Below are 72,089 nucleotides of genomic sequence, written 5' to 3'. Positions count from 1 at the left end.
AGGGAGGGGGACTCATCTGACCCTAACCCAGCCACCCTGAGACCCCTCCCCATGACCCTCTGCAAGAGGACAGAGTTGGGTTCTGCCCATGCTGCGTGAGGCACCACCGGTGTTCCCTGTTCTGTTATTCCAACTCTCTGGTTACAGTTCTAAACCCTGGAGAGTCTTTAACGTCCTGGAGATCAGGACCCTGGCTGTTAACAGCTACAAGGGGAAAGGCCCTCTACATTCTGCCCTAGACTCTCACCATGTTACCAAACCTCCTCCCTCTCAGTAAAGGAACCCCCTTGTAGACATATTTGATTGCTTAAACCAGGCCATTGAGATGTTGGTTGGCCAAATACATGTAGGATGAGGAAGTATTTTTTATGCTTATCCCAAATTCTTAAGCCACTAAATCCCACACGTGGTACAGGTCAGACAGGTAAGATTATGTCACGGCCAACCACTGATTTACAGTTTTGTATCTTTATTTCATCAGATATTGAGTCAAAAAGTTGAGTCATAATTATATTAAGGCTACCATACAGTTAAAATAAATAAAAATGTACTTAGATTTCACAGTTAGAATAAGATGTTTTCCAAGGTAGTTTGCGATGTAAAATTAAATCATGATCATTCAAATATATGCTAAATGCATGGGCAAGTTTTCAACTGAATATTCCGTTTGAGGTTTGACCCCTGTTCTGACCTGGCCATTTGTCTTTTTGACAGTGGCAGTTTTCAACCCAGTTTGAAATTTCGATTATCTCCCAGACTATTATCATTTTATGTACCACAGTTGAACTTGTCAGAGCCAATTGAAATGCTGTAATTGAAGCTTGATCCGAAAAATGCCCAAAGACCTTTTGCTATTTTTGTCAAAATGGCACCTGTCATTTTTTATCTATGAGCATGTCTTTCAAGATAACGATTGTACGTTGGCCATGGGAATATTTTGTCTCTCATGTCATTTGTGGTGATCTCACGTTCATCGACAGTGATAATTTAATCTCAAACGTATTCAACAATAAAACGTGAGAGAGCTTGACAGCAGGTGCTGAACTGTAAAACATTCACTTTCTGTACCCTCAGAAGCTCATTGACTGGAAGTTACTGGAAGTAAACTTTGTTTTAAATAAACTGACATCATTCTAAAAGAATGACTGACTAGATAATGTGTCCATATTACAGAACAACTTGATGCAGGCTAATGCCATCTACTTCAGCAATGTGTAGGCAGTATCTTTGCTTACAAATCACTACCAATGCAGTAAGACAGTGCATAGTGAGAAAGTGCAGAATGATGATTACATGTTACGTCTGACTAGGCAGGGCGAGGATTCCCTCCTGGAAGTGTCCGGTTAGAAAAGTTGTGATGATGCTTCAGTGGAGTGCTGGTTGGGGTAAATAGCCCCCCAAGATGAGGAGCTGAGCCGGGGGCTTCTGGCTCCCCCTCTCTGGCCCACCCCCCATCTCCCACACCTCCACCGGCCCTCTCCCCTCCTCAGTCTCTCCTATTGTCTCTCAGCCACCGACCATAACTTCTTGACCCCATGCACCGTATCCACTGTGGGGTGGTTCCGGTTCCTATTTATAACGGTGGATTTCCTCCTATTCTTTTGTCGTCATCCCATCCACCTCATTCCACAGCCCCCCTTCCTCTTTTCATTCGTTGTCCTTTCCTCCACTTCCTGTTTGTGAGCTAGCGGGCAGTCATCTGGGGGCTGTTTGGTCGTCTCTCCTAATTATCCAGGGCTAAAGGCAGGGTGTGTTGGAGAGAGAGAGCAGAGCATAGACTGCCACTGGACCACCAGTCATGTCTGGACCTGTTACATTCTATACTCATCTTCCTGGCTGGATCACAATGAGTTGGGATGGAGTAGGCCTATGTGCACACACATCAATGGAAAGTGGAAACTCCAGTCAACATCCACTTGATTGGTCATGCTACTCATAATAAATCAATTTAGTCATGTATCTGCTTAAAGGTCATGCTTTGAATTGAATGTAGCCTCCTCTTATTTTTGAATATTCTATTTTATTCACTTTAATACTGTTGTCTCTTAGTATATGGAAAATATGTTCTGTGAATGTACTGTAAATAGGTCTAATTATTTTCTAAAATGAAAATCACGGGGGTGGCGGGGGTGGAAAAACATAGCTTTCGCAATTGCATATGATTAATGGTTGATTATTTTTATTTTTTTATGACATGATTTAGTGTATCCGAATATGGATAGGCTTATACCATGTAATGTCCATATACCAAACAAAGATGTCTGTGTTTGGAAAGCAAGGAGACCTTTATTTATCAATCTATAAAGAATAAGGCTAGCGCTAGCAGCATAGTTGTCTCTGATTGCAGAGATTTCAGCCAGTCTCACTTAAGATCTCAGGTCCCCAGAGAGGCCTTTTTATAGTAAAACAGGAACCTACCTTCCCCTGTGGGCTTTGCTTCATCGGTGGGCATGACACACTTTCTTTATATTCAGTCTGCTTTTTTCTCCAATGTTTTGACGCCTTCCATTTGTGAAGTGATCAACAGCTAATCTGAGCCAAATTCAAAAATATTACTATTTTTGTTAATGAGACGACGGTCTCCAAAGATGTTTTAGAGCCTTAATTCCAAAACTCAAAAAGTTTCATGCAAACATCATGTGCTGGAATGCCGTGTTTTCTCAACGATTGAGAAGGAAGAATGCAAAGTTGATAAAATAATTCAATAAAGAAATTCAACAGATTCATTCAAACTCAACAAAGAGCTGTGGAATGAGGATAATGCATGAATGGTGGACCATTGATACATATTTTGTTCTTTGTTGTACCCCCCACCCCCATCAACTAAACTATGAAAGGAAATGATGCAAACACCTGGATAAGCAAAAACATTGTTAAAAAGGGCCCCCAGAGAGGCTGTCTGACAATGGATCAAAATGAGACCACAGACAATGAGCCCCCAAGTCACTGACAACATCCAGATCCAGATGCTGGTCCCGTCCCGGAACTTGTGGGTGTTTGAGCCAAGGTTACGGCCCACCTGGATGTAAAAACGCCCAGTCAGACAGACGGGGGGGTAAACTCTCTCTGCTCTTATCTCACACAGGCATCAGTTGCTGTGAGCCTCCCAGATGTTTCCTGCCCGGCTGGGCGGCTGCTGCTGGTGTATGGTAGTGGTGGTAGTGGAGCACTTGGCTGGAGTCTGCACACTCTCCTGTCCTCTCCAGAGTGGGTGCTAGACCTTCAGGTCTAATCAAATGTGTTTATCTAAGGCCTTTCATGCTGATAGTAACTTGGCAACTTGACCAAACAATTCCAAAATATCATCATGCGTTGTAGGGAGTGGAGGACGTTGTTATTTTTGTACTCAATATGACCAGCATGTCAACTCTTCCATGAGGACAAACAGGAGGGTTTCATGTTTCATTTTGAAGCGTTCTCATCCACAGCACATTACTATATGTAATTTTACTAAGAACCAGTGTGTCAAGTTGTCAACAACACCACGAATGCTTAGCTAAAATAAGATAAATCAATAATTAAGCTTGTTACAGTAGTCTGGCAGGTACTGTATATCAATGTAGGCCTACGTGACAACCTCCACACCGCTCTCTCCACTATAATGGCCTTTGTTTTGTTTTATGGACATGACTTGGAGAAGCACCAAAGTCACCTTTGCCTTCCAGACTGGAAGGTAAATGATTATTCAGCCATTATATTTAATATGCACAAACAGAGATGACTATCTACACACTACCTTTATTAGAATGTGTCATTACATCAAATGTTCATAAAAAGTGTTTTCAATCAACTTCCTTTGAGCACATGAATGTATAGAAGACTAGGTTTGGACATTCATCTACCCAGCCACTGTTAGATATCCATGTCACCGCAATATACATTATTATTATTATTATTATCATGTATTAATATCTTATTATTATATACATTACTTTGATGTATTTGAGGTTTAACATGTTTTATGTATTTTCATTTTTATAATCTAACACGAAGTGTTTTCTAATTAATTTATTCTGCTCCCATTCTTTTCTGTTACTGTGCACACCAACAGTTTATCCAGCCAGGCTAAATTATTTAAGCGATAATGCCCGAGAAGCCGGTGTATGGAGGTTATACTGGCACGGGCGTTGTTCGTCTCATCTCTGGCCGGTGTTGTGCCGAAAATCTGACGAATTTTGGCAAAAATATTAAACGCAGTCCAACGTGATAATTGACAGTTGCCTTGAAGGACACAAATAAAAAATACTTTCTGCTACTAAGATCAGTGAAATGTAGGCTAAACTCTCAACAGAAATCTAAACTAGCAAGCAAGTCGCAGCATTGAAGAATTGAATGTGTGTACGCAAGCGAACCAATCGCTCCACAAAAGCTGCGGCCCCACAAAAGCTGCGGCAAGGGGAACTACTACTTGAACGTCACCGATTGAAACGCTATTTAGCACGCACCACCGCTAACTAAGCTAGCCATTTTTTTTGTTTAAGCTGTTTTCTAGTGACATTTATTTGGATTCATCCATAACAATGAGCTAATGAGGCACGATTTCGCTTGGCATAGAAAATGTGCTCTCTCGTTAGGACACAAGAACACAGTTAACACAATAACTTCAAAACTGAAGCTGGAAAGACTGCAAACTAGCTGCACTTAATTTCCCTTGACCTTTTTTCAATTGCCATTTCTTTGTATCCATAAACATGATTCCAGCTGATTCATGATTTCGACTGGCTGAGAAACGCTGCCTGCCTCTATCTCGTCCTGACTCCCGACCCCTACACGTTCATTACTATGGGACAGTTGGGGATCAAATTTGAAAATTGAAACCATGTTGGAAATGTCGGAGCGACAGACAGCAATGATAATACAAACCTCCACTGTTAAAAACTAAATGTTGGTCTAAAATAAATGAAGTGAGATGCTTTTTATAGTGGAGATGACGTTTATAATTTCCCTGCCTGGGTTGATGAGATAGTGGATTGCGCAGTCAGATGGAACAGAGTAAATATGCATTTTAACGTCATAGATTTAGCCTGTGGTAACAATTGGAATAGACACCCGCTGGAATGCGCTTTTAACCAATCGGCATTCAGGATTAGACCCACTCATTGTAAAAACTGGGATAACTGGGACAGGGCTTTGAACATTGGAGTAATTTCCACAACTGTTAAGCAAATTGGCTACTTCAGAAGTATGCATATACTTTACAGTTACCGCAGTCTGATAGTAGGATATCTTAAGAAAGGGAGAGCCACTCTATCATCTATCAAGCCTGGAGCCTGCCTGCCTCTCTCCTCCCTAGTCTCTCCTCAGTCTCTCCCCAGTCTAGGATTCCGGAATGAGGAGGAGCTATCTATGATGGAGGGGGACAGATAACAGTGTCTGGAGCCCAGAGGGAGCCATGATTCCATACAGTACACAGTGGCTAGAACCAGAGAGGTATAGATACATTGGTCTCGATCTGTCTAACTGTAGCTTCATACCCCATATCCTGCCAGTATTGTTCGATGGTTGTTTGTTTATTTCAGCCTGTAACGACCTGTAGTGTATAGCTGTGTGGGTGAAGTATCTGTATATAGATATTGTTTATATACAGCTCTACAGTTATCCTATCCATTAATGTACAAACAACCTCAACGTGTGGTTTGATCGCATTGCCCCAGCAAACTAATAGCATCCCCTGTGAGATTTTCCCATTGCTAGTGGTTCTTTGGCCTGGCATGTTTCTTTGTATGTTTAACACATTCCACTTGTTTGCTCTGTCACGTAGTGGAAAATAACATGTGGCTGAGTGCACGGAGCAGCGTGAGGTGTCTCTCACACTAGTCTGCGACCTGCAGGCACGAAGCCGCTGCTGCGGAGGATATGCACCATGCTTGATGACATCATCACATGGTTTCTGCAGAGTTCTATATCTACGCAGATATCAGGGAGAGACATAGTGTTACTTTTTTTCTTCTTTTTTTTAGCTTGCAGATTTTGCAGAAATGTAGAAATGTACATCTCTCCTCTCCTCGCCCACACTTGAAGAAAAAAACTCACAGGCTCCTTGTCTGAATTTTCATTGGTTAATTTTATTTTTTAGTGTAGACATGTTTCTGAAGAATGACTGTTTTGAGTGTGACTCTGAGATTGTTCACCTTCTCTGATGTTGGCAGACAGCCATGATAGACTTGGATGTGGTTGTTTACTCTAAAGTTTGATGTTCTATATCTTTCCCATATGGTTAATGATTTTGCAATGTTTTGTCACTGAGGTTTTTGTCATTGTATCACCCCAGGCTCAATGTCATTTATAACTTGGGTTTCACTCACCACATCACATTTTTCAGGTAGCTCAAATATGCATCGCTTGATTACAGTTATTTGCATATGAGATCTGAAATAAATATTCAAATGATCAACCAAATGTTGACGATGTTTGGTAGATGACGGTTGACAAGACAATGTCTGCCATACAGGTCCAGTGTGCATGCTTTCAGGTATCTACAGTGTGACTAGTTCAACCTGTGCATTTTCTGAACCGTTTTTTAAAGGTACTGGCCTGGAGGAACTGAAGACCGTTTGAGGTGCTGGTAGATGTGAATCTGTGATGGATTCAGAGAGAGTTATTTCCACTGAGCATCTCTTTCTAGCGAGGAACTGTACCTACTGGCATTGATATACAGGGGCTTTCAGGCAATGGGATCTATTTAATATCCTCCTACGTTTCATTTGAGTTCTAAGGATCACAGGATATTTATAGTACTGCCAAGATGTGTGATTTTTTCCAGACTGTTTGGCTGGGCTTTGGGGAGTGCCCAGGCCCAGCAGATGGTTATTTTATTCACCTTCTTCTCTCTCTTCTTTTTCTTCTCTCTCTCCCTCTATGTACTTTTTCATGAAAAGAATCAGCTGAGTTTTTTGGAGAAGGAGAGGAAATCCATCAGATCCGCAGCACAGCACCCAACCCCAGTGCCATACATTCTGGATGCTTCAAAGTAGCAGGAAGTGGAGACCTAATAAGGTGTATCCTCCAGGCTTCCTGTTAGGCTAACCCCGGAACCCTGGGCCCAGGGTACTTTAGATCTGCCACTAGATCCTCACATTTGACCCCCACACTTAAACTGGGTCCATTATGTGGTCAAGGCTGCAAACTCACCACTCAACAGGTCTCAGTGGTCATTTTGCTTTAGCATAGACCACCAAGGTAGATCTCTGAGTCATTGTTCATTAAAAACACAATCCCATTACACATAATGCAACGTCTAGAATTGCTGGAAGAATGCACTTTATTATTTTCAAAGAAAACACACAAAAGCCTAAGAGATGTCCATGATTTACTTCACATGATCCCCGGCTCTCTTCAGACTGCATACTGGTGATGAAGGGGTTAACTGCTTCCATCAGCAGGAGACCCCGCCCACCCCAGGGGAGGAGATCAGGTGCCCATCTGGATCCAATCCCACCTGGACCCATGTAGATAAAAATAGAGGCTGCAGGGTGATGGGCCGTAGCTAAGGCACACCAGCCGCACATCAAAGCCCTTGAGACAAGGTACAGAGCTGGGGCGAGGGTCGAGGGCTGGGTTGGAGCAGTGGGCAGCCGCGTGCGTCCACGCTCATCTCAACTGGGCTGGAGTGTCTGCACGGTCTCATCTCCAAATTGAGCTTGGCTTTGAACCATGGGGATCAGCCTCTCCTTGCCCGTTTCACAGATAATATGCGTAGATTAGACATGTTGAAAGGATATGTTTCCAATTTGACTCATGCCACCCTCCTCCTCCCCCATCTCTCCCCTCTTTCTCTTCTCATCCCTTCCTCCCTCTGTCTGCCTCCCTGTCTGCCTGGGCCATGTGTCTGACAGCTGATTAATTCTCCTGTGGAGAGGGGGAGCCAAACGGTGGATTGATAAATCATTTCTTTATGCATCCTCAGGTAAATAAAAAAACCTGGCCCTGGTTAAAAATACATTGATCCTCTGTCTGACGTGCCACAGATGCTCCACATTAATGTCTTCCTGGCCTTCCTTGGAGTAGCTCTGTAATTTATTAACTGTTTTTACATACAGACCCAACAGACGTGTTTTATCTCTACAATAGCACAGTGCTCTGCAGACCATTAAATCAAAAGCAATGTTCAACATATTTTTCTCAAAAACAAGCTGTAGCTAGCTAGCTTGTGTGTATGTGCGTGCATGTTTGTGTGTGAGAGAGAGCATAGGTGTATGTTGCACATGTATGTACTGTATGTACACGTAACGGCCGTCCTCGGTGGAAGAAGGTGAGGACCAAGGTGCAGCGCAGTATGTGTCCATATTTATTCAATGAACACGGAAATAACAAAATAACAAAGAGAAACGACCGAAAACAGTTCTGGCTGGTGCAGACACACAACAGAAAACAGAAAACACCCCCCACAAAACACAATAGAAACCAGGCTCCCTAAATATGGTTCTCAATCAGGGACAATGATTGACAGCTGCCTCTGATTGAGAACCATACCAGGCCAGACACAGAAATGGCAAATCATAGAAAAACGAACATAGATAACCCACCCAACTCACGCCCTGACCATACTAAAACAAAAGACAAAACAAAGGAACTAAGGTCAGCACGTGACAGTACACCCCCCCCCCAAAGGTGCGGACTCCGGCTTCAAAACCTGAACCTATAGGGGAGGGTCTGGGTGGGCGTCTGTCCGCGGTGGCGGCTCTGGCGCGGGACGTGGACCCCACTCCACCATAGTTTTTCTCCGCCTCCGTGGCCCCTTGAGAACGGCGACCCTCACTGCCGACCTCGGACTGGGGACCCTAGCCCCGGGTCCCAAATGAACGGGAGATTCCGAAAGGACCGGACGGACGAGAGACTCCTGCAGCTCCGGAGTGAAGGGCGATTCCGGCAGCTCCTGGCTGACTGACGGCTCCGGCAGCTCCTGGCTGACTGACGGCTCCGGCAGCTCCTGGCTGACTGACGGCTCCGGCAGCTCAGGACAGACCGGAGACTCCGACAGCTCAGGACAGACCGGAGACTCCGGCAGCTCAGGACAGACGGGAGACTCTGACAGCACTGGGCAGGAGGAAGACTCTGACAACACTGGGCAGGAGGAAGACTCTGGCAGCACTGGGCAGGAGGAAGACTCTGGCAGCACTGGACAGGTGGGAGCACCTATTGGAAGGAGATAGAGAGACAGCCTGGTGCGGAGACCCGCCCACCCTAGGGGTCGCGCCTCGTATCGCGCCTCGTACCGCACCAGGCTGTCTCTCCGTTTCCTTCCTACAGGTGCTGCCACCTGTCCAGTGCTGCCAGAGTCTTCCTCCTGCCCAGTGCTGCCAGAGTCTTCCTCCTGCCCAGTGCTGTCAGAGTCTTCCTCCTGCCCAGTGCTGTCAGAGTCTTCCTCCTGCCCAGTGCTGTCAGAGTCTCCCGTCTGTCTTGAGCTGCCAGAGTCTCCCGTCTGTCCTGAGCTGCCAGAGTCTCCCGCACCAGCCTGGTACCCCGGCCCGAGGAGACGCACTGGAGAACAGATTCGCTAAGCCGGCTTCATGGCACCTGGCTCGATGCCCACTCTAGCCAGGCCGATACGAGGCGCTGCTATGTACCGCACCGGGCTATGCCTGTGCACCGGGGACACCGTGCGCCTCACGGCATAACACGGTGCCTGCACGGTCCCTCTCTCTCCACGGTAAGCACGGGGAGTTGGCTCAGGTCTCCTACCTGACTTAGCCACACTCCCCGTGTGCCCCCCCCAAGACATTTTTGGGGCTGTCTCTCCGGCTTCCAGTCACGCTGCCTTGCTGCCTCCTAATACCGCCGCCTCTCAGCTTTCGCTGCCTCCAGCTCTCCTTGGTGCGGCGATATTCCCCAGCTTGTGCCCAGGGTCCTTTGCCGTCCAGGATCTCCTCCCAAGTCCAGTTCTCCAGGTATCGCTGCCTCTCATCCCCACGCTGCTTGGTCCTTTCTTGGTGGGTGGTTCTGTGACGGCCGTCGGTGGAAGAAGGTGAGGACCAAGGTGCAGCGTGGTATGTGTCCATATTTATTAAATGAACATGAAAATAACAAAGACAAAAGACCGAAAACAGTTCTGGCTGGTGCAGACAAACAATAGAAAACAGAAAACACCCCCACAAAACACAATAGAAACCAGGCTCCCTAAATATGGTTCTCAATCAGGGACAACGATTGACAGCTGCCTCTGATAGAGAACCATAGCAGGCCAAACACAGAAATGGCAAGTCATAGAAAAACCAACATAGATAACCCACCCAACTCACGCCCTGACCATACTAAAACAAAAGACAAAGGAACTTAAACTTAAACTTAAATTACTCAAATGGAGTAAATTACTTAAATGGAAGGCTTCCCTAATTACATTCAACAAGGTCTGATATATTCAAGAATCCAAGAGAGATGTGTTAAGTCAATTTATTGAAAAGCCCAAGTGAGTTTTGAAAATGGCATGCTGTTCAGTACCCCACCTGCACACACTCTTTGTCCCTCCAGATGTTCTCTCAAAGCAATGCAGTGTAGGGAGATATGAAGATCTGGCTTTGTTCTGGTAGCATACTGACAATCATCACTTACAGTAGAGTAATGACAACACACTCGTCTCATTGGAGCTCCTCAAGCCCCAGAGTTTACATTCAAAGCACTGCCATCGCTGGAGAGTCTGTCATATAAACAAACGTCTTTAAGTTGAGAACCGTTTGGTTTGACACAATGTGTTTACACAACCAATGTATGGTGCTGGTGTTAGTCAGGGTGGGTTTTCAAATGATATGACATTTAGTTATGAGATGCAGATGGGAGTCTGTAAATTAATTTGTGTGTAACACACTTATGTTTACAGCTGCATTACATTTTTTTTAAGCTTCTTACGGTCCAAACAGACTTGAGAATACATTGGGGTGCACGTCCCAGAGAGTGCTTTTGTTTTAGTTCAAACCCGGTGAGGGCACAGCGCTCTGTTTTGTGGTGCACTACAGAGATGTCTTCTGGGGTGTTGTAGCGCTGCGATGTGTGTCTGATAAAGGTGGTTTCCTGCCACTGCTCCACTTAGCTGGGAGAGATAGTGAAAAGTGCAATCACAGCTGAAAGGGAAGATCCAGTGTGTGTGTGTGCGCGTATGTGTGCTTGTATGTGTGTGTTTGTGTTTGTGTGTCTGATTAGCGGAACACATCCTCTGGCCAGCCCAGGGAAGGAGTGTCCTTTCTAACAGCCCCTGATTACAGTTCCACAGCAACACACTAATGGCTGCCAGGTCATTGACCCAAAAACAGACCTTTTCTCTCTCCTCCCCCTTATCCACTTTGCAGCACAGAGGGGAATGGGGGACGGGGTGTTCGAGCTAGCACTCTTGTTGGGTGCACGTCTGTCCTTTGTCAGTGTTTTGGCAGTGCAGTGTCTTAGTTTGTAAAGTTGGCATATTTGTAGTCTGCAGAGTATATAAATGCAAGTATTCATCAGCATTAACATTTCAGGAAGAGTTTGTTCTTGTCAACCCAAGCTGCTGTAACAAGATAAAACTCCTCTTACTTGTCTGTACACTGCGGTCAATGACTGTCCTGTTCTATATTAGTCTCCTTATCACCTGACACTACTCACACCCCTGCTGCACTGGTTGGCTCTCCCATTCCCTGCTTCTCTCCTTTGCACTGGGGCTGGAGGCTGGGAGCACGGGCCAAATCCCCAACCACACATCTGCCTCTGGGCTGCTCCGAGCCTCCTTGCTGTGCTGCAGGGGGAGAATGTGAGAACGGTGGGCCCTGGCCTTTCCCAGCCAACAGCCATGGCCCAGGAGATTGCCATGGAGAGAGGCTGCCTCTCCTCGCTCAACCCCGTGATGTGGGAATTGGAATAGCCTGGGAGGGAGGGAGAGAGGGAGGGAATTTGTCCCACTGAATAGACTCAGGCACCCAGCCCGGCCCGTACAGTTAAAGATAGTTAGCTCTGTGTGTGTTTTCTTTTCTGTTGTTTCGCCTTGCCTCAGAGACCTAACAACAGTGCCACACAAGTGGTTGGGACAGGAGTCTATGCGGCCAAGTGGTTCCAGGGGTTATGACCTCTTTGTGACTTGATATAAGAGCAGTGTGTAAACGTGTTTGCATTGTTGCAGAAAATGGTCACTCCAGGGTTATTGATTAATGTTATTCCCCCTTATGCCCCTCAGCTGTTTTTCTGCCCTTTGTCCTTTTTCAACTTGTTGCTATAGTTTCTCTTTCTTCAGTTACCACCTCTCTTGTTCTTACTACAAACAACTGTCAAAATTATTACTAGTATCACAAACACCTACACTGTGTTATAACTCATATCCAGGTACCTCAACAGACTGTTACTGTGTGTTATGACTCATATCCAGGTACCTCAACAGACTGTTACTGTGTGTTATGACTCATATCCAGGTACCTCAACAGACTGTTACTGTGTGTTATAACTCATATCCAGGTACCTCAACAGACTGTTACTGTGTGTTATGACTCATATCCAGGTACCTCAACAGACTGTTAGTGTGTGTTATGACTCATATCCAGGTACCTCAACAGACTGTTAGTGTGTGTTATGACTCATATCCAGGTACCTCAACAGACTGTTAGTGTGTGTTATGACTCATATCCAGGTACCTCAACAGACTGTTACTGTGTGTTATAACTCATATCCAGGTACCTCAACAGACTGTTACTGTGTGTTATGACTCATATCCAGGTACCTCAACAGACTGTTAGTGTGTGTTATGACTCATATCCAGGTACCTCAACAGACTGTTACTGTGTGTTATGACTCATATCCAGGTACCTCAACAGACTGTTAGTGTGTGTTATGACTCATATCCAGGTACCTCAACAGACTGTTAGTGTGTGTTATGACTCATATCCAGGTACCTCAACAGACTGTTAGTGTGTGTTATGACTCATATCCAGGTACCTCAACAGACTGTTACTGTGTGTTATAACTCATATCCAGGTACCTCAACAGACTGTTACTGTGTGTTATGACTCATATCCAGGTACCTCAACAGACTGTTAGTGTGTGTTATGACTCATATCCAGGTACCTCAACAGACTGTTACTGTGTGTTATAACTCATATCCAGGTACCTCAACAGACTGTTACTGTGTGTTATGACTCATATCCAGGTACCTCAACAGACTGTTAGTGTGTGTTATGACTCATATCCAGGTACCTCAACAGACTGTTACTGTGTGTTATGACTCATATCCAGGTACCTCAACAGACTGTTACTGTGTGTTATGACTCATATCCAGGTACCTCAACAGACTGTTACTGTGTGTTATGAATCATATCCAGGTACCTCAACAGACTGTTACTGTGTGTTATGACTCATATCCAGGTACCTCAACAGACTGTTAGTGTGTGTTATGACTCATATCCAGGTACCTCAACAGACTGTTACTGTGTGTTATGACTCATATCCAGGTACCTCAACAGACTGTTACTGTGTGTTATGACTCATATCCAGGTACCTCAACAGACTGTTAGTGTGTGTTATGACTCATATCCAGGTACCTCAACAGACTGTTAGTGTGTGTTATGACTCATATCCAGGTAGCTCAACAGACTGTTAGTGTGTATTATGACTCAGATCCACCTACCTCAACAGACTGTTAGTGTGTGTTATGACTCAGATCCAGCTACTCAACAGACTGTTAGTGTGTATTATGACTCAGATCCACCTACCTCAACAGACTGTTAGTGTGTGTTATGACTCAGATCCAGCTACTCAACAGACTGTTAGTGTGTGTTATGACTCATATCCAGGTACCTCAACAGACTGTTAGTGTGTGTTATGACTCAGATCCAGCTACTCAACAGACTGTTAGTGTGTGTTATGACTCAGATCCAGCTACTCAACAGACTGTTAGTGTGTGTTATGACTCAGATCCAGCTACTCAACAGACTGTTAGTGTGTGTTATGACTCAGATCCAGCTACTCAACAGACTGTTAGTGTGTGTTATGACTCAGATCCAGCTACTCAACAGACTGTTAGTGTGTGTTATGACTCAGATCCAGCTACTCAACAGACTGTTAGTGTGTGTTATGACTCAGATCCAGCTACTCAACAGACTGTTAGTGTGTGTTATGTATTACACAACCACTATCATTTTTTAAAAAAAAATGTTAACCTTTATTTAACCAGGCAAGTCAGTTAGGAACACATTCTTATTCTTATCATAACTGAAGAGACTACAGGGTGGTTTAGTGACTAATCTCTAGTCTAGCGCCACCATGTTACTCTGATAAAGAGCAGGACTGTCTGCTCTGGCTCAGACCTGAAAACTAGACCCTCCTCCTCCACTCTTCCCCTCCCAACACCTCTCCACTAGACACCACACCCCCACGGAGAACACTGAGGGCCACCCAAGGGCCAAACTTAGACCAGCAACATTCATCTGGGCTTAGTGAGGGGTTTCAACATCCCTGTTCAGTCTATAATACGCATTCATGCTATGAGAATCAGGAGGACTTCCTCCGTCGCCTACACCTTCTCTTGGAACATAGCTGCTTTTGGGCAGTCACACACACGCACACACATAGACATAATACACACAACAACACACATTTACACAGACAGACACACATGCACTCACACAAGTTATGGCAAGTTCTGTTCTTCCAGTCGATGAACAACACTAACTCGAATGTCCATATGTCACTGTGATCCTTGTATGGGAAAGTCAGTGACCTGAGGTGAGTTTGTCTCCTATGCAGCGTGTGAAAAACTGCCTTCCACCCTCCCCCTCACGTTCCCTCACTATTGATGGTATGTGTTACATTGTATTTTCTCTCTTGTCTTTTAAAGTTTCATTGACTCAGCGGGGTGGTACCCAGACGCCCGACTCTGGTTTATATTAGGCCTTAGTCACTTGGAGGGCCCTGTTTATACTGCTGCCTGATTCTGGGGATTGCAGGCTTGGGAAGCAGGCCCAGGGAACTTTTCCTAATTCCCCCCCCCCATTTTCTCTCTCTGGCTTTTGTGAAATACACACATGTAGGCCTAAGCGCCTGGGCCTGGGGGCGGGGGTGCATGCAGGCACTGCTAGGTCATAGGAGGGAGTTTGGACAGTGCCATCTTGTGACATCACACTGAGACAGTGAAAGAGGTGAGAGAGGGCTGATGTGTCTACTTAGTCATATAGAACGATTCTGTGGAAAAATACTACTGGCAACATGGCTTAGTTGATTGCATGATTTCAGCTTCCTTGGAAAGAAGTGGTGGTACTTACCAAGCTTAATTCTAGGTATTGTACACTGTGGGTTTATGGAATGTTGCCTTCCACTGAAAATAGCCATGGGAGATGATGATTTTTTTGTGTGTTCTGAACAAGCAAAAAATATGCCACTGACTAACTTTAGAGCTTGGAGGTCAAACGACTCCAGGAATGACTTCAAGAAACCTCTGTTTCCAAATGTAGACAGTGTTAACCTTTGAACTACAGTGAAACGAGAACATGTTTCCATGTTCTTGCCAAACTGAAACCTTATCTAGCCATAATCACCTGTCTATCAACTCCTTCAGATGTTTCCATATTACAACAGTAAGGTTGTGACATTTTAAATACAGAAAATAAATAAATGAAAACGTAAGGGTGACTATCATCTTTGACCTTTAGGAGCTCTTGAGAGTTCCTTTGAGAACATTGCATTTCCATTAGCAACTGCAGCCCCAAAGAGCAATAATATGCAACTCTGCCTATGACCATCTGTTGCCAGTTTAGGGCTCATAGCTGTCCGTCTAGATGCCCACTCATGGGCTGCAAACCACTCAGAGCACCTCCCAAGTCCCAATGGCCTTCTCCCTCGAAGGCCTGGCTGCCCTAACCACTGGCAAAGCCACCGGCCAGCAGACCGATCAATTTACGAATGTTTTCTTGTGTAAGTTTACGCCCACCTAGTTTATGGCTCAAGGCAGACGAGATATTTTAATGTGTTATTGCAAGATAATTTGTCAATTAATGTTGTGTGAGTTCATTCATATTGTGTATGTCTGCCTTCACACAAACTCTAAATGCTCTTGTCCTTTCCCACAAATCTTTAACCTCGGAGATGCCAAAGGTTGTCACAGATTACTTAACTCAGTGTGGCCATTGGAAGAAAGAGGGGGGGTTGAATTCCTCACAAGGACAATATCTGCTGTAACGTTCTAGTGTTTTAAATCAAAGTAAGACTTTGTGAACATTTTGCATTTTATTTTCTAAACTGCTTACATTTTAAAGTGTCACCTGGTTTGACCTTTAGCTTCAGTTGAGGAACCATTTGTAAGGTAGCTATAGAGATGTATTATAAATTAACATAATTAATCAGCCTTAAAAATATAAAAAAAATACTTAGGGCTCTATTCAATCCCTATTGCGGAAGCGTTACAGATTTTGCAATATAAATGTAAAGGTCATGTCTGATTGAGCCGAAATATGCAGCATTTACCATGAATGCCGTCTCCGCCAACGAGGGAACAATGCCTTTAAATTCTTATTTGGCATTAGCATAGAATTTCCGCAATACGGATTGAATAGAGCCCTTAGTGTGAATCAAGACAAGAAGCAGGTAACCAATTCCCCAGGAGTTACTAAGGATTGTGGGATAGCAGGTGCTGAATATTACTTTATTTTCTTTTTCCCCTCTTCTGCTTAGTTAGCACAGGCTGCAGTCACACACATTCACCCAACTCTTGCACTCTTGCATCCTGGTCAGCCACCTCTGAGAGGCTGATGGACGGTGAGAGTAGACTGGTGAAGTGATGAGAGGTGGAGGGGTGAGAGACCACTGTAACCAGAGACCATAGACCAAACATGACCTGGCTGTCTACTGCCTCCTCAGCTCTGCTCTCTGCCAAGGAGACCACAATTCCTGCAGTCAGAGGTAACCTAAGGTTTACTCAACTCTTCTACTTTCACAAGTGCCTGTGCAGGAAATACAGGCAAGAAGACGGTCCATTAAAATATCTCTCGTAATGTTTTACTTGCATTCAGTCCAGGTTGAATCAATGCGATTTACCAGAAAATGTCTTAGGCAAAGGATACAACCTAAGAACCCTGTCTGCAGTTTGAACCCTATCTCCCTAGACAGAGACAGTAGATTTACTGCCAGGCCAGGTCCAGGCCAGGCCCTGGATTACCCAGGAAGAGCAGTCAGCACTACTGGGCACTAAATCACAACAGCTTCAGCAGGAGCAGGCCAGAGAGCCAATGATGTTAAGGGTCAAAGGTCAATGGGAAGGAAGCTCAAGAACAGTCTGTCTCTACATCTTAGGTCACTAGAAACCCATGACTTGTGTTTGTGCCTTAGAGCTAACATGTTTGTTATACCCTTTATCAGTGGCTGTTTAATAAATGATGGTAGTGTGTGGTTCACTCCTGGCATCACAGCTACAGTGTTCATTGTCCTTGATTTATTGATGTACAGAATTTGACATTCATTGTTTGACAACAGCACATGTACTGCACAGTACAGGTTGTACAGCACATGTTAGTGTGAGTTGGAAAAATCCTTAACCTTTCTCAGACTAACTTTTCTCTCCAGGAAACTTGTTTCCCATGTTTAGCCTTGAAGCCTCAGAGGCAGAAATAATACAGTGAGACAACCTCCTGCGAACGCCGCTGAGATCTCCAGTAAGAGCTCCTTAGGTTGTGTGTTTTTCTTTGACTACAGTGATTCACCATGCTTATTTCTGAATATGTATGGAAAGTGCCTGCTATGATAAGCAGGGTTTTCACTGTTTATTGACTCTCTCTGCATGGTTGAAAGTCACGCAAGAAGAGCTACAACTGACCACACATGAGGCTGAAGTAGTTTAATTAAGGGGGAGGGGTTGGGCATTGAAGGCATTAGTGAAGGGGGAAAGGCAAGCTACATACAAGAAGAAAGAGAAAAGACAGAGAGTGGAAGCCATGGGGCTTTGGTGAAGAACGAAAAGGGTTGACTGTTTTCTCAGGGAGAGGGTGGGAGTGGGGTGCTGAGAGCAGCAGTTCCATGATGCAGCTGTGCGTGTGCGTGTGCGTTAGTGTGTTTGTGTCTGTGTGTTCACTTTACCTTAATTTAAGACATCCATATCTGATCCACTCTCTTCTCACCCACCCACAACTCTCACACCCACAATGGAAAACATCTCCTCTCAAGCCAGTTATATTTTTTACCAAGGACATTAGAAGATAATATTGTTTTGATTTATTGTAATAATGACTTTATAAAATGTAATGAAATCAGCTTAATTTGCGGACAGACTTAATGAACCTCAGACAAAGCTAGATCATTAATACTTTCCTCAGTTGTTGAAGGTTATTTGAAAGCTTTCAAATCCAAACCATGGAAAAAATCAAACTCATCATGAATGTAATGCAAGGAGTCATTACAAGCGAGGGGGAGTAGAGAGGGCTAGGGAGTGGAGGGTTCATAACAGAAAGAGAGAGGACTGTGGGCCTTTGAGGGGTGGGCGGCAGCAGTGGCAGGAGTTGAGGGGGTGGCCAGCATGGGACTGGTGTGTGTTTGTAAGAAAGCCAGACTGGGGGGTACTCGCTGACTGTGATTGGAAGCAGATGTTGGCGAGAACCAAGGCAGAGAAGAAAATGTTTCGGAAAATTCTCAGGCCTTCCCTTTCTGGGCCCTGGCTCCAGCCGCCAATCAAAACACGCACACACTGGTCTGAGGGGCGTTCAAAGCCGTCTGATTGGCCAAGGGCTCTAACGTGGGCGCTCTGAGCAGATGTCCTGGGAAAGTTGTTGAATCCCAACCGACCCGCTGTAAAAGAGAAGTGAAAACATTCGGTCCTACAACTGGACAGTGACCAAAACCTGTTCTAATCCAGCTGCACACACACACACAAACACCCGTGCATGCTCACACACACACAATCCACTTGTACAGACAGAGGAACATGCATGGAATCACATTCTTACAGTATGTCCAACTGAAACGCTTATACACCTATAAATATCAAATTCAGTGTCTGTATTCAAGTAATAAATTGGCCTCTTAAGAACCAAATTTGAAAATGACCTTTATTCAGGAAAATAAATTATAGCGTATTACCGTTCCCCTTTGTTCTTGTGGTCTGGAGAATACGTTTTATAATCAATGCAGGAGAGTGGCTCCACACATTCACGACCATCCCTTCACCCCACCAAACCTCCTCACTCTCCCCTTAACCGGGCAAGACCACTCCACTCACTCCTCAAACACACATCTACTCCTTAACCTCCTCACAAAGAAGCCACCCCCCTCATTGTGGCCCTGTATCTGACAGGTACTGTAGTGCCTGGGTTGTAAATCAATCACCATTACTAATGGAAAGTCCACATTACCATGTGAAGCCAGTCCATTTCCTGCCCAGAATGCCAGGTCCCTGGTACCCAGGCCCTCATGAATGCAGGGCGGGCAGTCCACCAGCCCCAAGACTGCCTCTCATTTCAGCAGGGCTACCAGGAGGACCAGGGGTGCCTTTGGGAGTCAATGGCATATTAACTGGGGATGCGACAACAGCAATAAAAATGCAAATTGCAGCCCAAGCTGAGGATGCCCCAGCCGTGACCTTCATAAACCTGTATAATACAGTCCTCCACCTGCAGTGACATGTGGGTCAACCCATCTCCTCCACCACAATACACACAGATGAATGAGAATGAAAATAAAAAATGCAGGAGATTGACTACCTCCTTTTCCCCAAGTGGGAAGTCATAGTAAATACAAAGTCTTCTTTTGTATGTCAATCAAGTTTGTTAATTACATGAATGTTCCGTAAATGTCAAACATCTTAAAAGTGTCACTGCTTTCTGGGTGTTTACTCAGTCTCTGACAACTGTGGTGATTGTGTAAATCCTTCGTCTCTGAATGATGTTTGGTCACAGCAGTAACCATGAGAAGGGTCAGACCGTTGGAAAAGATACTGTCTCTTGTAACGGACATGGGCCAATGTGTTTATGTGTTCCCCAGACACCACTCCTACCCTGGGTCCATATTGACTCAAACAAGAAAACTCTACCATGGAGAACAATAAGACCAGAATAGAACCAACTCTGTTGTGTTACTGCCAATGGGGGGCCAAGGGGAATGTTGGTCATATTTCATGCCTTCTCTGCGTAATGGAAGCAGTGAGCTGTATCTGTCTGCGTCACAATCTCCCTCTCTCCCTACAGAGGGGCTGTGATTAAGTACTGAGAGAGGCAGAGATCAGGGAGGAATCATGGGCCCTACCATCCTAGACAAATTGCTTAACCAACTACGCAATAGGCCTGCACAACATACAGTGCTTACTAAGTAGGACCAGGAGTTTTGCCTGGTAAGGTTCGGTGGTTAGGAGAATCTCATGGCAGTAAACACAGCACACAGCCAGTCAAAGGTCCTATCCCACTCCTGCATCTCAGTCTTTTCGTCTTAACAGAACATGTCATCCTGAACCGTGTTGAACAACACATTTCACCAACCTCTGTAGTGCAGCTATCTCAGTGGGAACCTTAGTGTGCTCTATCCTCCTCCTCCTTTCTCACTCCTGTTTAAAAGACTAGGCGTAGGAGACAGATGAAGCTCTGCAAGCGAGGCCTTTAGATAAATATTTGGGTTGAAGTCTGACAAATGCGTCTCTCTCCATTTCTGGAGTGGAGTAAGCTGTGAGCGACATGGGGTCTCAGACAGGGAGGCAGACATCTCCGTCTCCTGACATCTTGGTGCCACCACCAGGCGCTACGGTTTACTTTTCTATTCCGCTGTTATGTTCTCTCTCTTTACTCTTTGTAGCAGTGATTTGGTTTTTGGGGTCTGTGAGTTGATTGAGATACAAACAAATAACCATGTGATGTCCACACCTCATCTGAGTGCTTTGTCTCTCTCTCTCTTTGGATGTGAAACCAACAGGTGTGAATGGTATCATGATGTGTTGGGTTTTGTTCTGGATCACAGACCGACAGGGTGGAATCTGAAATGTTAGAAGAGCCACCTGCATCACCTAAGCCACCCTCTGCACATGCTCCTCCAGTCCATTAGAAAATTAGCCAGTGTGTCTGTGTGTAGGTGCTCGTATGTGTGCATGCATGAGTGTCAGCATCTACATCCTGTCTACTGTGTTTATAAAAACTTGCAGGTACAAGAAGTTTTAGTGATTTTGCATCCAAGTCCCAGTAAAAATGATACCATTGTTAAGGAGTCTGAGACTATAGTTTTAATACTGCAGTTCTAACCTAAGCTTCTTCCCTACAGCTTATTTGAACCATGAGCATATTGCACGCTATTGAACATCTCAGCAAGGATCGTCCTACTTGGTTTTTGATGTACAAAACGTCTTAAATAAGGTACGGATTTCAAGGATTTCAATCTCACACCAAGCCGTTATACATTGTCATCCCAGTAAAGGAATATAACATTTTTCATCTTTATGCCAATAACTGATAAAGCTTAGTTTGGTAGAGACAATTCTGTGACTGTGGTATGAAGACACTAGTCTCTATTGGGACTGGTCCTTGGCCTTTTGTCCAGTGTGCTGTTCTAGAGGAGCCAGACAGCTGTGCTGTGTCGGCCAGGGCAGCGGCTGGGGATCGGGCCACGGCCTGTATGGTTTTTATCTGAAGTGGAATTGCTAGGACCCTAGGGTTACAAACACATGAATGGGCCTAGTGTGCCTGCTTCTGCTTTGACGTCACCCATCGCCGTGGAAGTGACAGGCTCGTTAACCAGGTACCCGCCAGCGACATCCCAGCATGCCTTTCAGAGGGGACCTGGATCTGCCACCAGGCCCAAACTGAGACCGAGACATACTATTGATCTGCACATTGTAGATGTACTGTATTCGGCTGCATTTACACAGGCAGCCCGATTCTGATCTTTTGTTTCACTCTGAATAAGATCTGATGTGAAGATATCTGATTTTATTGGTCAAAAGACCAATTAATAGGAAAAAGATCAGAAATGGGCTGCCTGTGTAAACACAGTGTTATCATGGTTGAGTGATATACTGACTTGCTCAGGCAGGTTTTGGATGTGAGTTATTAATATGCAATGTGTGATGTGTATGTGCCTAGTATATGCCCAGGTAGTTATTAAAATGAGTACACAGAAATATTTTGAGGATAATAATGTGTACAGGAGACACTTCTGTATCTATTTTTATTGTGTTTACAAAGAGCTGACTAACCTTTCTTTTGGCATGTAGTCAAGGCCAGGAAGCCAAGTAAGACTGCAATTTCTGATTTCTTTCATGTTAAGAGCTCAATGTACTGTAAGTTACAGTATAGATGTAATGTTTCAAAAGCCTTTTTTGCTCTGGTAATATTAGAAGAAATAACCACACAATACACAAAGTATGAAATATTTGTTCACATATATTTTTTTATGACATCATTTTTTAAAAGTACATTAAGAAATAGAAGCTTCAGTTTATAAAACTTTCCAGCAGAAATCAATGATGGGCCAGCATCAGCCTTTTTCTTTAACAGAAAGGTCTATTCTCTATACCGAAAGAAAATCGCTACATTTTTTCCTGTGCTACCTTTATTTCCCATGAAAGCACCAGCTGTCTGTCTTTTTCTTTTATAAAATATAAATTATTGAAAAATATTCAAATGTTTGTGAACTAAATACATAAAAAGTATCTCATTAACAAAAATACAGAAACACTATAAAATATACAAAAAAACAACACCATCCATAACAAAACAGGTTTCCTAATGGATCAGTTTGAGATATGGTAATATGGTAAGGTATCTGTGTATGTATGTATTTAGTCCATTTAGAAATATCTGTGCAATACTTGTGTCTACAACTTAACGTATATGACATTTACTGAAACAAACTCGACTTTGAAGTCCAAACAGACACAGTATATGTTCCATTTAAACAGAGAAAGATATTATATTCTGATCTACTCAAAATGGTGACTGGCTTGGAGCTGGAAGGCATCGTCAACAACAAGTTAAGCATATATTTAAATATCTGAACAGTTGTCCTAACATTTAAAAAAAAAACATTCTTTGAAGTAAAAACATCTGTAATAATCAAACAGTGATGTGAATCCTGGACATGTAGCGTGCATAAACGACGGAACCACAGAGACTGGGTGGATTGACTTGTTCAAGAGAATTCAATCTTCTCTACACAATTACATGTTTGTGTGTGTGGGTGTGTGTTTATGCTGACCGACACTTGAAGTACCAACTCTGTGGTTAGTTGCCCAACTAAAAAGTAACTAATATGGAAAGAAATCGCTTTCCTAAAATCTCAAGGGGGAACTACAGTCAGTCCAGCCAAATCTCTTCGCTGAGTCCTAACGCTGAGTGCTTTCCAACAAATCAAAAGATCAAAGCAGAAACAACACTTTGAACGCGAGGGAATAACGGTCCCTGTCCTCCAAGATGGTGGACATACCCAAAGCGCTATCTATTGCCCAGACCTCACATGGGTTTGGTTATTATTCCTGCTTAGTCTCTTGCTTATTTGTTTAATCTGGGTCTTAATAAAGCGTTAGGAAATACAATCTGTACAAATAGACATTTCAAAACCTATTTTCATCAATATGGGTAACATTCAGCCACTGTAAACAACAACATTTGTATTTTAAGATGATATTTCTTGACTTCGGCTTTTCCCATAATGCCTGCGTACAGTCATGTTCCCACTGACGAGCAACCAGCAAAACTACTGTGGATCTTCAGCAAGCCGCACAAGTACATAGAGTTTTCAGGGCATATCATTTCATTTATCCATTTCATATACTGAATGGGATGTCCTTTTGTCTTAGAAACAATAGAAAAGCATGTACAAAGCATGGTAAGAAAATAGCATACAATGCCACATCTCTCCAAGTACTCCTTTAGCTCAACTGTTTATGGTAGTCCTGTTTCCTATAGATCTCTACCTCCTCCGACAGTGGTGAAAGGGAGCATCTATACAAACACTTCAGTTAACAAAAGCCTCCAAGCTGTGCAACGGCACAAGCATTAATCTCATCCTCATGCCATAATGATGATCATTCTCTTTAACTTCACAACTCGACGGTTCCCTCCCAAAACCACCCAGTCCTCTTCTTCAAACAGTCATCCAAAGTTTATACTCCTTGCTTCGAACCCTTATCTTTTCATCCTACTACCATCATGCACCTCGATATACCTTACCTATCTATGGCAGCTTCCCTTCATCCAGAGACCACATTACACACCAAAATACAGTACACTCTACATTCCTAAGCTTTCAGACAAAAACAATCCCTCATATACATGGCTCGCAATTCAATCTGTCAACAACAGGTCCCTCCCTCTTTGTTCTCGTCTAAAACAATGCTAAAATGGGGGCATGGAAAACCATTTAATATACAGATTGAGCACGTTTGACTCTTTTGTGTCCAAATACTTTCAAAACTCACCACAGAAAGGGTGTCTAAGGACTTTTATTACTGGTGGCAGGACAGTAATGTATGCAATCTGCAAAGTCCTGGTGGCAGACAGTATATTTCTATAGCGAAGCGGCAAATGTGCAAAGGAGAAAGCGTCAGTTTTAAAGCAACGGTTACTTTCAGTTGTCTATCAACCGTTCTTGGTATGAGTAAGTTACTCTCTATCCAACCTATGAAAGTGAGTAAAAAGGCCAGTGTCTAGTGTCGTCTGTATAACCAAATCAGCATGTTTCAGTTATTGGGCTTTCGCAGAGAGGAGACAGGACTAACTTAGCCTTAAATGGTGCAATGTTTGGTTTCAGAATAGCTTCATCAGCATAAAAAAAACTAATCAGGGGAACCCTGGTCGGACTGAGACTCAACAGTACAATCTCAACGATAATACTGGCACAAACATTATGCTTCTGAAACAACAGTAAAAAATAAAAAATACTTTTTTGGTCCAAGCTGAGAACTCTACCCAATGCCTATTGTGTGCAGTGGCATAGAAACAGTGACCTACTTCCACTACTTTCCATTTTTAATTTGGCAACAAATTCCATAGAAGGAACTCTCCATCCATGCAATGTCCTTCCCTAAAATGAATCCTTCACTGTCTCTTGGCCCTCTTCCTCAATGACAGTTCTTTGTCCTACATAGGCTAAATGGCCACTATATTCTAATTGATGGCTTTCCATGTGCCTTGAGTTACTAAGTAATACCTGTATCTATCTCAAATGCAACAAATTATGAATTTGCACATTTGGCATAGTGCTTTCTTTCTGAACATCGTTTGACAACAGCTCGAAATGATACAGACCACAGTTTAGGTGTTAAGAATTAACATGTTTGGTCCCAAAATGGACGCCCCCTTTTACCCGACGGTAAATATCAATCTCTGAGCCCCAGTCCCCTCGGCTCCTTTACTCTCCTCTTCTCTCATCCCTCTGTTTTCACTCGTCCGCATCAGGCTTGACGTCCAGCATGGCGTGGAGCTCCTCGGGGGTGTATCCCAGCAGGCTTTTCAAGTCACAGACAAAGCGGTAGACATAGCGCTTCCCTGATGTCTTGTGGATTATGTTCTTGTCGTAGTAGTAGCGCAGGCCTCGGCTCAGCTTTTCGTAGTTCATCTTGGGCTTGTTTTTCCTCTTCCCCCACCTTCGAGCCACCTGAGTCACAGAGGGAAAAGGCACCCTGTTACACTGTGTATCAAACTTGAGACAGAGCTCTGCACTAACCTCACAATACAATGTTATCGTGTACATGTCTTCTCTTGACATGGATCGATATTTAATGTAGCTAAATGTACCTGATACCACTAAGGTTCCTTACTAAGTCTAAGTGAGGCAAATGACAGTGTTGTTGGCATCACATTAAAAAGAGATCAACCTCCTCTGTCTAACTGTTTAGGGCCCCCATGCCATGTAAGGTCAGTCATGACCTCTCACCTCGTCAGGGTCGGACAGCTTGAACTCCCAGCCGTCTCCCGTCCAGCTGATGAAGGACTGACAGGATTTGTCCGTCAGAAGCTCCAGCAGAAACTGCCACAGCTGGATGGGGCCACTGCCTGCAGAGCAGAACCAGGATAAGGGAGAGAGAGGTTAGAACACAGAGAGAGGAGCCTTGTTTTCAGTATAATACAGATCAGTATGACAGAACATGTCATCATCAGCCACATGCAAACACAGCATGACTGACTGTTCTCCTCATGCTTCTCATTAACTACTCGTCTTAGGGTCATTCATTTCCTACTATAAAAAGACACATATCCAATTCTAAATCAGATGTGCACAAGGCACGATAGTGGAGAGAAAGTGTTTTCACAGGCAAGGGTCCCATTCATCATGAATCCCTTTGAGTACACTTTACCCTCTGCAGTATCTGGAGTTCACAGCATATTTTTGTCTGACTGTATGAATTCCATGGCAATGAAATCACCGTGGTTTAAAAATAAGAGGGGGTCTTCATATGAGGCCGTGTGTGTGTGTGTGTGTGTGTGTGTGTGTGTGTGTGTGTGTGTGTGTGTGTGTGTGTGTGTGTGTGTGTGTGTGTGTGTGTGTGTGTGTGTGTGTGTGTGTGTGTGTGTGTGTACATTTAATCTAATTCATAAATAAATGTTGCTTGCCTTCTGTAATGTTCAGATATGCACTGATAATGCAATATACTATAAAAAGCAGTTTAATGCATTTACCTACAATTTGAATACAAATATATACGTATATATTTGTACACTTAACAAATGGCCTAAATGTGATAACCAGAACTGCTGGGGTTATTACATGTGTGTTGAAAAGAAAAAGAGTAGCAGAAGAGAAAAACAAAGCTTCGGTACTCTTTGATCTTGTGGTTTTCTGTACAGACAGAAAACCCCACTCAGTTCAAATCACACCTGCCTATGCAGTGGCTGCTTAGCAAAGCTGTAGCAGAGCGGAGCTGTTAACTCCCAGAACTGGCTCATAAACGCACCCTTATACAACACGAACCAAAGCTTTCAGAGAAATGGAACCGTAGGTTGAACACTTGAAAGCAAAATAAGTCATTTTCAATCCAGGCCTTCTTCACTCAGTTATGAACATGAATGCAAAGACGCAACATCCAAACTTCAGCAAATAATCCTCCAGATCAAGTCACATTCCAAAAATCCCACTACTGTAACAGTGGGCCCACATAAGGATGATACAACAGTGCCCGTTTCCAATCCCCTCGAGCGCTCAGACGAAAATGTTGGCGACCCCCCCCAAAAAATATGTTATAAGCCTCCAAGCAGAATGGGCCTCATTGAAAAAACATCTACGGTGGAGAAAGGGTGGGGGGCTGGCATTCATAGTACTGTTTAGGATCTGCCCTTAGGCTTTACAGATGAGGCTGTAGCCTCATCTGGACAGAGAGAGACAGGGACACAGAGAGAGAGACAGAGAGAGAGAGAGAGAGAGAGAGAGAGAGAGAGACAGAGAGAGAGTCTTTAGTGTTTTGAAACTTCTGCATGTGTAATGTTTACTGTTAATTTGTATTGTTTATTTCATTTTTGTATATTATCTACCTTACTTGCTTTGGCAATGTTAACACATGTTTCCCATGCCAATAAAGCCCTTTGAATTGAATTGAGAGAGAGAGATAGATAGGAGGAGTAGGCTGTAATTGTCCAAGGCACTGTGGCTGACTGCCTGCAGCATCCCAAGAGCTGACAGAAGTGTGATTGGTGATGAGAAACACAGTCAACCTCTGAGTTGACGACTGACTGAGCCTCACTTATCTCACACCTTTATCACACCAACTCATCACTGTGTGTAACAGAGAACCGTGTGTGTGTGTGCTTGTCAGTGCCCAGCTACTGGGACAGGAAGCCAAAACACGTTTTCATCAACAGCTATTTGAGATACTACTGTACATACACGTCTTACTCTTTTTTTTTGGCAGATTCTCTCTATTATCACATAGTAAGAAAATGCATGTGTTGCTTGGGGGCCTAATGGGGGTGATCTTTCTCTTGGCTGCAGGACTGGATACAGGGTGCTAACCGTTAATAAAAATGGTTGTTGCCAGCTAGACATAAGCATATTGAAGTCTTATGTTTATTTTCTTCTCTTTAGTTCTGCATGACTAAAAGCTCTGAGAAAGTATCCCGACTCCAATGAAAATATGTGAACATGCATTAGCCTCTGAACATGAGTCTACAGTAGCTTTGTATCTAATGCTACATCATTGTACACATAGGGAAGTGAATCACTTTGTGAATTAAATGTATGAATGATGACATGCAGCAAATAACCTACAGATGTAGGATCTTAATTTGAGTCAGTTAACTACAGCAGGAAAATAATCCTGCAGCAACAGGAAATGTGAATTATTATGTGGATTATAATTCATGGACATTTTTGTAGGGGATGATAGATTTTTCATTAGGGAAAATCAAGTCTGACATTTCTAAGTGGAAATTACAAACTTCAGAAGCCTTTTAAAACCATTGCAGGAAAGTTCTCCTTCAACAGGGTGGATCAAATTAAGATTCTACATCTTTACCACAAACTGGCATCATATTACTAATGTCAAAGGCTTCAATGAGGGCATGCCAATTGTTTATATCTATCTTTCACTTTATGATGAATGCATAAATTAGTAAATTTACATAATTGATTAGTAAAGACAACCTTGCAGATCAGAAATGACCTTGAGATGCCAATTGTGGGCAATGCCTTATGCAATCTGAAGTAAGTGACGTGTGTGTTCTGGCATTTCCCTTCTTCCCTACTAACGACCTTGTGACTGCAATTTAACACAGAGGGGAGAAAGTCCCCAAAGGACTAGACTTTCTAGTGCATTAAAGTTATTGAGAGACTGTTTCCCCTTAAATTGCTTCTCAGTCTCCATAGATGTACAGTGCATTAGGAAAGTATTCAGACCCCTAGACTTCTTCCACATTTTGTTACGTTACAGCCTTATTCTAAAATGGATGAAATCGTTGTTTTTCCTCATCAATCTACACACAATACCACCAAGCAAAAACAGGTTTTTAGATTTTTTTGCAAATGTATTACAAAAAATACTGAAATATGACATTTGCATAAGAATTCAGACCCTTTACTCAGTACTTTGTTGAAGCACCTTTGGCAGCGATTACAGCCTCGATTCTTCTTGGGTGTTACGCTACAAACTTGGCACACCTGTATTTGGGGAGTTTCTCACATTCTTCTCTGCAGATCCTCTCAAGCTCTGTCAGGTAGGATGGGGAGTGTTGCAGCACAGCTATTTTTAGGTCTTTCCAGAGAAGTTTGATTGGGTTCAAGTCCGGGCTCTGTCTGGGCCACTCAAGGACATTCAGAGACTTGTCCTGAAGCCACTCCTGTGTTGTCTTGGCTGCGTGCTTAGCGTCATTGTCCTGTTGAAAGGGGAACCTTTGCCCCAGTCTGAAGTCCAGAGCGCTCTGGAGCAGGATTTCATCAAGGATCTCTCTGTACTTTGCTCTTTTCCTCAGTCCTGACTAGTCTCCCAGTCCCTGCCGCTGAAAAACATCCCCACAGCATGATCCTGCCACCACCATGCTTCACCATAGGGATGGTGCCAGGTTTCCTCCAGACGTGACGCTTGGCATTCAGGCCAAAGAGTTCAATCTTGGTTTCATCAGACTAGAGAATCTTGTTTCTCATGGTCAGAGTCCTTTATGTGCCTTTTGGCAAACACCAAGCAGGCTGTCATGTGCCTTTTACTGAGTTGTGGCTTCTGTCTGGCCATTCTATTATAAAGGCCTGATTGGTGGAGTGCTGCAGAGATGGTTGTCCTTCTGGAAGGTTCTCCCATCTCCACAGAGGAACACTGGAGCTCTGTTAGGGTGACCATCGCCTTCTTGGTTACCTCCCTAAGCAAGGCCATTCTCCCCTAATTGCTCAGGTTGGCCCGGGCGGCCAGCTCTAGGAAGTCTTGGTGGTTCCAAACGTCTTCCATTTAAGAATGATGGAGGCCACTGTGTTCATGGGGACCTTAAATGCTGCAGAAATGTTTTGGTACCCTTCCCCAGATCTGTGCCTTGACATAATCCTGTCTCGGAGCTCTACGGACAATTTCCTTCAACCTCATGGTTTGGTTTTTGCTTTGACATGCACTGTCAACTGTGGGACCTTATATAGACAGGTGTGTGTGTGCCTTTCCAAATCATGTCCAATCAATTGAATTTACCACAGGTGGACTCCAATCAAGTTGCAAAATTACAATTTGTAATAAATGCGCAAAAATGTCTAAAAACCTATTCTCGCTTTGTCATTATGGGTTATTGTGTGTAGATTCATGTGGGGGAAAATCATTTTATCCATTTTAGAATAAGGCTGTAACGTAACAAAATGTGGAAAAGGTCAAGGGGTCTGAATAATTTCTGAATGCACTGTATATATGCGGTATATGTGCTCTACTTTGAAACATGGAGAATTCCCCTCCCTTACCGAAAGACCACATGGATTTCACGTGTTCACACGTGAAGGATTCCAAAAACACCTTTTCAAATTATTTCACGTGAAATCATGTGGTTTTCCACATGTGAAATCATGTGTTTTTTCTGTATAGGTTCCAAAATGTCAAATGGTGAATAGGGATTTAAGTAGCAACGAAGTGAAAACCTCATAAAAGGAATACTAAAATAGAAATGTGCCAGACCTTGGATATTTTTTTTACTTCTAAAATGTGTTTCTTTCTGTTTAAATAGAAGAAAGAGTCGTTTTTTCATCAGGCAGAAAGAAAGGAGCTATAACAGATGAACAGATAAATCTACTCAAGTGTTAAGTGCACAGGGCAGGTATCGTTTTGTGTTTGCACCCGGGTTGCCAAGACGACCTGGAAAATAGGTTGAGATGCGGCCACAGATAAAACAGTGCAGATGAAAAAGTCAGAAGTGCAAGACAACGCGAGATGGAGAGAAGAATTAGAAGAGGCTGAGAGCAAGTGTTTCCTGTAAGTGCATGACTCTGGGCCTGCAGTGCCACAGAGGCTGATATGAAGAGTGTATATAAAACGCTCTCAGCCAGAAGCTGTGCTGCCAGTTACGGAGACCCAGTTACATTGAGGTACACCTACAATATGTACAACTGCTGCAACTGCCTGGCAAACATGTAATATAGGAACCAGTTGGGTGGCATAACAACGCCTGTAAGAAGTAAGAGGGATTAACGTTTGGCCATGCCTATTGTAGTTGATCGCACATTTTTCAAACTGTAACCTGCATTTAGTCATATTATCTATCAATATAGAGAGAGGGCTCTAACTCCTCTAGCTTCACAATGAGATAGGGTGCAGGCCAGGCAGCAGGCTGCTACCCAGCCTGACAGCTTAGGGGAGTCTGCCACTTGCACAGTCAATGTCGTCAACTCAGCTATCCCCACTGATAGCCTCGATCTAGGTTTGGCAAAACTAAACATGGCGGTGTGCGCCTTAGCAATCTCACTGAAATAAAGAACTCCTCCATGCCTGTCATTATTGAATGAGATTGTGATATCTCACATCTTAAAATAGGGCTACTTAATGTTAGATCCCTCACTTCCAAAGCAGTCATAGTCAATTAACTAAACACTGATCATAACCTTGATGTGATTGGCCTGACTGAAACATGGCTCAAGCCTGATGAATTTACTTTGTTAAATGAGGCCACTAGTGTAACTCCTTCTGGTTTTGTCCCGTGGAATAAATATTGTGGATCTAAATGTTTTTTCTTATAATCCGTGACTATCGTACCACCATTTTATTAAGTTTGCAATGGCAAATAATAATCTGCTCAGACCCCAACCAAGGATTGTCAAAATCTGCGCTATAAATTCTCGGACAACCCAAAAATTCATAGATGTCCTTCCAGACTCCCTCCACCTACCCAAGGACGTTGGTGTACAAAAATCAGTTAACCATCTAACTGAGGATCTAAATTTAACCTTGCACTACACCCTAGATGCAGTCTCACCCCTAAAGGTGAGGCACTGGAATGACGAACCATCCTTGCTGTCTTTGCCTGGCCGGCTCCCCTCACTCCACTGGGATTCTCTGCCTCTAACCCTATTATGGGGGCTGAGCCACTAGCTTACTAGTGCAACACCATGCCGTCCCTAGGATATGTGCGTCATATCGTGCCAGGCTTTTTTTTGCTCTACTAGACATGAGTGGGTTGTGTCACTGACGTGATCTTACGGTCTTGCTCCCCCGCGGGCTTGTGCGGTGCAGGAGATCTTCGTGGGCTATACTCAGCCTTATCTCAGGGTAGTATGTTGGTGGTCTGTTGCTTTGGCAAAGTGGGTGGAGGTATATCCTGCCTGGTTGGCCCTATCTGAGGGTATCGTCGGCCAGGGCCACAGTGTCCCCCAAACCCCCCATCTCAGCCCCCAGTATCTATGCTGCAATAGTCTGTTCAGTGGATGTGCTACCTTGTTGTGGATGTGCTACCTTGTTGCGGACATGCTGTTTTTGACTCTCCCTCTATCTCGCGCTCTACTGCACCTGCTGTCTTGACCTCTGAATACTATGGCTATGAAAAGCCAACCCTCTACAACCACTGTAATTATTATTTGATCCTGCTGGTCATCTATAAACATTTGATCATCTTGAAGAACAATCTGGCCTCAATGGCCATGTACTCTTATAATCTCAACCCGGCACAGCCAGAAGAGGACTGGCCACCCCTCAGAGCCAGGTTCCTCTCTACTCAGTACAGCCAGAAGAGGACTGGCCACCCCTCAGAGCCAGGTTCCTCCCTACTCAGTACAGCCAGAAGAGGACTGGCCACCCCTCAGAGCCAGGTTCCTCTCTACTCAGTACAGCCAGAAGAGGACTGGCCACCCCTCAGAGCCAGGTTCCTCCCTACTCAGTACAGCCAGAAGAGGACTGGCCACCCCTCAGAGCCAGGTTCCTCTCTACTCAGTACAGCCAGAAGAGGACTGGCCACCCCTCAGAGCCAGGTTCCTCTCTACTCAGTACAGCCAGAAGAGGACTGGCCACCCCTCAGAGCCAGGTTCCTCTCTACTCAGTACAGCCAGAAGAGGACTGGCCACCCCTCAGAGCCAGGTTCCTCTCTACTCAGTACAGCCAGAAGAGGACTGGCCACCCCTCAGAGCCAGGTTCCTCTCTACTCATTACAGCCAGAAGAGGACTGGCCACCCCTCAGAGCCAGGTTCCTCTCTACTCAGTACAGCCAGAAGAGGACTGGCTACCCCTCAGAGCCAGGTTCCTCTCTAAGTTTCTTCCTAGATTTCTGCCTTTCTAGAGAGTTTTTCCTAGCCACTGTGCTTCTACATTTGCATTGCTTGTTGTTTGGGGTTTTAAGCTGGGTTTCTGACATAAGCACTTTGTGACATCTGCTGACGTAAAAGGGCTTTATTAATACATTTGATTGATGGATTTATTGATGACATCATTTATTTATTAATTTCGTCTGACCTGTGTATCCTGCGAGTGCTGCGGCGGGGATGACAGGTTTGTCCTTGCTGAGGTCTGAGCGCTCCCTGACGTAGTCCTTGAAGGTTCCCTTGGGCTTGTGTCCGTGTAGGGCGTTGGGGTAGTCCTCAGAGTCAAAGTTGTCGTAGGATGGGACGCGCTGCAGACTGTTGAAGGAAGACTGGCTGCTCCAGGACTGGGTCAGACGGTCACAGCTTTCAAAGCTCTCAATGCTCTCAAACGAGTCCTGGCCTCCCAGCTTACCTGAGAGACAGAGAGGGGGAGAGCAGAAGCTGTTAGTTGTATTGTCTCATAGTGTGAGAGTGAATGATAATATAATTGTCTGAAAGTAAATAGTTTCGAGCAGGGACATTACGATTTGACAGAGGACAATATTTATAGCAGGAATACACATTAGACATTGGCAGTAAAATACACTCTCACTGAGCTTCTTTGATCTGTATAACGCAATGTATGGTCTTGGCCCCTTCATTTCACACCTCAGTTTAGCATACGCAACTGGCATTTGATTTTGTCTAATTGGAAGAAGATCAATACAAATTGAATAGCTATTTCTGGCCTCAGCAAAGATAAGAGGAGCATTTCAACTGAGAGCTATTAAAGAATGAAAGATAACCCAGTGCCTCGACTGATGCTGAAATCTTCAATTGCACAAATTGAAGCCACGTGTGGTTTTCGGTGGTGCCACAAATACTTTCCCACATTTAGAAAGCACAATGTGCTGCCAAAAACCCTGGGATTTATTATGTACGAGGCCTGGACATACCTTGCAGGCGAATGCCCAGTCAGTCCACTGAATTGGTCCTGTGTACAGTAAAATCCCTGATACCCCCTATTCATTTGTTCAGCTGGGGGATTTGAGAAGAAAATCCCAGCTTTATTGGTATCAATGTAAACCACACTGTTAATTCTTCTCCAAACGATCAGTGGGAAAGCAACCAGATGTGCATGTGATAAAGTAAACAGAGCGGTTCATGAGAAAGAAAACCCACGCTCTCTGACACTCTGTCACTCTCTGTCCTTGCTTGCTGAGAACAACCTCAAGGTTGAGATGTGAGAAACAGAGATGAGAAAGTTGAGAGTGAGAAAAAAAATGTGGTTGTTTTTTAAGGTTACCTCGCTTGAGCTGTTTTACATGAAAGCTATAGGGACAGACAGCTCTAATGAACCGTGTGGCTTTATTCACTTCTCACTCTTGACACAAACAATTTATTTTCTCCTCGAGGTGAGTTTGCTTGATCCACAAGTCAGCTATAGGGCCTCCTTTCTAATAATAAATAATAATATATGCCATCCTGGTACATGCAGTGATGTGGCAGGGCAAGACTGGAGAACATCAGCAAAATCACACGCACACAGTGATGTTCACGAACCCAACACAATTAGCTAGACCTCAAGACTCACAAATCATATCTATCATAGAATCATACTGTATGGATTGATTCAGATTGAATCAGAGACTCAGTCTTATGCAGAACTTAGACATGGACTAAAGGCCTACTCAAGTATTGGCCCCAAGTTACCCAAGTTAACTTGTTCCTCTTTGAGATGGGGCACTTAAAATAGAGCAGCTGTAACAGCCACACTACACTAAACCTTGATTTCCAACCATTTCCTTCACTATCTTGTGTGTAACCCCTCACCTCTGCTGATGCGGCCCACACACATGTTGTCGGGGGAGACCACCTCCTGTTTGACGGAGAAGTAGTCCCCCTGAAGTGGGTTGAGAGGCATGTCCCGGAGGATGACGTTGGGGTATTCACTTTCGTACTTGAGTGACAGCAGGTCCTCTGAGCTGATTGGGTGAAGGGTCTGGTAGGACTCTGTGATGAAGCCCGGCTCGGAGTATTCAGAGGGAGGAACGCACTGGGCATGTTCAACGCCATAGCCTGGAGAAATACAGGAGTAGGAGGCAGATGAGGAGAGAGAGAGGGAGAAAGGAAGGAGGAGAGAAAGATAGAGAGGGATTAAAGCCAGTTTATTTACAGTACATAGGATGTAGTCCCCTCAGTGATACTTACTGACAAAGTAGTCTGAGGTATAGTGGGACTCCTGGAAGGTAGAGGTCAGGCCGTTGACAGGGAAATGCTTTGTGTCTTCTTCATGAAAAATAGATATCAACTGTCACTGACCCCGTCATTGATTTAATGTATCCTATAATAGCCATAAACACACTGCATCCAGTATGGTTGGGCCTAACTGATTAAATATCAGGAGGACCAGGGGGTAAGGGAGGTCTTCCTCTTCGTCTCAGATTACCATGTAAACGCTAACAGCGCTAACACTTGAAATTGTTTTGCACAAAGATAGACAATGCTGTGCTTCAATACACACTACAGCTAATGTGACAGGAACAGTAAGCATTTCTGAGGCTCGTGATTGATACCAGGGTTGGGCTCAATTTTTCATTGAAGGTAGTCAATTCAGGAAGTAAAGAGAAATCACAATTTAATAATATATCAAAGGCATTTATTACTTCTCAATAAACTGAAAAGTATTTATATAAAGTTTTGACATTTCTGAATATTAAATGACTACAATTCAAATTGAGCCCAACGCTGATTGATATGTTGTACGGAGCATTATGGGTAGTGTAGTACAATCATGCTACAGCCTGGGCCTACCTTTCTGAAGCATCTCTAGATGTTCCCAGAGAATGTCGCCCACAAAGTCAGGCGCTAGATCCAGGAAGCGTTCCTTCCCCAAAGCACACAGACTGGCCCCGTTCATACAAAACTTGTGGAAGTCCACACTCTTCAGGCTGAACTCGTTCACCGTCCACGTCAGCCACTCTCCCACGTGGCACTCTGTCCACTGCCTGGGGTCTGAGAGGGACATGGGGGGAGAGGGAGGGACATGTCACTGAAGTGCTACCCGAGGTCACAGTCATATAAATGGTCATAAAATACCTCCACTCCACTCCTCTGGTTTAATCTACACTCCCCTGAACTAGAGATGAGGTATTATCAGGCCACAGAGCCATTTCATGAGCACATTCATTTTCATTAGCAGTTTCAGTGGGTCATGATTTTAGACCTGCTGTTGCTATTAGAAGTAAGAGGAGAAGTGGTGCAGATACGTGGTGACAGCAACAATAGACTGTCAGTGAAACCCCAGCTACTTGCAGACTGCCTGGGAGGGCTGGACTGGGGAATCCCAATATAGACCTGCTAATACCAAAATGATGAGCTCTGTGGTATGCCTCAATCGAGGAACCATAATGAATCATTTTTGTCTGTCTCTCTACCCTGGCTTTCTCTGATTCCTACAGTCTGTCTGACAACCAGTACACTCAATCTGTCATTTTGAATATAATGTCACCACTAAGCTATCTTTAGTCATACTGAGAGGAGGGGTTTAGGTTTTGAGTGTGTATATGGAAACATGTCACAGTGGTTCATCTAAAAATATACATGTAAAGTGAGAGGTAGAACAAGAAACAGAGGGAGAGAAAGAGAAATAGAGAGAAAGACACAAAAAGAGAAAGTAATCCCTTGTTTAAGTGCCTTACCTTTGGGAATAGCCAGTCGTTGCTGTTCCTTTGTGAAGCCGCTGAACGTGTCCTTCAGAGCCTGCGACATCATCTCTTTACTCCCTGGAGTGAGCAGGGGCACATCTCCACACTCCAGATCTGTCAGTCACACAGGAGAGGGAGACTAGCAGTCAGAGACAGAGCACAGGGCCACACACACACACTGTCCAGACAGACAGTGTATCAACTTGGGAGAGAATCAATTATATTATAAGGTAGCTGCCGCAAACACATTGGTCAGATACGTGTGTACACAAACAACACATGCTCCAGCTTCCACTCTCCTAGTTGTCACAGTGCCTCAAAGGGAAGGGTTGTTTGTTTGGCAATATAATACATGAATGACTCACACATGGACAAGGTAGAAGGGCTTTAAGAGGCTTTCAGAGGCCATTCTCACTGACCTGGTCACACCCTGGGTGGGACTCACAAGGTGGGGTTAATACCTATCAGTGGCCACTGTGACCTCCTAACTATGTCCTCTCTTGACACACAGAGGGTTTCACCCCGACACCACGGTGGTCAAACGGCAAGGGTCAGGGGTTAGGGACGAGGTGATGATGTCACCCTGAGCCCTGCCAGGCTAGAGGGGGTCGAGGGGGTGTATGGAGGGTGAGGGGTGTCTCTGGGGTCCCAGACACACAGTCTCACTGTTCTTCCCTCACAGCCAGTGGGCCCACAGCAGGAGACAGAGCACTCTTTGATGGCTTTAAACAGTGCCTGATGACTCGCACTGATCTAATTCAACTCTACCAGATTACAGAGGGGTGGATGGAGGGAGGGGGAGAGGGAAAGCCCCCAGGGCAGGAGAGCTAGACTAGAGTACTAAAACTCTACTTGGATCCAGACTGCAACAGTCTGAAAAAACAAAGACATGAAAAGAGAGAGAGAGAGAGACAAACAGACAGACAGACAGACAGACAATCTACTGTGAATAAATATAGAAATCCCCACATCGCATTTCATAACAAAGAAAGGCATAAATGATTACCACGGCTGTATGTCACTCTGTCTCTATTAACCCTCGCCGTGTGAGGTAAACTACCATATCACAAGCAGGCCCGGAGGGAGATTGGAAATGTTTTGTCACCACTCTGCTGTCTCTCAACGCCACAGATGTTCTGGCATCTCTGCCCTGGTTTGATCTGCCAGCCCAGCGAAGGGGAGGCCTTGGCGATGTGCAGTTCATGTGTGTTTTCAATGCTTGTCAATGTTCCCGACTTCGTATGGAATGCCCAACAGCCATCTCTCCTCTTTGGGCTGTGGAACTGTAACCCAACACTGCCTGACTGGAACCTAAGGCTCTATCTCTGTCTAAATGCTGGAAGCTGACAGGCCACATTATGCAGAGTGCCCAAATGGAGGCGAACCGTAACACTGCCGGTGTGTGATTGGATTAGGCCTCCATGCTCCCTCTCTCTCCATTTGGAAGACCTGATTATACTGCATATTAGAGTATCCACTCTGTTGGCTAGGTTACACGTTTCTACAGTATCAAGCTATTTTAGTATCATATTGCAAAAGACTGAAGAGGCTTTTGTCAGACAAGGCCCTCGACATAACACAGCAAAACAGGCTCCGATTCTGAAAGCATTCTGAAATGAAAATAAAACGAGACCTGACTGTATAGCGTACACCATGTCCCTGACTGCACGGTCATCTTGACCGTCTTCACCAAGGCGGCTGGTTGTTGAGTAACTATGTAGTGTTAGATAGCACTAGCGGAGAACGGTCGCAGTCTGAGATGAGATGGAGCATGCTCAGAGTCAGACTGTGCCTGGGCTTTGATAACTTTCTAAGGCAAAGACTGAGGGAATGTTGCATTTTATTTTAGATGGATCGAGCGGAATTTGTCTGCACTTTCAAACCAACTCAAAGACACACATAGCTCCCTCTGGGTGAGCAGGTGGGGCTTCAGATCATTCAGATGCCTACCAGCTGAAACAGGCGGGTTTAAAAACCTGGAAAAGACAGGTGTCCTAGTTATGACTTAACCAATGTGCGTGCGTCTGTGTACTTAACCAATGTGTGTGTGTCTGTACTGCATAACATTCATGTTTTAACTTCAACATGATATTTCCTGGTGCATGAAGCTCCTATAGTCTGAACTGAATATGATTCTGTTTAACACATTACAAATTATTACATTTCATACAGTATACTGAGAATGGTGCTCACTCCCTCTCTAAACAGCCTATGCAGTTCTCTGTAAGATAGCTAATGTACTGTCCATCCATTAGCTGGGGAGGCTGGCTTGGGTCTAGAGTCTCTGCCAAAAGATGATTTCCTGATATGGTTTCAATGCCTGGGAGTCCCATTATGGCAGGCTGGGCAGAGCAGGTCACTATCACTGAGCGTTAATAAGCATCCGCCAGCCACCTCTAACACAGAGTGGTAGTCTATCATAGGATAGACCCATCCATTTAGTGGCCTGACAGTGTGATTGGGTTTAATATGGGGTGTGATTATGACAGAAGGAGGGTAAGGTTGGTGATCTATGACACCCACAACTTAGATTACAGAGTGGAGAAAGGAAGGACCGTGTCTGAATGTGGCTTGTGGTAAATCGTTTTATTGCCTGCCAATTAAGAGAACATACGGATCATTCCAATTTGAATTAGAAGTGGTATGTAAAATGGGACTATGTAATCATTGACAGACATTGGGAGAGAGATGTGCTGTAGATATACTGTAAAATATATTGACAGCCACTGCTCTGGTGTCATCCTGTGAGTAATGTCAGTGAGTGGTTGGTGTACGGAGTACCACTATGATATCTGTCCCGAGAGACACCTACTGAATGGATGCTGTGCGTGCCGGAATAACCATCGCCCTTCCCCCACTTAACCTTCCCTGCAGACAAAAGGTTCCAGTCCACACCTCTGGCCCCCAGGTCTGTTAGCAGTGGGGAACAGGAGGAGGAGGGAGGCACACGTGAACCAAATTAGCAGCCTTCTTCGCCTGTGCGCCGGAGCGAGGGTGTGAAATTGGGATTTTGTGGCCAGGGCCATGGCCCTAAGGAACCGTGGTGGGGCTGGGGTGCGGCAGACCAAGGCGGATGGGGTAGGGAGGGTGAGGGGAATGCAGGGAGACTGGAAGGATGAGTCATTGAGCAGTAATGTGAGTTGATCACAGGCCTCAAAGTGCTCCCTCTGCTCTCACACACTCTCAGTGTCTGGAACGGTGCCTCTCCTCCTTGCCTCTCCTCCTTGCCTCTCCTCCTTGCCTCTGGCTGAGACTGCTGTGTTCATTCATAAACCCCCTGCTATGATGCTGTCTCTGGCTGAGACTGCTGTGTTCATTCATAAACCCCCTGCTATGATGCTGTCTCTGGCTGAGACTGCTGTGTTCATTCATAAACCCCCTGCTATGATGCTGTCTCTGGCTGAGACTGCTGTGTTCATTCATAAACCCCCTGCTATGATGCTGTCTCTGGCTGAGACTGCTGTGTTCATTCATAAACCCCCTGCTATGATGCTGTCTCTGGCTGAGACTGCTGTGTTCATTCATAAACCCCCTGCTATAACGCTGTCTCTGGCTGAGACTGCTGTGTTCATTCATAAACCCCCTGCTATGATGCTGTCTCTGGCTGAGACTGTTGCGTTCATTCATAAACCCCCTGCTATGATGCTGTCTCTGGCTGAGACTGCTGTGTTCATTCATAAACCCCCTGCTATGATGCTGTCTCTGGCTGAGACTGTTGTGTTCATTCATAAACCCCCTGCTATGATGCTGTCTCTGGCTGAGACTGTTGCATTCATTCATACACCCCCTGCTATGACTGCTGTGTTCATTCATAAACCCCCTGCTATGATGCTGTCTCTGGGTGAGACTGCTGCTTTCATTCATAAACCCCCTGCTATGATGCTGTCTCTGGGTGAGACTGCTGCGTTCATTCATAAACCCCCTGCTATGATGCTGTCTCTGGCTGAGACTGCTGTGTTCATTCATAAACCCCCTGCTATGATGCTGTCTCTGGCTGAGACTGCTGTGTTCATTCATAAACCCCCTGCTATGATGCTGTCTCTGGCTGAGACTGCTGTGTTCATTCATAAACCCCCTGCTATGACGCCGTCTCTGGCTGAGACTGCTGTGTTCATTCATAAACCCCCTGCTATGACGCCGTCTCTGGCTGAGACTGCTGTGTTCATTCATAAACCCCCTGCTATGACGCTGTCTCTGGCTGAGACTGCTGTGTTCATTCATAAACCCCCTGCTATGATGCTGTCTCTGGCTGAGACTGCTGTGTTCATTCATAAACCCCCTGCTATGATGCTGTCTCTGGCTGAGACTGCTGTGTTCATTCATAAACCCCCTGCTATGATGCTGTCTCTGGCTGAGACTGCTGTGTTCATTCATAAACCCCCTGCTATGATGCTGTCTCTGGCTGAGACTGCTGTGTTCATTCATAAACCCCCTGCTATGATGCTGTCTCTGGCTGAGACTGCTGTGTTCATTCATAAACCCCCTGCTATGATGCTGTCTCTGGCTGACACTGCTGTGTTCATTCATAAACCCCTGCTATGATGCTGTCTCTGGCTGAGACTGCTGTGTTCATTCATAAACCCCCTGCTATGATGCTGTCTCTGGCTGAGACTGCTGTGTTCATTCATAAACCCCTGCTATGATGCTGTCTCTGGCTGAGACTGCTGTGTTCATTCATAAACCCCTGCTATGATGCTGTCTCTGGCTGAGACTGCTGTGTTCATTCATAAACCCCCTGCTATGATGCTGTCTCTGGCTGAGACTGCTGTGTTCATTCATAAACCCCTGCTATGATGCTGTCTCTGGCTGAGACTGCTGTGTTCATTCATAAACCCCTGCTATGATGCTGTCTCTGGCTGAGACTGCTGTGTTCATTCATAAACCCCTGCTATGATGCTGTCTCTGGCTGAGACTGCTGTGTTCATTCATAAACCCCTGCTATGATGCTGTCTCTGGCTGAGACTGCTGTGTTCATTCATAAACCCCTGCTATGATGTCTGTCTCTGGCTTCATAAACCCCTGCTAGACTGCTGTGTTCATTCATAAACCCCCTGCTATGATGCTGTCTCTGGCTGAGACTGCTGTGTTCATTCATAAACCCCTGCTATGATGCTGTCTCTGGCTGAGACTGCTGTGTTCATTCATAAACCCCTGCTATGATGCTGTCTCTGGCTGAGACTGCTGTGTTCATTCATAAACCCCCTGCTATGATGCTGTCTCTGGCTGAGACTGCTGTGTTCATTCATAAACCCCTGCTATGATGCTGTCTCTGGCTGAGACTGCTGTGTTCATTCATAAACCCCTGCTATGATGCTGTCTCTGGCTGAGACTGCTGTGTTCATTCATAAACCCCTGCTATGATGCTGTCTCTGGCTGAGACTGCTGTGTTCATTCATAAACCCCTGCTATGATGCTGTCTCTGGCTGAGACTGCTGTGTTCATTCATAAACCCCTGCTATGACGCTGTCTCTGGCTGAGACTGCTGTGTTCATTCATAAACCCCTGTGCTATCATGCTGTAAATCCTGGACTGAGACTGTGTTCATTCATAAACCCCTGTGTTCATTCATAAACCCCTGCTATGATGCTGTCTCTGGCTGAGACTGCTGTGTTCATTCATAAACCCCTGTGTGATGCTGTGTGTGGCTGACTGCTGTGTTCATTCATAAACCCCTGCTATGATGCTGTCTCTGGCTCAGACTGCTGTGTTCATTCATAAACCCCTATGGGGCTATGATGCTGTCTCTGGCTGAAACTGCTGTTTCATTCATAAACCCCTGCTTTGATGCTGTCCTGGCTGAGACTGCTGTGTTCATTCATAAACCCCTGCTATGATGCTGTCTCTGGCATGAGACTGGTGTGTTCATTCATAAACCCCTGCTATGATGCTGTCTCTGGCTGAGACTGCTGTGTTCATTCATAAACCCCCTGCTATGACGCTGTCTCTGGCTGAGACTGCTGTGTTCATTCATAAATCCCCTGCTATGATGCTGTCTCTGGCTGAGACTGCTGTGTTCATTCATAAACCCGCTGCTATGACGCTGTTTCTGGCTGAGACTGCTGTGTTCATTCATAAACCCGCTGCTATGATGCTGTCTCTGGCTGAGACTGCTGTGTTCATTCATAAACCCCCTGCTACGACGCTGCCTCGATATGCATGGAGCAGGCAACTTCCACTCACACAATGGGAGAAAGAGACACTGTGCTATCATGTGGCTATAAATAGACCTAGACTGAGTGTGTATGAATGTGTGCGTGTCGATTTAGGTCTGTCACTGTGTGTGTGTGTGTGTGTGTGTGTGTGTGTGTGTGTGTGTGTGTGTGTGTGTGTGTGTGTGTGTGTGTGTGTGTGTGTGTGTGTGTGTGTGTGTGTGTGTGTGTGTGTGTGTGTGTGTGTGTGTGTGTGTGTGTGTGTGTGTGTGTGTGTGTGTGTGTGTGTGTGAGAAAGACAGTGGGTGTGCGATCAAAGTGGGTAGAATGTCTATGGGGCTATTCAGTGGACTGTCAAATATTTCAGCAGTGAAATGCTTTTAAAGCCATAAAGGGCTGATTTATTTCAGTCCGTTGTGAGATTAACATCAGTGGCTGACAATACACCTCTCTTTCTCTCTCTCTGCAGCACTGCAAGGCTGTATTTAAGTATGCGAGAGGGTCCACTTCCTGAGGCTAAGGTGTCACTTCCCAGAAAGAAAGAGAGAGGTTAGTTGTGGGTTGAGCGGGTCGGTCATTTCAGGGCCAACCCCGGTTAACCCCTTTATGGAAAATATCCCTCCACGGCTAATATAGGTTATTAGGCAGCGTGGTGGGTACCACCAGGGGGTCCTACTCACTCAGGGACCCCATGTCCAGAGGTGACACCACTATCTGAGAGAGCTTTGATGGGGATTCCTATCAGTCCCAGTCTGGGATTGAAGGGTTATAAACCCTGCTGACATAAAGAGAGACCATTCAGCAGGGGAATGAAGTTGGGGGGGTGGGGGTTCAGAGGGCAGTCTATGTCCTGAGAGGACCGCTTGTTCTACCGCTATTTGGATTCCCATGTAAAGGCCAGAGACAGTAATAGAAGAGGCCACTCGGCACTCGCTAGAGGAAGCTGCCGGGCAGGCAGAGTAGTTGCGTTACAGCAGGACCGACCATGAGCCAGGGCCAGATGAGGGCCAGCCCAGGCGCTGCTCTGAGGTCACAGGCTGGGGCTATCTCACCATCCATCCATCCCTCCCTGTTGGAACACTGCAGCTATTCTTAGGGCTCCACCGCTGTCTGCCCACTCCCTTCACAAGCCTGTGGTGCTCAGCCTCCAGGCCTGTAACTACTACTACTGTTGACCAGACCTGCAACTACTACTACTACTGTTGACCAGACCTGTAACTACTACTACTGTTGACCAGACCTGTAACTACTACTACTACTGTTGACCAGACCTGTAACTACTACTACTACTGTTGACCAGACCTGTAACTACTACTACTACTGTTGACCAGACCTGTAACTACTACTACTACTGTTGACCAGACCTGTAACTACTACTACTACTGTTGACCAGACCTGTAACTACTACTACTACTGTTGACCAGACCTGTAACTACTACTACTACTGTTGACCAGACCTGTAACTACTACTACTACTACTGTTGACCAGACCTGTAACTACTACTACTACTGTTGACCAGACCTGTAACTACTACTGTTGACCAGACCTGTAACTACTACTACTACTGTTGACCAGACCTGTAACTACTACTGTTGACCAGACCTGTAACTACTACTGTTGACCAGACCTGTAACTACTACTGTTGACCAGACCTGTAACTACTACTACTACTGTTGACCAGACCTGTAACTACTACTACTACTGTTGACCAGACCTGTAACTACTACTACTGTTGACCAGACCTGTAACTACTACTGTTGACCAGACCTGTAACTACTACTGTTGACCAGACCTGTAACTACTACTGTTGACCAGACCTGTAACTACTACTGTTGACCAGACCTGTAACTACTACTACTACTGTTGACCAGACCTGTAACTACTACTGTTGACCAGACCTGTAACTACTACTGTTGACCAGACCTGTAACTACTACTACTACTGTTGACCAGACCTGTAACTACTACTACTACTGTTGACCAGACCTGTAACTACTACTACTACTGTTGACCAGACCTGTAACTACTACTACTACTGTTGACCAGACCTGTAACTACTACTACTACTGTTGACCAGACCTGTAACTACTACTACTACTGTTGACCAGACCTGTAACTACTACTACTACTGTTGACCAGACCTGTAACTACTACTACTACTGTTGACCAGACCTGTAACTACTACTACTACTGTTGACCAGACCTGTAACTACTACTACTACTGTTGACCAGACCTGTAACTACTACTACTACTGTTGACCAGACCTGTAACTACTACTACTACTGTTGACCAGACCTGTAACTACTACTACTACTGTTGACCAGACTTGTAACTACTACTACTACTGTTGACCAGACTTGTAACTACTACTACTACTGTTGACCAGACTTGTAACTACTACTACTGTTGACCAGACCTGTAACTACTACTACTGTTGACCAGACCTGTAACTACTACTACTACTGTTGACCAGACCTGTAACTACTACTACTACTGTTGACCAGACCTGTAACTACTACTACTACTGTTGACCAGACCTGTAACTACTACTACTACTGTTGACCAGACCTGTAACTACTACTGTTGACCAGACCTGTAACTACTACTGTTGACCAGACCTGTAACTACTACTGTTGACCAGACCTGTAACTACTACTGTTGACCAGACCTGTAACTACTACTGTTGACCAGAACTGTAACTACTACTGTTGACCAGAACTGTAACTACTACTGTTGACCAGAACTGTAACTACTACTGTTGACCAGACCTGTAACTACTACTGTTGACCAGACCTGTAACTACTACTACTACTGTTGACCAGACCTGTAACTACTACTACTACTGTTGACCAGAACTGTAACTACTACTGTTGACCAGAACTGTAACTACTACTGTTGACCAGAACTGTAACTACTACTGTTGACCAGAACTGTAACTACTACTGTTGACCAGACCTGTAACTACTACTACTACTGTTGACCAGACCTGTAACTACTACTGTTGACCAGACCTGTAACTACTACTACTACTGTTGACCAGACCTGTAACTACTACTACTACTGTTGACCAGACCTGTAACTACTACTGTTGACCAGACCTGTAACTACTACTGTTGACCAGACCTGTAACTACTACTGTTGACCAGACCTGTAACTACTACTGTTGACCAGACCTGTAACTACTACTGTTGACCAGAACTGTAACTACTACTGTTGACCAGACCTGTAACTACTACTACTACTACTGTTGACCAGACCTGTAACTACTACTACTACTGTTGACCAGAACTGTAACTACTACTGTTGACCAGAACTGTAACTACTACTGTTGACCAGAACTGTAACTACTACTGTTGACCAGAACTGTAACTACTACTGTTGACCAGAACTGTAACTACTACTGTTGACCAGAACTGTAACTACTACTGTTGACCAGAACTGTAACTACTACTGTTGACCAGAACTGTAACTACTACTGTTGACCAGAACTGTAACTACTACTGTTGACCAGAACTGTAACTACTACTGTTGACCAGAACTGTAACTACTACTGTTGACCAGACCTGTAACTACTACTGTTGACCAGACCTGTAACTACTACTGTTGACCAGACCTGTAACTACTACTACTACTGTTGACCAGACCTGTAACTACTACTACTACTGTTGACCAGAACTGTAACTACTACTGTTGACCAGAACTGTAACTACTACTGTTGACCAGAACTGTAACTACTACTGTTGACCAGAACTGTAACTACTACTGTTGACCAGAACTGTAACTACTACTGTTGACCAGAACTGTAACTACTACTGTTGACCAGAACTGTAACTACTACTGTTGACCAGAACTGTAACTACTACTGTTGACCAGAACTGTAACTACTACTGTTGACCAGAACTGTAACTACTACTGTTGACCAGAACTGTAACTACTACTGTTGACCAGAACTGTAACTACTACTGTTGACCAGAACTGTAACTACTACTGTTGACCAGAACTATAACTACAGTATGCCTCACTCGCTTTACAATACAAAACACACAGCTCTCCAGGGTCTGAGGCTAACAGAGACGAATGCCCCCACAGCTTCTCTTCTCTATTTCTCTATGTTTGAAATTCTAGCTTCTGATGTGTGGTAAGTACATTAACTCGTCCATATTGTTTACCAGTCTCAGTTCATGTGTGATGATATTAGCTGCCTTTTTCAATTGATCCAAGGCTATGCCTGGTGGATGCTGAGTTTCTCTTGAAAGCTGGTGGAAATTCCCTGCTTACTGCAGAGGGGGGAAAACAGAGACAAAGCTCTTACTGATGGCTCATGCTCACCATCCATGCCAGCCGCCTACATGTCTTGCTACTCACGATCATACACTCAACACTTCAATCATAGAGACAGAGCAGATGTTTTTATACGTCTTCAAAGTAGAAATGACGACTGTGTTGCAAAATGTCTCACTCTGCAAAAATACATACACATTTTGCAATGCCCCAGCTCTCTATGAAAAACGCCTACAGCAAATTTCAGAACACTTCAATCTACCAAAGACCAAAAACATGGGGAAAAAGCAGGAAAAGGCCGCTCCGTGTTCTTTGTGAGTTAGCAGGTCTCTGGCTAGCTGTTAGACTACCATGCCAGAGAGCAGAGCAGGTGGTGTGAGCTTAGCGGCATGTAGCAGCTTTCCCTGGCCCCAGCCCAGTTGTAAACACACAGGGGATGCTCTGAGGGAACTGTTTAGGCATTAAATCAAACACACGACATATCTGACAAACAGTTTACTTGCTCGCTTGCATTCTTCTAACAAACCCACCATGCCTGTCCTGTTTTCAGCCCAAACTGCAACAGTTTCCTGACACTGTTCTGAAATGTGGCGGGAAGCGTTACCGCCTGAAAGTAGAGGGAAGCCATCATATTAACAGAATATTCATTCATTCCATAGTTCTGTTTGTGACACTCTACGCACACAAACACTATATGGATACAGTTCTACATCATAGAGCTCAATGTGCTCTGCTCATTCTAGGGCATGGGCGACAGATGGACAGTGGATAAATAAATTCCCTCCAGACCACATTGTTTTCATGTTGCGTGCCATACATTCCTCTGGTGTTTAACAATCACTAATGTGCTTCCCACAGCTTTCTTGTGTGCCTCTAATGAGTCAGAGAATGACTGTGGCCCCTTAGAAAACGGTTGGAGTTCAAATACATTAATTCATCTCTATTTTCGATGGAACAGTGATGTTTTAGAGTTGAAATTGATGTTTGAGTGAGAGGCAAACAATCATATATTTGTAAAACATATCAAACATCTACTTACTTTTCACCTCTATCTCAACGTAGGTGTTTTTTGACGCAATGCAACACTTCAGACAAAATGAAATAGCTGTGTGTGTGCTGATCAAATTATGTGTAACAGATGGACAACAGCAACTCATGGGACACATGCACACGAGCGTGCAAACACTCACACACACAGACTCATCCAAAACATTGAGTAGATGTGACTCACACCGTCAGAGAATGACTGAACATTGTCTTCCTCTTGACGTGAGTAAACATAATGCAAGCAATCAGTCTATCTAAATAAATATCATCATTTACTCATTATTTGTCATTTCTTCCAAAGAAGTTCCCCAAAAAAACATACTGGAGTCTGAGCTCTGAGGGCTGAGGATAGGAGCACGTTGAGAGACCTCTTCATGTGGTTTTATGAGAAACTGCCAGTGGACTGTGTCCCAGCAGCTCTGTAGTGATGGAAGTGAACGCTGTCAACTTCTCATTAGGACAGACCCTTGGGCCTCCTCCAGACGCCCACATTAATTGTCGTTAGCAACACTCAGTCTGGAGATTGCCAGGCCAGGCCACTCACTCCATCCCAAATATGCAGATATGAAGAAAGAGAGAGAAGGAGCCAGGCCAAGCTAAGGCATCCAGCTGTTCCAAACACCCAACTCTCAACCAACCACAGTCCTGGCCCCAACCTCCCCTCCTTGGGGTCCAGAGCAGAGCAAGGTAAGGGCACATGCGCCTCCGATTTGACTGTGCCTGTGTCACTGAGGCCCGACTCGACATGAGTGCCACAGAGCCTCACCTACATCATAGAACTCTCCTCCCCCGCCACAGCTTTACTTATTGTTCCCTGCTAAGTAGAGCAGACCTGCTTGTCAATACCCCTCTGATATAGTAGGGTTGACATACATTAAAGTGCAAGCTGTGGCTCATGGGACATTCACTACTAGCATGATTACAAAAGCAGCACTCATGCTGACTCCAAAAACAGGTGGTCTGCAGAAAACAGAAAATGCATACAAAAAGGAAAGAGGAAAATCTGGGCCGCTGGCCGTAAACAAAAGACCGGGCTCCTCGGAGGACACCAGATTGATGTGTATACCAGGCAAAGTATTCTTACTCTGGGCAAACAACCTCCTGATGAGGAACTGTAAAACAGCAATATGGGGACAGAAATACATGTAGTGCCACGCACAGGGAATGGTGGGATGCGTGGGAGGTGGTTGGCCATGGTTTGGTGAGGCAGCGTGGACCACCACTAGTCAGTTCCCAGTCAGCTCTCCCAGTCAGTCCAGTAATGTGGAGTAATGGGGAAAGGAAGGGCCTGTGGCGGCAGGAGGCAGCCAGTGGCATGCAGTGGTGTGGCTGGTGCTGTGACTCAGTGATTAGCAGAGACTGACAGACAGCTAGGATGAGAGAAGCCGACGCCACATCAAGGCCTGAGGTGACGTTAGACTGAGAGATGCTCATGTGGCCCACAGAGAGGCTGGAAAAGAGGAGGGAGAGGAGGAATGAGAGGAGGAATGAGAGGAGGAATGAGAGGAGGGAGAGGGGGAATGAAAGGAGGAATGAGAGGAGGGAGAGGGGGAGAGGAGGAATGAGAGGAGGAATGAGAGGAGGAATGAGAGGAGGAATGAGAGGAGGGATGAGAGGAGGAATGAGAGGAGGGATGAGAGGAGGAATGAGAGGAGGGAGAGGGGGAGAGGAGGAATGAAAGGAGGAATGAGAGGAGGGAGAGGGGGAGAGGAGGAATGAGAGGAGGAATGAGAGGAGGGAGAGGGGGAGAGGAGGAATGAAAGGAGGAATGAGAGGAGGGAGAGGGGGAGAGGAGGAATGAGAGGAGGAATGAGAGGAGGGAGAGGGGGAGAGGAGGAATGAGAGGAGGAATGAGAGGAGGGATGAGAGGAGGGATGAGAGGAGGGATGAGAGGAGGGAGAGGGGGAGAGGAGGAATGAGAGGAGGGAGAGGAGGAATGAGAGGAGGAATGAGAGGAGAAATGAGAGGAGAAATGAGAGGAGGGAGAGGGGGAGAGGAGGAATGAGAGGAGGAATGAGAGGAGGGAGAGGGGGAGAGGAGGAATGAGAGGAGGAATGAGAGGAGGGATGAGAGGAGGGATGAGAGGAGGGATGAGAGGAGGGATGAGAGGAGGGATTAGAGGAGGGATTAGAGGAGGGAGAGGGGGAATGAGAGGAGGGATGAGAGGAGGGAGAGGGGGAGAGGAGGAATGAGAGGAGGAATGAGAGGAGGGAGAAGGGGAGAGGAGGAATGAGAGGAGGAATGAGAGGAGGAATGAGAGGAGGGATGAGAGGAGGGATGAGAGGAGGGATTAGAGGAGGGATTAGAGGAGGGAGGATGTAAAACTCAGGGACGTGCCATTTCTTTGTTTTGGTTGCAGTCTTGAGAAGGCTTATTGGGGAATGTTGTTTCTGATGTTTCTGACACGGTCAAAAGAAACTATCTTTCAAGTTCACATACCGTTATACAACCAAATTACATTTTTCAACTTGATTCCACACATACCTATGCTTCAGCACATCTTACAGTATGTCACACCTTCAAATGCCTTTCTTGCTCCCTCTCTCTACACATATGCTTACTATTTAGTACACTGATGTATCCACAAGGTAGCACACCTATTGTATATGACTAAACTCTAAAAGGGTAAATGAATACGTGCAGTCATCCCGATATTGTCCATTCATGATAACATTTCACAGATTAACAGGGGAAGACCACGGTCAAAGAGATGAATGAACGAAGGATGAGGAGGGAGGAGGAGATACCCATTTAATGATATTATAGGGTGACATCACAGCCCATTCACAGCAGAGACACTGGGTCATTGTGGCCAGTAGTAAAGTACTTCTCCTCATAGACAACTATTCTACCAACGTCTGCTCTGCATAAAATTAGACTGTGGCCCATTCAGGAGACTGGGCATCCAATGCGCACTGGGCACAATGGCAGCCTGGCATCATGGAGACATTGTTTAGGTAAACACTGTCTAAATACTATGGGCACAGCACCAAATACCAGGCACCGAAAAGTGCTCTTGATCTAACATCCTGGTTGGCCATTATTTGACTCAGCAAAGTGAAATGGACCTGAGCAAATGTGTTTGTTCTGTTGGGTCCAGAAGCAGCAGCCCACATCAGAGGAGGCTGAATCGCCCCACCGCTGTTTGCACAGCTGCCAAGTGGCCAGGCGGGATCAAACACGGGCACATTTAGCATTTTATACCCCACTACTGAAGGAGCGCTGACACCGTCAAACCAGCCTTCAGCCGACACACGCTTATTCAAGCCACCATGCCCAGGAGGAAAACACACCTCACCATGCCAACAGGCACCCACCCGGGGAGAGATGGGTCGCGCCTCTGGCTCCTGGCCCACTGAGGGCCCTGGCTGGCTGTGTGTGGCTAGGGTGTGTGGTGGCATAAGGGGTTCTGAGTGCAGCCGCCCGGCCCGGTAGTGCAGCGTGCCAGTTAAGACAAGCAGTGCCTTAATCAGATAAAAGGGAGACTGCGACCGAGCAGTCCTGCCTGCCTCACACATTCCTCTCAGTCAATTAACCCTGACCTGCAGACCTGACGAACAGAGAGAGCGGGATCTTAGACCATGTAGGGAGGACTCAGTCAGTACAGGACAGCACATGTTCTTATACAGGATGGTAGGAGTAGTGTATATACAGTCCTGTAAAGAAGCCATAAGCTACATTCTTTTCAAATCAGAAAAAGAGGCAGTTATTTTGCAATCCGACACCCTCCATCTTGAGAAGAAATCGGACTTATCTAAGCCTTGGCAGCTCCACTCCATAGCTTTATCGTTTTGTTATGGCTACTTGATACATGGGGTAATCAGCTACTGCACCATGCTCTACTTTATACTGAGCTTATATCTAATTCAATATAGCAGCACTTTATTGCCAAGTGTTCACTTGCATGTGGAAAACTTTCACTTGTATTTCCCAATATATCATTGGCACTACTTTTTGGAATCCCAAAGAATCTGACTTGTGTGTAGGAATGAAGGATCTACTATGTCAGTACCACTACTGTAACTCAGGAACCTGCTTTGTGGAATATAAACAGCTTTGTTTTGGATCACCCCTAACCTCCACCACAGCCTGTAGGCACTTAAAAATAATTACCTCAGTGGGATAGTGAAAAAAAAGCTTCAGTAAACTGACACCCGCTGCACCTTCACAAAGATAGAAAAATAAACAAGACAATGAGATGTACTCCAACCACTTAATCCTATTGTCTTGCTGTGTGTGTGTGTGTGTGTGTGTGTGTGTGTGTGTGTGTGTGTGTGTGTGTGTGTGTGTGTGTGTGTGTGTGTGTGTGTGTGTGTGTGTGTGTGTGTGTGTGTGTGTGTGTGTGTGTGTGTGTGTGTGTGTGTGTGTGTGTGTGTGTGTGTATAGAGAGAAAAAGAGACAGAAAAAAGTTAGACCTGTATCTTAGTGTAAATGTTACTAACCAAATCCTCTGCCTAAGTGTCATCACTCTATAGCTCACTTAACCCTTTCCACCATTCACAGACAAAATGCTGTTCAAGTATAAACCAGCCACGAGGAACATTGCAATTTCCTCTTTGGATCAGAAAGAGCAGGAAGGGTTCAGTTCATCAGTGGGCCATTGGTCTACTGTCCTATTTGCAGTGAAAGAAGCTAGCTACATGGAAACTGGGAAGGAGTAGACGGAATGTGTATGTCTGATGTAGAGAGTCTTGGCAGCTACAGCCTGACCCCAGCACACATGGTCGGCAGAGGAAGAGGGAGCTAGCATTGCGAAATGGCTTTGCAAGATAGCAGTATGTTTTGGCAACCCCACTGCAGCTGTCAGCAACTTTTTTATATGAGTGTGTTACCATTCCTGTGTGTGTATGTGTGTGTGTGTGTGTGCACCTTCTGCAGGTGTAATCTGAATTAAAGTGGTGAACACATCACCAGTGCTTCACCTCAAGGAGTCATTACACATTCTTCCTTTTTTTCAGCGTATCGGGTTACGGTGTAGTGTATGTATTGTGTTTCCATTACGTCTCAAGCCTTTGCCACCTTAACAGCTGGCACACTTCTGAAGCTAAAAACTTGTCTGATTATTAGCCTGATGTTAGCTACTAAAGCCCAGTCAGACCTATCAATGAAGGAAGAAAGAGTGAAATCAGCCTGATTCTCTGTGTAAAAGAACAGTCACTTTGAGGGGAATTAAACCACAAGGATCTAAATACAGACACAAACACTGTGTTGTGTGGGCTTGTCTCCATGCCACAGCCTAGTGCAACCTGGCCTTACGGGCAGCAGGCAGGATATCCAGCCGTTAGGCCTGCACACTCATCACCACCGTCTGCCTCTGGTTCTCTCTGGAGACGCCAGCTAAACCACTCAGCACAAGGAGGAGATGAGAGGGGGAATACTGATGACTGGGCGTGGTCTCCCATGCAGACAGAGCAGCATGCCTGATATGACACCACCCCCCCCCCCCCCCACCCCCCCACCCCCCTGTGCTGGGGCAACTCTGGGTGGCCAGAGAGGGAGACTGGGAGAGGCCGTTAGATGGGCTGTGATTGGGAGAGGAGATGGGACTGTGATAGTAGGTGCCCGGAGAGGCATGATCTCAGGATGAAAGAGAAGGCTTACTCTCTAGAGGGAAATCATTTGGACAGATGTTTTTTTTATTACTATTATACCAAAGGCATACACAACAGGCACAAGGCTACTGTACCTCCATAAATAATCATGTGTTCAAATTAACAAACTTTTTATGAATGAGGAAATGTGTCAACTGTCAAATTAAAATATATATTTTCAACATGCTTATGCACAATGTCAAACTGATTGCTTTAGTTTTATATTATTTACCATAGCTGAAGTAAGTGTTCATACAGGTAAAATAGTTAAATCATGTCTCCTCATAAATTAACTCTTCATCCTCTGAAATATGATTGTCAGTCTAGTGCAGGGTTCAGCAGCAGCAGCAGCCTACAGTCTAGCCTTGTGATACAGAGCTTTAGACCGGTATAGACAGAATAGTCCCTGCATCATGTCTACTGAACATGAGATAGAAGATTAAGAAATACAACTATGTAAACGGGCGATATCATTCATTTTGTAGGTTAGGAGTAGGTTATGAACCAAACATAATGTACTGTAACCTAAATTGCATAAGAGTAATGTGAAACATGCATTTTCCCTTGTCCATTATTTTATACAACACAACTGTCTGGAACCACAAACATTTATCGAAACCTGTTGTCTTGTTAATGCATACACATCGATTATTGAGATGCGATAGGACGCGGACATTATGTCCGGTTAGGCTACATGATGGCTTTATCATAGGGAAATACTTATCACCTCCACTGATACATGTTGCACTACTTAGGACGGCATTTTGGCTTACAGAAGTTTGAAATGCAAGCCGCTAACTGGCCGGGAAAAATATGAAACATATGGAGCGCAGGCTACTGTAATTACAATGTTATATTATGTCAAAGTTCAAAAGTTGATTTACTCACCGTCCATTCTTTCAGACTTTATGATGGTTAACGTCGGTTTCATGTCGACAGCTGCCGTCATGATCATCAGATCAATTTGTTCGATAACGGGATGCTCTATTTATGTCTCTCTCTCGAACACAATAGTTCATAAATAACGATATGATTTACTCAAAAACAATATTGCGTTTTTTCTTATCCTCCCGCTTCAATTTATCTCCACCAACATTTCTCCAGTAGGCTACAAACTTCTCTCCCCGCTACTCTCTCTCTCTCAGCTACTCTCTCTCTCAGCTATTCTCTCTCTCTCTCTCTCTCTCTCTCTCTCTCAGCTATTCTCTCTCTCTCTCTCTCTCAATTCAATGGCTTTCTCTCTCTCTCCTTCCCTCCCTCCCTCTATCTATCTCCGTCAGGGCGTTTCTGTCGCTCTGACTGAGAAGCACGGAAAAGATTGTTCCCTCTGTGGAGCCTAAATGTACGATTTGACATCTGAAGGGGCGGTGTTTCGACAGCCCGTGCTCAAGTTCGTTTTGCATGGCCCGGTTCCCCGGGTGAGGAGAGTTCTCCTTTTAGAACATTCCATTGGTCCTTAAGTGACATCTACACTCAACCGGAGCACCAGGCGATGCAAAAGGAACTCCACCATTGATTCACAATTCAATTACGTTCTTGTCCACTGTCTTTCTGTGAGAAACAATGATCCACATGTTTCCGCAAATTAGTCAAATTCAATGGCTGACAGTAGGCTTTTTTGGACATCTGATTTGTTAGGCTACTTCTTGTATTTAGAGATTAGTTCTGTTTAGTTTTTATGCACAACAATAGACCTACAGAATTGCATCCATGTTCTATAATCCAAGTGTCAAAGACTCCCCCATAACGCAACTTTTATGAAACATTATAGGAAGGTCTTCAATTGAAATGTTACAAATGACATAATTATGCAGATAGAGACCTAATACAGTGAGTCAATAACCCTATACAATTCGCATTGTTTATGAAACATTCTCATTGTCACCCTTAAGCACAAGTTAAAAGAAAGGCTTGGGAAGATTGTTAAACATCTGATAGACCAGCATACAGAGCAGTATACAAAGCATCCCAGGCTAAGGGGTCCGTCTGTGTCCAATTCCAAGGGTCCAAGCGTCCTCATAACATGCAACCGGCCCTCATAAACACCTCAGATTATTTCCTGTTCACCTTGTACTGATCAATAAAAAAACAAGGATGCCTATTTACAGAACTACCTCTCAGGCTTTAGAAAAGGGATGACGTTTTGGAAGAATGGACAGGATTTGATGCTGCTGAAACTTGAAACGCGTCCAAAAATCACCCCGTATACACAGAGAGTTCAAAATAACTGGATCAATCGTCTCTTCTATCGACAAATAAAATCGGGAGCCCCTGTTATCATGGCCATCACTGCTAATCTGGTTTGTAAGTGTTACTGTTTAATCTATAAGATCCTTTTTATATTTGAGTCTGATTTTTAGGCTACTCTGATGAGGGGCAATCAACGTGTCAACGTCATTTAGGATATGGAATCAAGATTTAGTTATGCCTCTTGTACGAGAATGACTGAATATCTGAGCGAGAGAGAAAGAGTACTGGTGCTCCACTTGAAACAATGACAACCACAAGGAAATTACCTGCCATGGCAACAGATTGTCATTGCAATTTTTTACATGCAGGTTGCTCTGCTTCTTTAGTGGAACCTAGTTATGTTGACAACAGTGGGAGGGTCTGTCCAAGACAATATTACTGGTAGAAGTAGACAGATAAAGTACAATAGTTTCATTGTTTGTGAGCTGTAGAATTAATGCCTCAAACAAACAATATAGTGACATAGGATTTAGCCAATGTATCAGCATCCAATCTACACAGATCTGCATACAAAAAATAACATAGCTAGATAAATCAATATGGTCCATCCTAATTTGCAAGGCAATATGATTCTACATATACGTAGCTATATCTCCAAATGGGATTGGGAGGTAGGGAAGCCAGTGGTATTGATCATGTATGGATTTTTAAATAGGGATCTTTCACCATCTCCATTAGCAAACCTGGATATGAGCCATAGTGGAAATGCCAGGCAGAGATGTTGTGTGGCCTCTGCGGTCTCACAAGGGCCTGTCAAGGGGGTGGGTATGAGGGGAGGGGTGGTTTAAAGGTACGCTTACTTCATTTCAGTCAGTCAGTCAGTCAGTCACTCTCCACTCTCTCCCTCTCACTGCCCTCTTTGTTTTGTCTTAATGAGCTCCTTGTATCTACTCTTAAAAGGACAGCCCAGGTCCTTTGTGCCTGAGGGCAGCTATTAAGACTAATAGCGTTGCTGACTAATATCTGGACCGGAGCTAGCTGAGTGGCCTTTTCAAGGCCACTTTTCATTATGCCCCCTCTCGCTCCGTTATAAGAAACATCCATGTGTTAATGGTGAACATTTAAAGGTATTAATCTATGTACTTAATATCTTAGTTTGAAACTTATTAAGTTCCAGAAATAGGTCAAGTTGAATATAAACTTTTGTTTAATGTTCTGAGAGCTCCACAGACACATATAAGCACAGGCAGACAAAATTTGAGGGGATGTACCCACTTCCACTTGGTTAATACACTCCGGTTTTCATTCAGTATTATATTTCTGACAGGCTAAACTAATTTCCATGAGCGTTACAACAGAGGGAATAAGAGCTGGGTCTCCCTTTACTAAAACCAATGGTTCAAAGAGAAACTCTGAGAGGAAATATTAAAGTTGATTTATTTATTACAAAAGCCAGTTACAGATGTAGGATCTTAATTTGCAGGATTGCAATGCAGGACATGTAAAATGTGCACTGTATTTGAGGTTTAAAAAAGGCTTCTGAAGTTTGTAATTTCAGACTTGTCCATTAATTATAATCCACATTTCCTGTTGCTGCAGAATTATTTTTCTGCTATAGCAAACTGTCTCAAATTAAGATACTACATCTGTAAGAACTGGGGCTGCTGTTGTTAACCACACAAACAGTTTCCTGGACACTACCACGTCAAGTTAGTCACTGGTCATTGTACTGTAATTTATACATTGTACAGTTCCAGGAAGAATGGTTATGGGAATGAAAATGTCTCTCTATGTCATTTTAAGTTTAAGTGACAGTCCTCCCAATGAGACTGAGCAGCACCACCGTCATGTTCCACAAATAAGGCAACATGTGCACTTGGGTTTCAATGTCTCGCTTCTTCACCTGGCAAATGCTGTTGCCATGGTTTTGACAGTTAGGGGTTCACGCAATGGCATTGCATTTTAGCACCCATAGCTAAAGCAAAGCTGCTCCTCGGGCACATCTGTGATGGCTGACTGCCTCTCTTTAATCCAGACATTTAACTGGTGCACCTGCTGCTGCTACCAGAGGTTAACTGACAGCTAGCTAGCTGAAAGGACCTGCTGCTGCTACCAGAGGTTAACTGACAGCTAGCTAGCTGAAAGGACCTGCTGCTGCTACTAGGGGTTAACTGACAGCTAGCTAATTGAAATGACTAGCTGCTGCTACCAGGGGTGATCTGAAAGCTAGCTAACTGAAAGGACCTGCTGCTGCTACCAGGGATTACATGAGTGCTAGCTAGCTGAAATGACCTGTTGGTGCTACCAGGGGTTAACTGAATGCTAGCTAGTTGAAAGTTTAACCCATGACCTATACTATATCCTGGGGATTGAAGCTCACCTTCTTTTGACATCGGTCCCTCTCTTTAAGTTTTGGGTGTCATTCCTTGATTACATCATGATGACATGCCTTCCCCTGGTTTTAGATATGATTCAATTTACAAGGATGTATTACAGTATGCTTTGCTTAGAAACAATGGCTAGGCTGGGGAATTGTTGGTGAGCTGTTCTTTCTTTATGTGCCTTAAAATGCAACACGTTGTCATGTTTATCTTTTTGTTACAATATGAAACCCAGACACTAGGGTTTGGAGGTAGTGGAGAAGCGTACTGAAATGAAAAATACTATTTTGTTACCACCAGCCAATCGGTATGGTATGACTGGATTGGCGTCCCTGTTCTTAGGTACCACCTAGCGAGTTATTGACCACACACACACACACACACACACACACACACACACACACACACACACACACACACACACACACACACACACACACACACACACACACACACACACACGGATCCCTGTTGGCCCTTGTCTCTTAGCCGTCTGGGGATGCGACAGGCTGGATGCAGTCCTGCTGAGATCACAGGCGTCCAGTAGGGACAGAACCACAGTGCGTGTGTGGTGAGTGACCGTATGTATGTTTGAGTGAGTATGCGTGTGGGTGGTTCTGCGCCTGCCTGAACATAAGTTCAGCTCTTTCTGAACAATTAGCTTCGATAAAAAGGACATCTCTTTCTCCATTAGCGCCACCACGTGCCCTCCATTGTGCAGATAATTCAATCCCCCCCAGGCCTTCCTCCTTCTCTCTCACAGTTAGAGAGCTCACTGATAAAGCTCCAACACCCCCTTCAGCTAAAGGAAAGCCCCTCATCTCCTCAGCTACACTACAGCCTGTTTATTAGAAGCACGTCTTCATTACAATATTGTGTTAAAATCATTAGCTGGATTGATTGGTTGACTATAAAAGCTCACTCTATTCCAAATGTGATATGATTATGATACCATTATGGTTATAACAATGACATAGTCATTACCTGTTATCGACAGTGATGCACTGACACACTCATAAGGGTGTAATGACAGTATGTATTACTAAGCCACACAATAGCATTTTTACAATAGTGATCTTTACCCACATTTTCCACCTTTCCAATGAGTTGGCATTAGTTGCATCACTGCTCCCAGTGATTGTACTATATGTCCTTGAAGACTGAATGTTCTGTATATGTAGTCACTGGTTAGTCACTGTAGAGGAACTGACCCCACTTACCTTTCCCAGGACTAGTCCTTGCCACTACATACAGAGGCTCTCTAGAGAACAATTTTGAAGTATGCCTGATGGTATTATCAGCTATCACAACAAATACAGCCAATGTCACTACTACAACCACTCGCAAAAGCATAGCCTAGCGAAGTGGGGCTGCGATGTGACCCTCTGCTCCAGAGTTGTCTCTCTTTTTTCCATTCTCCCCTCATTTTGTTTTATTGTCGGGGGAAGTGTGTGCCGGCCTGATTAGCATCGCTGTTTCCTCCTTTCCCATAACCTCCAGACCCCCGCAGGCTGCCTGTTTACTCGTAGAAAAGACGTGCCCCTCATCAGAGGCGACCCCCCCCCCACACAATCTCTACCCCTCCCCTCATTTACTTTACTCCTCCCTCCCTCTCTCCCACCACCGGCCCTGTGACTCTCTTCCCCCCTCTATCCTCCCCTTTCCTCCCTCCTCCCTACTATCCAGCTGTTAAATCACATAAATTAAAACCTAGGCCAATGGTCCCTGGGTTCCATATCACAGCTGTGTGTTCTAAATGGGAGTGCATGTTTAAATGTACAGTGAGATCATAGGTGCCTGGGAGTGGAAGTGGGCTTTTTACTGAATGGGAGGATACAGTAATACAATACATGCCAGAAAACTGGTGTGAATTTAATGAATGGATATGTGTGGTGTGAGCGACTACCGGAAAGTAAAGTGTGTGTGTTTGTTTGTGTGTGCATTTCTGGGTTTCAGTGAGACTGTGCAGCACACACACCGTGGATCTAAGTGGGCGTTTAAGATCAGACCCAGTGGTGTGAGAGTGGCCAGGTTTCTGGAAGTGGAGAAGAGCGGAGCATAGATTGGAAAGGAGACGGGTGGAAAAGAGAGGAGAGTGCGGGTGTATTGTAAACAGTACTATGGCATGGCGGATGTCAGGAAGCTGTGTGTGACAGTGGGCTCAGGGCCAACCATGCAAAGGCCCTTCAACATACAACATCCCTTCACCACATCTGCTCTCAGCTCTCTCTCACAGTTACTGTAACAGCACGCTATAAATCCAAAGTCCAACAAAGTCATCTCATGTAAACTAAAAGGGTGTTACAGTACTGAATGAGGAAGTCAGTCTTTCAAACTTTGAGTTGTGTTTCTCAATTAAAAGTAGAGAACATTTTCATTACTGGCCCCAGTACTCAGCACATGTGCTGATATTATGTATCTGTCATCTATGTGAAAGAGAACCAGGGCAGTTTGTATTGGCCATACACAGTGAAACAGAAAGAGATTCTTCATACTTTGTATACTGTATTGGACATTCTAGGTGGATACTGACACACAGACAGTCATTTTCCATAATGTTAGCCTGACTCAACAGCAGTTGAGGTGGTATCTGTGTTTAATTGCATTGGTTCCATGAAAGGAAAAATGTAATGCATGTTCATTAGCAGAAATATGGCATTGATTAATCGTGCGCTGTGACTTGGGCTGTAAAATATGAAAGGGAAGCACACACAAATGTTTTCAAAGCTAAGCAAGGTGCAGGAGTGGCCTCATAAGCAGGCCAAGCTTACACACATGGTAAAGTGTGGCTTCAGGAAAGAAAGAGCACGTCTACTGGTGCCACAGTCAGCCAAAGAAGACTTCACGTCTATCCTTACTAGTTGATTTTCTCAGTAGTTTATTGAGATGAACTCAAACGACTATCGTTAAGAAGTCCAAATATTTTAATTTGAGAAACATATGGGTCAGATCAATGGTTTCAGGAAGTGGAGTGTGTCAAGGGTTACTGACCTGATTTTGAGATTTCAGCTCCATATACTGGGAAGCTACACAACAACATGCAAATGACACTCAGTGGGGTCACTAAACTCTAATTTCGTCTACAGGTGGTTGCATTGCGCGGACGAATGTAACGACATTGGTTTGCATGATCACCATCATGATGGAGAGGAGGTCAACTGGAGGTTGTTTTTTTCCACTTGATAATGTTTATGTCAACAGTTTAGCGCTGGAAGCACTGGAGGCTCCAAAGGAGTGTGTCTCCAGCAACAAACATCAGCAAATCCCATCAGATCCAGCCCTGACCCAATCCCCCCGAGGGGAACCAAGAGGCTTGGGAAAAATATGGCCGCCCTTTGGCCCTCCTGCCTCCTGTGCCCCTGCATCCAGCCTGGGTGGAGATGGAAGAAAGCTGGTGCCCGGCCTAAGCAACCCCCCCTCCCCATGGCGTGTGTCCCAGTCCCCTGAATAAATCACTCTTAAGAACGAGGGAGGCCAGAGTCAAACAGAGACAACGCACTGGGAGGAATGTTCCAGTTTAAAATAACCGGTAGGAAAAAAAGAGCCCAGGAAGAAAAATGCGGGGCATGTGGCGGTCCCTAGAGGAAGAGAGGAGGAGGAATCTGGTAAAGGCCCTGGGGTCAACGTCACCATGGTCCCCAGGGAGTAGGAGACCCACAGGGGGCCCCGGGCCACTCAGCCGGCCACTGTGCATGCAGCACTCTGGAGCCAGACAGACTGCCTGGACTGGTGCATGCGTGTGTGTGTCCATGTAAGATGTGGGGATGGGGAGGTGGGTGCCTGTGTGTGAGTCACAGTTCATTTACCACACCCCTCCACATAAAGTCCTTTGTTTCCAGTGAACACATAATTCACAATGAACAATATATTTCACCCCCAATCTCATTTCCGTTTTTACCCCAATCTAGTTTCCCTTTGAGGCAATACATGTGTTCCTTTGTGAAATTTAAAAGGCATATTTTACTTTGCTTGGTTAATTTGCTGTTTTAAGTGCAGTGACATGAAAAAACAGGCAGAAAACTGTGTTCTGTAGGATTTGGTCTTAGTCAGAGGCTTACTTTGGCTCCTACCTGTGGGTGCGAGGTCGTGTCCATTGGGTACCTCCTGCAGGGTGACATCTTGGGGGTAGAAGGGTCTGGATGGGGGGTAGTGCTGCTGCTGCTGGGGGTGAACCAACATACCAGGGAGCTGGGTCAGTGGTCCCATAGCCACCCCTCCACTCTGCCTCTGTAAAGGCAACACACAGCAGGGGGTTAACTCACTGGGCCTGGACATGATCTAGGGCTGGGCGATATTGCCAAAGTATAATATCACAATATGTTTCTTATTTTAGATGATATGGAGGTATTTGGTGGTATTTTATGTTTCTGAATAATATACATTTTAAGTCTGTTTTATGAGTAGTGCATAATCCGAGGATGGCAACAAATTAATTATAAGTGGTTTTAATGGGCTTTCTCCATTCCAATTGTTTTATACTCAGCCAAACTAGGACAAAACTGACATTGAAGTACTCAAATTCTTAGAATTTTTCATTTATGTAGCAGTGTACTAAATCACCTTTTTAGATGGTATTGTAAAAATCCATACCAGTATACCTTAAAATACGATGTATGGCCCAGCCCTAACCTGGTTCCTACAGCAACAGCAAGGCACAGATGCAGTATACAGTATCTCAACCTCACATCTTGTTTACTTTCAAACTGTGTTAACTTGCTGTGCATAATGTGATACAACAGTTTACTGACTTACTGCGAGAACGTCAACGAGCTTGATTGTAAGGGGAGAAGAGACCAAGCTAGAGTTTTAAAAATACTATTTTGGAGTGGAGCTGGCTGGTTTTGTTTTATGCTTCCCGTATAGATACAATGAAGGCTAAATTTGATTCAATAGGTTTATCTTTATTTCATCCTGTTGATCACATGTGAGATTGGACTGAGGGGAGATCCAAAGTGAATGTAGTAGTTGGGGGGAGGACCAGACATCAATACTGTATGTATGTGGATACACAATATATCAGGTGAGTAGATAACGGTCAGGACTATTCTGAGAAAAATGTCCATTGACTCAAAATCACACTAAGCAAGCACATGGAACATGATGCAGTTCTGATGCAGTACTTCAAGATATGGGTGTTCACACTCTGAAAGTGACATTTGATGCATACCTGGCAGGGATGTGATGACCAGTAGCAAGAAGCATAGGAGCCTCTCCAGTATCAGTTTCCATCTATCACCTCACCATAGGGACAATAGTGGTGGCTCCTGTCACCTCACCACTTAACTGACTACTGTCTGGTCGATCTTCACTACAGGCCTGGTTAGGAGCAGAGACCTCAGATCAGGGTACCTGACTGACTGCCCATCTGATAAGGACTCTTGTTAAAGCGATGCTGGGTTTATCAGTAGGCTGTCAGCTTTACAGCCAGCTAATAGTGAGTGAGAGGGGACTAGGGAGCCTAATCTAGGGAAGTCTCTAGGGGGTACGTGGGCCGATGACGGCACTATCAGTTCAGTCTGGCAGGGAGAGGGGAGTGATAGCCAGCGGAAGTGGGGCAGTCGTATCGGCACTGTAAAGCAGAGGAGGTTGGGGCACCTTAATTGTTGAGGATGGGCTCGTGGTAACAGCTGGAGCGGAATAAGTGGAATGGTATGAAATACATTGAACACACTGTTTCCATTTGTTTGATGCCATTCCATTTGCTCTGTTGTAGCCATTATTATGAGCCGTCCTCCCCTCAGCAGCCTCCACTGCTGTAAAGTGATATTGGAGGTCCAGCAAAAGTAGGTTGCTTGGAGTTCTCCATTCCTTTTGTGGATGATCCTTTGAGGTCACACATCTGATTTATAAAAGTAGGAGAGTCAGGGGCAATTCAACTACAGCATATCCCACAGTTATTCCTTTTTTAAAAACCTTAACCTTAATTTAACTAGGTCAGTCAGTTAAGAACAAATTCTTATTTTCAATGACGGCCTAGGAACAGTGGGTTAACTGGCTTGTTTGTCACGCCCTGGTCAAAGTATTTTGTGTTTATCTTCATGTATTGGGTCAGGCCAGGGTGTGGCATGGGGTTTTTGTATTGTGGTGTGTTTTGTCTTGGGGTTTTGGTGTTGGTATTGGGATTGTAGCTTAGTGGGGTATATAGCAAAGTCTATGGCTGTCTGGAGTGGTTCTCAATCAGAGGCAGGTGTTTATCGTTGTCTCTGATTGGGAACCATATTTAGGCAGCCATATTCTTTGAGTTTGTCGTGGGTGATTGTCCTTAGTGTCTTTGTTCCTGTCGCTGTGTTAGTTGACACAAGTATAGGCTGTTTCGGTTTTCGTTTTGTTATTTACGTTCTTTGTTTTGTAGTGTTTGTGTTCATTCGTGTTTACGTTGTTCATTAAACATGGATCGCGATCTACACGCTGCATTTTGGTCCGACTCTCCTTCACACCTAGAAAACCGTTACAGAATCACCCACCACAAACGGACCACGCAGCGTGTCAACAGGCAGGAGCAGCCCAAAGAGGAGATGCGCAATAAGGATTTCTGGACATGGGAGGAAATCCTCGACGGGAGAGGACCCTGGGCTAAACCAGGGGAGTGTAGCCGCCCAAAGGTGCAGACAGGAGAAGAGGCAACAGGAGCAGCCCAAAGTGGACTATACTTCTTGGGAGGAGATAGACAGGTGGGCGGTCGACCCAGGGAGAGTGCCGGTGCCCGCCTGTGATTCGATGGAGCAGTGCTCGGAAGGTTATCGGAGAATGGAGTTGGCGAAGCAAGCACGGCGACGCGGATGGAAGCCTGAGAGTCAGCCCCAAAAATGTATTGGGGGGAGGTTCACAGGGAGTATGGCTATGCCAGGTAGGAGACCTGTGCAAACTCCCTGTGCTTACCGGGGGGCTAGAGAGACCGGGCAGGCACAGTGTTATGCTGTGGTGCGCACGGTGTCTCCAGTGCGGGTGCATAGCCCGGTGCGGTATATTCCAGCTCCGCGTATCGGCCGGGCTAGATTGAGCGTCGAGCCAAATGCCATGAAGCCGGCTCTACGCATCTGGTCCCCAGTGCGTCTCCTTGGGCCGGCTTACATGGCACCAGCCTTGCGCTCGGTGTCTCCGGTTCGCCTGCATAGCCCAGTGCGGACTATTCCACCTCGCCGCACTGGCAGGGCGACCGAGAGAATTCAACCAGGTAAGGTTGGACGGGCTCGGTGCTCAAGAGCTCCAGTGCACCTGCACGGTCCGGTCTATCCAGTACCACCTCCACACCCCAGCCCTCCGGTAGCAGCTCCCCGCACCAGGCTTCCTGTGCGTGTCCTTGGTTCAATACCACCAGTGCCAGCACCACGCATCAGGCCTACAGTGCGCCTCGCCTCTCCAGCGCTGCCGGAGCCTTTCTCCTCTCCTGCGCTGCCGGAGTGTCCCGCCTGTTCAGCGCAGCCAGAGCCTTCCTCCTCTACAGCGCTGCTGGAGTGTCCCACCTGTTCAGCGCAGCCAGAGCTGTCGGTCTGCATGGAGCAGCCAGAGCTGTCAGTCTGCATGGAGCAGCCAGAGCTGTCAGTCTGCATGGAGCAGCCAGAGCTGTCAGTCTGCATGGAGCAGCCAGAGCTGTCAGTCTGCATGGAGCAGCCAGAGCTGTCAGTCTGCATGGAGCAGCCAGAGCTGTCAGTCTGCATGGAGCAGCTAGAGCTGTCAGTCTGCATGGAGCAGCCAGAGCTGTCAGTCTGCATGGAGCAGCCAGAGCTGTCAGTCTGCATGGAGCAGCCAGAGCTGTCAGTCTGCATGGAGCCGCCAGAGCTGTCAGTCTGCATGGAGCCGCCAGAGCTGTCAGTCTGCATGGAGCAGCCAGAGCTGTCAGTCTGCATGGAGCAGCCAGAGATGTCAGTCTGCATGGAGCAGCCAGAGATGTCAGTCTGCATGGAGCAGCCAGAGCTGTCAGTCTGCATGGAGCAGCCAGAGCTGTCAGTCTGCATGGAGCAGCCAGAGCTGCCAGTCTGCAAGGAGCTGGCAGTCTGCACGGAGCTGCCAGTCTGCACGGAGCTGCCAGTCTGCACGGAGCTGCCAGTCTGCAAGGAGCTGCCAGTCTGCACGGAGCCGCCAGAGCTGTCAGTCTGCATGGAGCAGCCAGAGCCGCCAGTCAGCGTGGAGCAGCCAGAGCCGCCAGTCAGCGTGGAGCAGCCAGATCTTTCAGTCTGCCAGGATCCGCCAGTCAGCCAGACTCTTCCAGATCCGCCAGTCAGCCAGACTCTTCCAGATCCGCCAGTCAGCCAGACTCTTCCAGATCCGCCAGTCAGCCAGACTCTTCCAGATCCGCCAGTCAGCCAGACTCTTCCAGATCCGCCAGTCAGCCAGACTCTTCCAGATCCACCAGACTCTTCCAGATCCGCCAGTCAGCCAGACTCTTCCAGATCCGCCAGTCAGCCAGACTCTTCCAGATCCGCCAGTCAGCCAGACTCTTCCAGATCCGCCAGTCAGCCAGACTCTTCCAGATCCGCCAGTCAGCCAGACTCTTCCAGATCCGCCAGTCAGCCAGACTCTTCCAGATCCGCCAGTCAGCCAGACTCTTCCAGATCCGCCAGTCAGTCTCTTCCAGATCCGCCAGTCAACCAGACTCTTCCAGTTCCGCCAGTCAACCAGACTCTTCCAGATCCGCCAGTCAACCAGACTCTTCCAGATCCGCCAGTCAACCAGACTCTTCCAGATCCGCCAGTCAACCAGACTCTTCCAGATCCGGCAGTCAACCAGACTCTTCCAGATCCGCCAGTCAACCAGACTCTTCCAGATCCGCCAGTCAACCAGACTCTTCCAGATCCGCCAGTCAACCAGACTCTTCCAGATCCGCCAGTCAACCAGACTCTTCCAGATCTGCCAGTCAACCAGACTCTTCCAGATCTGCCAGAACTGCCAGTCGGCCAGGATCTGCCAGTCGGCCAGGATCTGCCAGTCGGCCAGGATCCGCCAGATCCGCCAGTCAGCCAGGATCTGCCAGTCAGCCAGGATCTGCTGAGACCACCAGCCAGCCAGGATCTGGTAGATCTATCTACCTGCCTGAGCATCCTCTCACTCCCGAGCTTCATTCGTGTTTACGTTGTTCATTAAACATGGATCGCAATCTACACGCTGCATTTTGGTCCGACTCTCCTTCACACCTAGAAAACCGTTACATTGTTACAGGACATGGTCACAAAACATGGAAACCTCTGCCATTTCCTTCACATAAACACCCTCTTTGCATCTAGAATAACATGGAAAATTACCAAGGAAGAGGGCAGGGGAATCAGAGGCCTTATCTCTACTAATACATGTCAATTCGTAGGAAAAGCAGTGGCAACCCAGGTTCATCTTTCGAACACGTCTGGCCTCGGGTACAGTAATCTCAATTTCAAAGGCAAACAGAACCACCTGAGCCAATTAGAGGCGAGGGAGCTTTATCCCTCCATGTTTTGTACCAGAGCCAGGTTGGGTTGATATTTGCATGTGACCTCGTCCTCTTTGTCTAACGGGGCTGCATTCTGCATACAAATGGCAACATTTCTGCCAACGCTTGTCAACCTTCACCTTTCAGAGCCCAAATGACAGGAATCCCAATGTCCCTGATTCCTGTGATCTGACAGACTGTATTCATATGGTCCTTTCATTTGGATGGTGTTAAAAAGGCTGTTTACAAATAGCCTGCTCTATAGCACATCAAGATGGCATTACGTGGTAAAGTGTTGTGTTGTTCTGTGGGGCTGCTCTGCATGGCTCTAAATAGACTCAGTGGTGGTTAGGCCCCACACTAAGATATTTACTGCCGACATGGTTAGGAGGTAATAATGGTTTTGTAGAGAAGGTTGTGCAATCCAGAGGTGATTGAAACTATAGTCTGTTTTATTTCACATCAGCCTCCGAAGACAATGTCTAGCTCTGGTCCATAGTGGTCTAGAATGAAGAACTGATAGTGGATTTTTTTTAACAACAAATTGTGTCCATTTTTTAAAGTAAATCTAACAACACCCCAGTGTTGAACTAAGTTGACATGGATAGTCCGTATTGCGGTAGCTAGATTGATGGAATCCAGAGGTACTGTGCTAACACACTCTGCCTACACTGTGGCGTGTGGTAGGTAGCTAGTCCATCCACAGGTTGTAACAGCAATGTGATTTATGGTGGTTGGGGTCTTACCATCGCCCCCAGACGGTCACAGGGGTGAAGGGTCGGGTAGGAGGAAACTGGATCCATGTAGTAACTCATCCTGGGGTTTGGATGGAGCAGCAGGCCTGTGGAAGGGATCAGCATACAAACAGCCGGGCGGGGCCCCTATCAATCACGCGCTGTTTACACTGTGTTTGTGTGTGACTACAATAACCTGCCACCACAGGTCAACAGAGTGGCACCACCCCACACTACCCTGTGTAACATCTGATGCAGACATCCCAAACGACATTGTGAGAATTCTTCCTTTTTGCAACGTTGCCTTTAAATGACATAATCACTTGATGGAAAAGGTTTTAGAAATAGAGGATCTTTAATGGACAAGAACCCCCAAATGTAAAATTTGCACGGACAATGCAATAACAGATACTAAATTCTAGCCTACAACATTCCAGTCAAAATTATAATGAATTCAGTTGCTATTGTCTCTCCATATTTGGACATTTATATTAGGCAGATTTTTTTCAATATTCAGAATTGAACATGTTTAGTCACACTGTCTCCAGTGTTGATAGGTGATCACTTAACTGACTTGCCTAGTTAAATAAAGGTTCAATTTACCTGATGTTCCACCCCTCCTTCCCCCCTTGTCCTCTCTATCTCTCCCCCTCCCTCCCACTCTCCTTCCCTCCCACTCATTTTGGGAATCTCTTTATCAAGTGTTTACTAACAGCAACATCCACAGACAGGGGGAGCAGAAACCCAGCTGAGAGGAGAGCTTTTCCAGGGGAGCTGACTGACTACGTGGGCAGGGACAAGTAGCCTCGCATGTAGACCTCATTTAGCACACATAACAAAGACTTTATAACTTTCAAGTGATAACTAGTGTAATTGACTACTAAGACAAAAATAGGTTGTCTATCACAAAATTACATTAGGACACACATACTTTGCAGTTCATTGTGAGGTACTACATGTTTGTAAATATATTTTCGAAAAAACATTTGTCTTAATATTAAAAATAAATATAATTTGGCTTTACGACTGTGTTTAGAAATATAAACATGTTTTCCAAATGACTGGGTCAGTGGCCAATGGTACAGCAGAGAATCCAAACAGATACGCACGTGATAATACTATTGCATATGAATGCACATATACCAAAAATATTATTAAGCTGTAATATTTTTCTCGTAAGTATTTTGATGTACGTTTGAATAAAGAAAAACGAGGACTTCTCCGTTTCATTCAAAATGCAACAGATTGTACTGTTCATGCACGCTCCAACAGCATTCCTCACGGGAAGCGCAACAGCACTTCAAAGCGAGCTTTACAACACGATACATCAAATTCCTATTTTTTCACCTATTTATGTGTAAACAGTATTATTTTCTACCAACATATATCTACTGGATTTGTAAAATTGGTAAGAGTATATAACCTTACCGTGTGTTGTGAGTGAAACTTCTTTCAGGCTGGTTGAGTGGTGCGCTCTGCACGCTACTTAGCTGTGACAGTTCAGCGATAGACAATGCACTGATGCCGTACCTGGGCTTGCCGTGAGTCCAAGGAGGAAGGACAATGCACTTGCCGGATTTAAGTCCCACCCTCGAATCCTACCGAGACCCACTCAAAATCATTTTGGGGTTTTCCATACATTCGCTAAGTAACCGAACTGCTGTTATCCAAATAGAAAAACGTATAATTGTTTCGTGATGCATCTGGGTTTTCATTATCAACCCTATACAGGTTTGTCAATCGTGGACTTTACAAGTTAACTTGTATTCTTACTATCAAGCCAATGATTTGATCAGCTTGGTTGGTTTTGCACGTGTAGTTGGAACTTGGAATTATGAAATTAATTTTTATTTCCAGTTTAGGTTGTCATAAGTAGGACGAGGAGACAGGAACATACCAAAGCAAGAGTTAAAGGGAAGCCAACTGAGCTAATAAGGGTGACAATGGATAGGCTTCCTGTGTGGCCTGGAATAAGCCAGCATTTATGTGCACACAGGCCACACAGAATCACATCGGGGAAGAGTCAAGCCAGGGTGAGACCAAGGGAGTGGTCAGTCAGTTGTTAGAACATACAGGCCAAGGACTTTTTCTGTCCTGCCTGGTGTCAGGAAGCATGTGCTCGTCAACAGTGTGTCACCACCAAGGTGTCGCAAACAGCACATGTCGTGGTGGCCCATGGCTGCCTCCGGGTCACTAAAGGATGCCCTTTAATATTTGTCATCTATTTGCCCCTCCAGAGCTCTCTAGTGGCTGGTGCCTCAGCGCCGTTCAGCCCCCTCCCAGGCCATGCATGTGTGACGCTGATTAGAGCCCTGATGGAAACCTCAGCCACTCGTCTGCGAAATGAGAAGAGGTGATTCCACGCTCTGTGAAATCTACAAGCCCTCTGTGTCTGATAGGGTGCTGTTATACACAGGTAACAACAGAAGATGTATCTATTCATTTGGTTATTAACTGTACTATATGTATTTGTCTATCTGTAAAAAAAAAACTGTCTACTGGAAAACATCACGGTGAGGAGGGAAAATCAGGGTTTTATCAGCTCAACACTTGCGACTCATCTGAAACACCTTTGTTCTCCTGACCCTGGTTCTCTTGACCCTGGTACAACATTTGTTTGAATTAGAAAGTGCACGGTCCAAGCCCCTGGCAGTGGCTGCCACTTTAAAGAAATATCTTGGGGGTGCTTTCAAGTCCAAGGTGAGAGGCGTGAAAAAGTGCTGTAGACAAGGAGCCCAGTGGCAAGCTGGGCTGGGGTGGGCGGCCTGTACTTTCTCAGCTCCCCGTTTGAAGCCCTGACGCGGGCCTCTCACCCCCGGCCCCCCCTTTTCTCCCTTGGCCCCCTTAGGGCACACATGGGCAACACGTCAGGGGCAAAAGGGGAGGGGATGAGTTATTGCCATGCGGAGAGAGGAAATCAGGCTCGCCCCTCTGATGAGCTAAATTTAATAAAGGGGGAGGAATGCGATCCAGATCTCTTCTGATGCCCTCTCAATGCTGTTTCAATTATCGACGTTGGGAGTTCAAAGGGGAGGCCCCGATACACTTCTGCTCCACATGAAGCAGCTCTCATCACTTGGCCTCATGCCTTTCACCTCCCCATTATTGTGCCACCTTTTTCCGCTCAGTCACTCTCTCTCCGTCTTTCCTTCTCTCTTTGGCTCAACTGCAGTCATGCTTTACATTAAACAGATAGTGAACACCCTGCCATTGCCACCAGTAAACCCCATCATTCAGTGGGAAATGTTTTATTGCCAAATGTACTTTCACCAAAGTCATGGTGTTACTTGACATTCACAGTTTCCCTCCTGATTTTTGTCTCTGTGAAACTACAGATATGCAGTGCCTTCGGAAAGTACTCAAACCCCTTGACTTTTTTCACATTATGTTTGGTTACAGCCTTATTCTAAAATTGATTAAATAGTTTTTCCCTCGTCAATCTATCTATACACTATACTGGCAAAGCAAAAACAGTTTTGTCAAAATGTTTGCAATACAATTTTTAAATAAATTACATTTTACATTTACATAATTATTCAGACCCTTTACTCAGT

General features: G+C 45.2%; 1 protein-coding gene and 1 long non-coding RNA gene across 8 annotated transcripts; both read right to left on the bottom strand.

Moving 5' to 3' along the window:
• Window positions 1-22,265: 22,265 nt before the first annotated feature.
• LOC118370773 (protein c-ets-1-B) lies at window positions 22,266-70,092 on the bottom strand. 4 transcript variants are annotated; one of them, XM_035755901.2, is made up of 10 exons: window positions 69,964-70,092; window positions 68,548-68,642; window positions 62,460-62,628; window positions 36,756-36,875; window positions 35,869-36,069; window positions 35,266-35,343; window positions 34,888-35,133; window positions 33,227-33,487; window positions 25,777-25,895; window positions 22,266-25,497 (listed from the first exon to the last, which is right to left on the bottom strand). In XM_035755901.2, the coding sequence occupies exons 2-10, from the start codon at window positions 68,614-68,616 to the stop codon at window positions 25,282-25,284; spliced, it is 1,479 nt and encodes a 492-aa protein (XP_035611794.1). In that variant the 5' UTR covers window positions 68,617-68,642; window positions 69,964-70,092; the 3' UTR covers window positions 22,266-25,281. The 4 variants fall into 4 exon arrangements, with proteins under 4 accessions (XP_035611794.1, XP_035611796.1, XP_035611797.1 ...); XM_035755903.2 differs by having other exon boundaries at window positions 62,472-62,628; XM_035755904.2 differs by lacking the exon at window positions 35,266-35,343.
• Window positions 42,641-53,657, bottom strand: LOC127930023 (uncharacterized). 4 transcript variants are annotated; one of them, XR_008136543.1, is made up of 5 exons: window positions 45,923-53,657; window positions 45,356-45,479; window positions 44,835-45,206; window positions 44,433-44,625; window positions 42,641-44,181 (listed from the first exon to the last, which is right to left on the bottom strand). It is a non-coding gene; the product is annotated as an uncharacterized LOC127930023 (long non-coding RNA). The 4 variants fall into 4 exon arrangements; XR_008136544.1 differs by lacking the exon at window positions 44,433-44,625 and having other exon boundaries at window positions 42,641-44,367; XR_008136547.1 differs by lacking the exon at window positions 44,433-44,625 and having other exon boundaries at window positions 42,641-44,367; window positions 44,866-45,206.
• Window positions 70,093-72,089: the final 1,997 nt, after the last annotated feature.

Source organism: Oncorhynchus keta, chromosome 1, assembly GCF_023373465.1.
Source record: "Oncorhynchus keta strain PuntledgeMale-10-30-2019 chromosome 1, Oket_V2, whole genome shotgun sequence".
NCBI classification, from domain to species: domain Eukaryota; kingdom Metazoa; phylum Chordata; class Actinopteri; order Salmoniformes; family Salmonidae; genus Oncorhynchus; species Oncorhynchus keta.
The sequence above is the reverse complement of the archived record's forward strand: the minus strand, read 5'-3'. Positions and strand labels throughout refer to the sequence as shown.

Bases quoted from the DNA above. Each gene is read 5' to 3' on its own strand.
- LOC118370773 (XM_035755901.2), bottom strand. From the start codon at position 68,616: ATGAGTTACTACATGGATCCAGTTTCCTCCTACCCGACCCTTCACCCC. The intron at 35,134-35,265 runs GTAAGTATCACT...GTATTTCTCCAG, and splicing joins TACCTCAGACTACTTTGTCA to GCTATGGCGTTGAACATGCC. The intron at 25,498-25,776 runs GTGAGAGGTCAT...TCTGTGACTCAG, and splicing joins AGCTGTCCGACCCTGACGAG to GTGGCTCGAAGGTGGGGGAA.